The sequence below is a fragment of the Rosa rugosa genome, chromosome 5 (assembly GCF_958449725.1).
Source record: "Rosa rugosa chromosome 5, drRosRugo1.1, whole genome shotgun sequence".
Classification (NCBI taxonomy): Eukaryota; Viridiplantae; Streptophyta; class Magnoliopsida; order Rosales; family Rosaceae; genus Rosa; species Rosa rugosa.
Window position 1 is genome coordinate 11,755,270 of NC_084824.1, and position 71,586 is coordinate 11,826,855.

General features: G+C 37.9%; 5 protein-coding genes, 1 long non-coding RNA gene and 1 other non-coding gene across 14 annotated transcripts in view; 4 read left to right on the plus strand and 3 right to left on the minus strand.

Moving 5' to 3' along the window:
- Nucleotides 1-3,060: 3,060 nt before the first annotated feature.
- Nucleotides 3,061-4,826, plus strand: LOC133709504 (protein TIFY 9). The gene is made up of 4 exons (XM_062135277.1): nt 3,061-3,575; nt 3,682-3,802; nt 4,121-4,202; nt 4,383-4,826. The coding sequence occupies exons 1-4, from the start codon at nt 3,222-3,224 to the stop codon at nt 4,426-4,428; spliced, it is 603 nt and encodes a 200-aa protein (XP_061991261.1). The 5' UTR covers nt 3,061-3,221; the 3' UTR covers nt 4,429-4,826.
- A 14,949-nt stretch (nt 4,827-19,775) lies between these two features.
- LOC133713245 (small nucleolar RNA SNORD36) lies at nt 19,776-19,866 on the minus strand. The gene has a single exon (XR_009847913.1). It is a non-coding gene; the product is annotated as a small nucleolar RNA SNORD36 (small nucleolar RNA).
- A 203-nt stretch (nt 19,867-20,069) lies between these two features.
- LOC133709761 (small ribosomal subunit protein eS27y) lies at nt 20,070-21,045 on the plus strand. The gene is made up of 4 exons (XM_062135620.1): nt 20,070-20,218; nt 20,312-20,413; nt 20,561-20,589; nt 20,692-21,045. The coding sequence occupies exons 1-4, from the start codon at nt 20,216-20,218 to the stop codon at nt 20,816-20,818; spliced, it is 261 nt and encodes an 86-aa protein (XP_061991604.1). The 5' UTR covers nt 20,070-20,215; the 3' UTR covers nt 20,819-21,045.
- Nucleotides 21,046-22,123: 1,078 nt separating this feature from the next.
- Nucleotides 22,124-28,414, plus strand: LOC133712010 (putative pentatricopeptide repeat-containing protein At5g13230, mitochondrial). Of its 6 annotated transcripts, XM_062138083.1 has the most exons (5): nt 22,124-24,889; nt 26,330-26,453; nt 26,909-27,005; nt 27,109-27,169; nt 27,638-28,414. In XM_062138083.1, the coding sequence occupies exon 1, from the start codon at nt 22,305-22,307 to the stop codon at nt 24,792-24,794; it is 2,490 nt and encodes an 829-aa protein (XP_061994067.1). In that variant the 5' UTR covers nt 22,124-22,304; the 3' UTR covers nt 24,795-24,889; nt 26,330-26,453; nt 26,909-27,005; nt 27,109-27,169; nt 27,638-28,414. The 6 variants fall into 6 exon arrangements, with proteins under 6 accessions (XP_061994067.1, XP_061994071.1, XP_061994068.1 ...); XM_062138087.1 differs by lacking the exon at nt 26,909-27,005 and having other exon boundaries at nt 27,710-28,414; XM_062138084.1 differs by lacking the exon at nt 26,909-27,005 and having other exon boundaries at nt 27,638-28,413.
- A 5,846-nt stretch (nt 28,415-34,260) lies between these two features.
- On the minus strand, nt 34,261-36,922 carry LOC133710760 (uncharacterized). 3 transcript variants are annotated; one of them, XR_009846849.1, is made up of 5 exons: nt 36,100-36,922; nt 35,444-35,527; nt 34,997-35,176; nt 34,721-34,790; nt 34,261-34,569 (listed from the first exon to the last, which is right to left on the minus strand). It is a non-coding gene; the product is annotated as an uncharacterized LOC133710760 (long non-coding RNA). The 3 variants fall into 3 exon arrangements; XR_009846848.1 differs by having other exon boundaries at nt 34,997-35,253; XR_009846847.1 differs by having other exon boundaries at nt 34,997-35,527.
- A 21,067-nt stretch (nt 36,923-57,989) lies between these two features.
- LOC133710338 (uncharacterized) lies at nt 57,990-66,007 on the plus strand. The gene is made up of 4 exons (XM_062136384.1): nt 57,990-59,353; nt 59,475-59,525; nt 59,642-59,714; nt 65,499-66,007. Exons 1-4 carry the CDS (start codon nt 58,365-58,367, stop codon nt 65,703-65,705), a joined length of 1,320 nt encoding a protein of 439 aa, XP_061992368.1. The 5' UTR covers nt 57,990-58,364; the 3' UTR covers nt 65,706-66,007.
- A 5,435-nt stretch (nt 66,008-71,442) lies between these two features.
- The window catches only part of LOC133711200 (putative disease resistance protein At1g58400), a 3,460-nt gene continuing 3,316 nt past the window's right edge, over nt 71,443-71,586 (minus strand). The window contains exon 3 of the mRNA XM_062137356.1: nt 71,443-71,586. This exon is cut by the window's right edge and continues 111 nt beyond it. Coding sequence (XP_061993340.1) covers nt 71,443-71,586 — 144 coding nt within the window.

The following is a 71,586-nucleotide window of genomic DNA, read 5'->3' on the forward strand; positions in this document are numbered from 1 at the left end:
CAATGAGAGAAAAAAACATGGCATACCGCCACACCCCATATACACGAAAGCATAAAGAAAAGTAGAAGAGGGGAACATTCAAAAGCACTAAAAACTTTTGAAAGATAAGTAGTTCAATAAGCTCATACAATGGGCATATTGGTAGAGAAAAAGAGCATCTAGAAAAGAAAGACCATGAGATAATATTCACACAAGTTTAAAACGTTGGGGCATAAGTCCACCCCGAAGGTCAAGTCAATACAATTATCCAATGAAGGGTGCAGGCTAAGAATGAGAGGGTTCATAGTTATATAATTTTTTTTTTTTTTAAAGGTTAGTTTATATGCTAATTAGCACTTGATATGTGGTCATTGTGGTGTATTTCAAATTCATATAACAAGTTCATTTGATAAGAAACTCATGTTAACAAGACACAAGTTAACAACTATAATACCCCTTTAAAAAACAAATAACCTATAATAAATAAATGCTTTAAAATTTCATTAATTAATAATTGATGTAAGGCCATTTGGCTGTATCCACTTTTTTTTTTTTATGAAAAGAAGTCAGCCCAATATATATATTCAGCAAACAATACAAAAACGAAACATCCCTATAGGGTCGAGAGAAAAATTCGTTCCTTAGGGAACCCTAAAACCTATTATGAAACAAGAATAAGACCCAGGAAACCCCGAGTACACCCGCCTTTTAGGAAATTCACGCACCATTATTCCAAACATATGCCACAAGCTCCTTTCCTTTCAGATTAGAGCTTGCAGTAGCATCTGCACCATTCAGATTGTTCAACAGGCTCTTCTTGGCAGACTTTCGCTTCCCTTCACAGCTTTCTTCTTTTCAGCAGTTCCAGGTGGGAGTTTGTTTTTGCTCCTCACCGGCCTCCCTTTCTTCTTCTTCACCATGCCTTGATCATTCTGTGGCATTGCAACCAAACCCCTATCTGCAGGTTCTAGGGTTTTTTTACCCACTGCCAAGCTCAATTTGAGTTTCTTTGGAGATATGGTGAGCTCAGCCTCAACCCTAGATCGACGCTTGCCTATCATAGTCTCCACCATACTGTCAGAATCTCCAATCTTTCTAATGCTTACCTTACGACGTGGTTTCTGCATCAAGTAAGTAGGGTTGCACAAAAGCTGCTCAGGAATCATCCTTGGGAGTTGAGTTTTGAAGATCAAGCTATGCCCATTGAATGAAACCCTAGGAGTGAAAGCAGCATCATGGATGCAACCTTTCAGAGCCCGACCCAGTACCCAGGCTGCCAACCCCAACCTGCACCGCCGCCAGTGTCCCCAGCACTGTACGCTCTGCATCAACATATTCCTCATTCAGCACTGGTCCCGAGCAGGGCAAGCCAACGTGTGTGACCAAGCCACACACCCCACACCTTCCAAACAACTTATCATACTTAAACTTTCACAAAAACTCGACCGTATCCTCCACCCAATACCATCACTGAAAGGATATTGGCCGGATCAAAGGAATCTCAACCCGAATACGATACTTACCAACCTTCTTTCCCTGCTTATCAATGTCCTGAAAGTCCCCCAAGGTATACCCAATCATTGTCATCACCCTTTCGGATATGAAAGTAGGTGGAATACCTTGTAACGTGATCCAATAAGATGACTTAACCAGCGATACCTTCTCAATTGGAATAACCCCATCATATTCTGCCAAAGCCACAAGAGCACGGTTAAACCCCCATGGCTCACCCATCCAAACCCTAGCCCAGTCTGCAGGATCCGAAAAAGTAAACAAAACCGTACCTCCTTCAGCCTCTTCGACTTGCAACGTCCCATTGACCCTCTATGCAGATCGAAACATACCTAGGAAGGAGCGGACCTTGAACTCCCTGGCAGTGAGGAGTTTCCCAACCATAAAAACTTCAGATTGTCGCAATCCCTTGCCTTGCGACGGACGAAGAGATCTACCTTCTTCTTTCCCTCTGCTAGAGCGAGAGAGGAGGCGAGTCGGGCAACCATAGCATCAACGGAACTCATGATGAGGCAGTTGAAAATTGCATAGAACGCAAAAATCCTAACCCTAGAAAAGATAGAGAGAGAGCGGCGTTTTTTTTTTTTTGACATACGTAATAGATGAGACTTGTTATCTCACTCCCAAAAAATAAATTAAAGAAAAATTTTATATACACATCCTTAACTACTTAATACACATCCCAATTTTTTTCATTTCAAATAAAAATTTATGGGTAGAAAAAAATGACCAAAAGACACATCTATATTAGATTGATAGAAGAAAAAATTTAGATGAATTATGTTGTCTCTTCTATATATCTCTTTGTTTGTTCTTCCTAACCCTAAGCTTGCACACATCAACATTACCATCATAATCATCTAGCTATATTTGTATATGTCTAAAGTAAAAATGAACATGAAATTTCTTCATACACCTGCAATTATGAGTTAGAGAAGCTAAATAATTTATTCAAGATGTAAATCATTATTCACCTGAATTGTTATTCAATTCCTAAAATAAGATGAACATGAAATCATTATTCACCTTTAGCATGAAAATAATCTATGTCCTTTTATTCAATCCTATTTCTACTCAATGAGGAAAAAAAAAAAAAAGGTCTAATCCCATCAAGGTCTTCGATTATGGTGTATGACACTGTCTTGATCTTGGACACGAGGTCGATTGATTATGGTGCTGCCTTGATCTTGGATAATGGATGTTGGTTTATGAGAATTGAGGGTAGTTTGGATATTTTTGAGTTGTGATTTTAGTAAAATGTTTAGGATAAGAAATTAAATAAGTGGTGTATTGAGTAATTAGAAATGTTTATTTAAAATTAGTCAAAATTAAAAGCACGGTCAAGGTACTCCAATAAATGGGAACAGCCTATGACATTTCTTATGACAAATTCTATTGCATAAGAAAAACAAGAGCTCCTTTAAAAAAAAATAAGGAAAAACAAGTTTGCATGTATGGACCAGTTTCCCTGTTTCCATAATTTCTGTTTCCTCCTCGTGGAAGACGTGTGCCCATAAAGCCCTAAAAAGACTGAGACAAACACAGTCCTCTCTCTCTCTCTCTCTCCACCTCCCATGAAACTCGTGCTTCTTTAAATTCTCGTTCCTCACACCACTTTAGAGTCCCACACAACAGTTTCTTCCCGCCTCGCCATTTAAGACGCTCTGAGCTTCTCATCATTCTTTCATTTCACAAACAAACTCAAACCGAAAACAAGTCAACAACCAAACATGTACACACCGGCCGCGGCAACCGTCGAGCTCGATTTCTTGGGAGTCGGGACGACGACGATTATGGATCAGCACCGCCACAACCAGCAGCGTGGTGGTGGTGGTGACACCTTCTCTACTGCCTTGCCCAAATCTCCGTTCCAGAAGTTCCTCGAACGCGGAAGAAGCTTCCGAGGAATCCAGGCCCGAGAAGTGATTCCTAATCTTCTCAGTTCCGAAGTTCTGAAATCCGTGATTGCGGCCAGGAAATCCGTGGCTGCGGCTCCGGAGAATTCCCCTGAAAAACCAAAAGCAAAGCCTATGACGATTTTCTACGGCGGAAGCGTCTCTGTTTTCGACGTCACTCCGGACAAGGTTGGTTCTTTTTCTTAATTAGATTGCTTTGTGTTAATGGGAAATTTTATAGGTTCCAATACATAGTTACTAATTAATTACCATTACAATTGTTTGCTTTGCTTAGTTTGAGAGCATAGTGAAGCTTGCCATGGAAGAGAAATTCAAAGCTGCTGGAGCTGCAGATCATCAACCACTGGAGCCAAAACAACAACAGCTGGTGAATGTTGAGGATCCTCTCAATGAAGGTAGGTTCTGTAATTTCACTTCGCATTTACATGTTAGATTTCTTTTTTGACTCTAACTTTAAGGAATTGTATTTCGTTGAGAATACTACACTTTTAGTATTGAATTCAAATACAGTAAAGTAGATTTGGTTGCAGTTAAGACCGTGCACGTTAAAACAGTGTTGGTCTAACTAAATCTTCTTTATTCTCTGGTCAATAAGATTTTTATTAATTTTTGTGTGATTATATATAGATAAATAATGGGTAATTCGGATATAATATATCGGACACATTTTATTTCGTTTTTGCGTAACTTGTGTTTTCATTATTATGTTTCAGATCTGCCAATTGCTCGTGGAAAATATCTGCCAATTGCTCGTGGAAAATCACTCCAAAGATTTTTGGAGAAGCGTAAAGAGAGGTAAACCCGGCCACACACGAATTCATTGCTTCCTAGACATACTATGCTACTTCAATTGTAACACCAAGTCTGGGTCAACAGTAACACTACTGTAATTAACCTAACTTTGGATAGAGATGATGAGCATGTGACCCTATGATAGCTAACTGACGCGTTATGTTTGATTTGATATGATTGCAGGTTGAACACGGTGTCCCCATATGGTTGTCACACCACCAACTGCTAGGAGTCTAGGCCACGCCAAACGCGTTTCGCAACCGAAAAAAGTTACAAGACTTTAGAAATCTAATTAGAAAAGAAGGAGACGAGAGTAGTAGTACTTAGCATTTTATGTTTTTGCTTGAATTATGAATGGGGCTCAAAAGAAAGAGTGTATTCCCCCCTTGGCTATAGTCTTTTTTTGACGTGAATGCTGTACAAAGGCTTTTTCACGTTTTAGTTACGGGGGGCTTTTGCTTTGCTTTTGGCCTCGTAGTATTATTCTCTATGTCGACTCGTCTCCTTCCTCCCACTTTCCTTAGTGGTCTTTATGTGACCATTCTTTTATTAATGTCATAATGTGTAAAGCATTATATATATGACACTTCAATTCAATTCTTTATAGATTATCAGTATTAGCACCTACTCACATGTGACATTTTCTTTGCGACCTAACTGTACTGTTGTTTAATACTATCATCGAGTTTCGTGGAACTATATCATTCTGGGGATTGGTTTGAAATTTAGAAACGTGTGTTGTTTAGAGCATACATAAAACACGGAAACCACACATGGCTATTTTCTAATTTAACTTAGCTTGGAAGTCATATCCCGTTTGTTGTTTTGGATCTGGTATTTGTTAGTCGTGATGAATGGGGCAGCTCTTTTTAAAGGGACAAAAGTCTTCCTTCTCCCTGAAAATTTACTAAAACCAAGGCATAATTTTCAATTTTGAGACTCCCACACCTCCACCCAGCCTCTATCTTGACCAGATCTTCTAGGGTCTCCTCCAATTTAGTCACATTTTCTTTGTTTGCTCGAGCTATTATTTCCTTTGAATTTTGCGTTTATTTGGATTTCTTTCTCTTATAAGGCCATCTACATATTAGAAAGTCGTCTTAAGCTAGTCTTTTAGATCACCATAATTCTTGGACGGCTATTAAAATAAAGATGACTTTCTACCGAGAACTTTTGAAATGAGGAATTCATGATAACTTTCAAATCAATGGTTTGATGAATGTTTAATTTTAATTTATAATATTCAACCAAGAACTCATCAAACCATTAAATTCATAATAAGCCCTTATTTTAAAAATCTGTACTAGAGTCTAGAGAGAGCTCTTTTAAGACAACAAAAACTTTTGAGGGGATTTTAGGGAACGTGATGTTTGAAATCACATGTTTTGTTCAATTCCAATACCAAGTTCAAGCAATCATACTAAATTCGGGTTTCTTTAATATCATTTCAAAGTAAGACATAAAGAGGCTCATAGCGGTTGACTTGCTTGCTTTGGTTTAGGCCTGTCATCGTATACTACATGATCAACAAATCAAGTAATTTATTTTGCTAATAACATAAAATTCGGACCTACTTATAACATAAAATGTTGATTTGACTATCTCAGTAGACTTCCTGCATCCAATAATAAAATCACAAGATCTACTAGATGGTCTAACATTCTAACCATGATGACCCACTCGATGGTTTTACCTCCCGAGTCCAAACTTGGGTACATAAGAGATTTGAAAGACCTGAACGTTCTTTTAGATTCATCCGTCGACAAAGCAACAAGACTCGTGTGAATCGTGTCCTTTGTTAGGTGCCGGATTAATTCACAAATAGCAAGACTGATTTAATTGTTAGTGGGGACTGGGGAGGGGTACCATTTCATGAAACACGTGATTAAATATCTTCATCCTGAGAAACTTACTAAGAATTTCTACAAATAAAATTATATTCAAATTTTAACTTATTTACCATGACCACCCTAATCTGTCTCGGAATATATCTGTCCTGGAAATCAAACCGAAATGTATTGTGACTAACAAGCCTCTCCTTAGGCCTCATCAAAAAGCCCGCGGATCAAGTGGGCCGATGGAGGCCCGCCAAAAAGCCCGCAAAAACCCGGCCCGGCCCATAAAAGCCAGCTAGGCCCGGGCCCATAAAAGCCCGTAAACTATTTTATATATATGTGTGTGTGTGTGTTTATAAATATATATAAAAATATATATATATATATATATATATATATATATATATAATAGATATGTGTGTGTGTTTATATATATGTATATATATATATATATATGTGTGTGTGTGTGGAAGTTCTCATACTTCTATATAGAATATGTGCATGTATATTCTAAAAAACAAGTGACAACGGTTGACCAATTCGATCGGATTCGAAAATATGGTGAAATTAGCTAATTTTTTTGGGTTAATGCTCATACACCCCAGATTCCTGAGAATACTTCTCATACACCCCAGTGTCTTATTTTTATTCCTCTTTACACAACTCTTTCTCGTTTCCTTTCTCACCATCCCATCTTATCAAAGTCCCTTCCAGTAGTACCCTTTTTTCTAAATTGTCTTTATCAATTTGGTTGTTTGGTTTCTTTGCTATCTGTTTTCCTTATTTATTTATAGTTTTGATGAAACGTGGTGAGCCCATCAGAGTTTATTCGTTTACATATATATACAGACGTTGCAATCATCCTCTATTTCAGAGGTAAACAGTACACTTTACTATTCAAGATTTCTATCATTGACATATCTGCAAAAATACTAGCAAAGAACTGCATAAGGAAAGAGAAAAATTGAGAAAATTGAAAGAATACAGAGAAAGTCTTAATAGAGAGACACCCAATTACTGGGATATTATCTATAGACTTCAAACTAGAATTTATAAATTAGAAGAAGATATTGAAAATCTTTTATACATTCTGGAAGAGGAACAAAAACCTCTTGATTACCTGAGCATTGGTTAGATCCGCAGCGCAAATCACTGGTATCAGAGCTTGCAAAGAGCTCAGCAGGGGAACCCCCCCATGGGGTCAATATCTGATTTGATTATAGAGAAACTAAATTCTCTATTAGAAACTTCTGATGAAAAATATCAGATCCTGCAGAAAGAAATATCTAGATGTCAAAATCATCTAGAAAAAATTCCTGTTATAATCCACCAATTAGAAAAATTGGAAAACAAACTGGATTATATCAAAGATCTTCCAAAAACGGAAGAAGAAAAGCTAACAAGTGTTAGTAGAAAAATCCTTGAACAGCAAAAAACGCTGGATTCTATGAAAACTATACTGAATGACAAGAAAGTGCCTACAGTAAAAAAGAAAGCTAATGGATTCAAACCATTAGAAAGACCAGAGAATCCTGTTCCAAACTTGATTTTTCTGGATCCTTCAACTAGTTCTACTAGTATTCGGTATGAAAAGCCGAAAGAAACTCGAGATGTTAACATGATGAGCATCTTCGGGAAAAAGAAAGGAGTACAACTCCTAAATGCTGAAGAATTTGAATACAATGAAATCGAGCATGAGGTAAAAAACGCCTCAATCCCAAAGCTAGATTTCAAACAAATATACAAAAGGGGAACATTTGACCTGATGGATAGCCATCATTTCAAATTACTGGAATTTACAACCCCCTCTACAACAGGAGAAACAGATCTATTACTGATCACTCCTGCTGAAGTTGCCAGAGCAAAAGCAAAAAATTATCAATTTATGCACATTGGAGCAGTCCAAGTTGGCATAAAACTTCTTGCTCGAGAAGGCATAAACTGTTCAGTTCTATGTGTCTTACAAGACAATAGACTGGAAGATTTTCAAGCTAGTCTTTTGGGAACCCTTGAAGCATCTCTATGCAACCAGGTGGCATATTTCAACTGCTTCCCCAACTTCTCTACCAGCTTGAAAGATGCAGCTCACTGTCTCCGACTGAGAGTCAAGACAGATGGCATATCTATGAAAAATGATATGCAAGAATTGGCAATAGTATACAGGATATACTATAAACTGATGAGTACCATAGTAGAGCCAAAGACAAGGATATCAAACATCTCTGGTCTTACTACTGGATTCCTCACCAGTCAGAAGAACCATTCACAACAGATCCACAAGGTTACTTGGAATAAAGTAACGTTTCCTATTGAATGGAAATTATCCGGTCCGAAGCTACCAGCAGAAAGTGCAAAAGCAAAAATTTACGAAAGCAGAAAGACTGGAGAAATCAGTCTAAATTTTGACAATCACAGAAAAAGTGATGTCTGTCCTGAGAATATCAGGATAAACAAAAATCTTCTCAGAAGAAGCTATAGTACTAGAGAAGCTAGTACTAGTGGCACAAAACCCACTACTGAAGAGCCAATCACTGAAGAAGACCTAGAAGCTGATCTAAATAGACCAGTTAATATGCTTAGAGCACAAAAGCTCTATGATCTTTATGAAGAAGCAGAATTCTGTGAAAATCCAGAAAGATTAGAAAAACTAATCGAAGAAATGAAAATTTTCAATCCAGGAAAGGAAAGAAAACTCCTTCCCTACCAGGATGTTGAAATGGAAGAAGGAGAAAGCTCCAAAACTTCCATCACCAGAGAAAAAGGAAAGGTGAAACTCCCTATACAAAAGGTCGCTACGGGCAGAGATGGAGAAAGAAATTCTCAAAGATTTGTCCCAGAGGACAAGATACCCAGAGTACCAATTACCAATTTTGGTATCTGGTTAGACCTGGATAAAACTCTAGACAAGAGAAAAACTCTTGACCAATGGGTAGACAGCCTGATGATGGCATCTGCTCTCACCTTTGGAAAATTCGAAGCTCCTGATCTTCAGATGTACTTTGAAACTACTCTCACAGGAGTAGCCAAGAAATATTATTTCTCTTTCAAAGAAACAGCCAGAGGAAAAGAATGGCTGGAAGATATCAAAGCTTCAAAATCTCCGTATGATTTTGCAGTACCCCTGTACGATCAGTTCTGTGGAGATTCTACAAATATGAGTGAAAAGGCCAGAGAAACGGCCAAATCAAATATCTATGCTCTCAAGATTTGTGACATGAGATATTTTGAAGAATACTTGAATGAATTTCAAGAATATTACTGTACAATTGGTGAACTAGAAAGCACAGATCTAGTCAACCTGTTGCACAGGAAACTCCCTGAACCATGGAGAACGGCTGTGCGAGAAAGCATAGCAGAAAAACCAATTGAAAGATTTTCAGTTGGAGGAATTGTCGACAGAATCCGGCAATTACTGAAAGAACAATGCAAAGCCAATCTTAGAGCTAAGATGGCCAAGAAACAACTCAAAGGAGTTGAGAATTTCTGTTATGGAATATTGGATGTACCCACTAACTGGAGATGTCATGAATCCAAGTTCCTCAGAAAAAGAAAAGAAAAATATTACCCCAAAAGATTCAGAAAGGGTAATAAGAAAAGAGATTGGAAATTCAAAAGAAGTTCCAATTACAAAAAACAACAGGAGGAAAATCCTAAAAAGAAATTCTTCAAGAAAAGGAAGAATACTCATCAGCATAAACAACAACCAGGCAAAAAGGCTTGCAGATGTTGGTTATGTAAAGCTGAAGGGCACTATGCCAATGAATGCCCGGAAAAGGGTAAAAGATCTACTAAAGCTCTCTTTGAAGAATATGAGCATATAGTAGAATCTGCAAATATGAAAGGCTACGAAATAGCCTATTCTGATGATGAAGAAGACGACATGTCAGTTTACTCTGCCTGGTCTGAAGAAGAAGACTATTCATCTGAGTCTGAAACAGATTCTGAAGTAGAGTACTTCGAATCCAGACAAATGAATGTTTTGAAAATCAAAAACTGGGAAGAAAGCAAGACAGAACCCCTTATGTCTTCTTATCAGGTGAACCCTGGTACATTCGTTTGCGACTACTGTTTATGTCACGAAAAGGATGGTCTCCCTATGTTTTGTGAAGAGTCAAAAAAGACTTATCACAAAGAATGTTTCATAACTGAAGCAAGAAGAAAAACCAAGAATGGCCTTGTCAGCCAATTGGTCGATCAAGAATATGAAGAATATTTCTCTGAGAAAAAAGAGAAAGAAGTAGAAACTTTGTTCCAAGAAATCATGGAACCATCTTCCTCGAAACCAAAGGAAGAACTCATCGGAGAAAAAACCGATGACAACTTTGAACTGTTCGAAATACCAGAAATTGTAGAAATGGTAAAACCACCAAAGACTGCTCATCTTTTAGAAAGAAAAGAAGCAGCTACAGCAGCCACTGAAACATGGGATCTACTTGGCCAACCCTCTGGCAAGTTTGACTATAAAGTCCGATATGATCCACCCTCATGGTTCAGTAATCCAGACTGCAAAGAGGTAATTCCTACCGGCTGGGATGATACATGTAATAACCCGAAAATTAGTGTCAACTATAGAACACTATATTATTAGTTATATTCGAAAAGTCTTACTTTGTTTTGAGTATTTTCTTTTTAGAAATCAATATCATCACATACCGCACTGAGAAGATATGTAATTCTTTTTAATACTAGACTTCTAGTAAACTTATCAAAATACCTTAGTTCGTATTTCTTGTGTACACTCGATATTTATCATTGAGCTCAATACTATTATCTATATTATTTTTGTGATGCATGTCATTTTAGTACTAATTATTGCTATTTTTTTTACCTTAAGAAAGCACTAAAGTTCTTTACTTATTAATTGGGTAAATGTGCATATGGATGTGTGTGTACATACATACATACATACATACATACATATATATATATATATATATCTATATATATATATATATATATATATAATTAGCAAGCTGATTTATGCTTTCTTTCTTTTATTATTATTTTTTATTATTTTATCTTTTCCTTTAATCATTTAACCTAAATAGTGATTAATCACTCACCTTACAATTTCCTTTAATCATTTAACCTAAATAGTGATTAATCACTCACCTTACAATATTAAGTCACTTACTTATTTTATGCTTATTTCTAGCCTATATAAACACATGATCTCTATCATATTTTCCTACAAGCTTAACAATCAAGTGCAAAACTGATTTGAAGCCTCCTTAGTTGAAGAGAAAACTCAAGATTCTCACACAAATCCTTCACTCTTTTTCTCTTAAGAAATTCCCTTTTTGTCAAAGAAGTCCAAGCTTGATTTCAAGACCAAAATCTTCACCTCACCTTCTGAGTTCCTTAAGTAAGTATATGAAAACTCTCTTATAGTCTTTTGCCTTAAATTTTGATCAATTTGAAGAACCAAGAATAAAATGGTGTAAAAACGTCACTGCTGCATAATCCAATTTTTCGTGCATAAAACTTATGTATTTGCTGATGAAAGTTATTCTACCTTAATCTACATGAAAAATGGCTCATTTTGGGATTTTGAATCACTCAAAAAGGTTAAGAAACGAAGAAGTTATGGTTAAAAGAAAATTGTTACTTTCCATTTTTTTCCAGAATCCGGCAACTTTTTCCAGAAACCGGTGAGTTCATGCATTTTCCGGCTGCCGGAAATACTAAAAATTCTGGTCTTACTCTTGTTTTATCTAATCAAGTTCATATAGATGATTTCTAATTGATTTTGTATCTTAATTTTACATTTTAAATGATTTTTAAAGCATTAAACAATGAATCTTTCAAAACTTTTCCGGTTGGTTTTACCGGAAAACTCATATGATGTTCATAACTTCAAACGATCATATCTCACTCATTTCTTATCCGTTTTCAATGTTCTTTATATCAAAACGAAGCTTATAATCTGAACTTTAAATCTGGAGAGTATCAAGAGCAGTGGTCAAAACTACAGGACGTATTAATATATGAAATTAAGGTTAAAGTAAAGAGTGACGATTACTGTACTGTTCTGGAAAATCTTCATTTTTTTGGACTTGGACACATTGCACATGTTTACATGGACTGTATTATTGAATTCCTTGTGAAAAACCCTTTGAAACGGTGTACTCACTAATTCGGACTTGTGATGGACAACATAACACATTTTGAAGTTTGATGACTCTAATCGGAGAAACATGAATACGGTTGATGAACTTCAATGAACTTGGACATAAGGACTGAAATACTAACTATAATATAATTTTGTTAAATTGTTTATAGTTACTTATTTAATGCTTGTGCTTTATTATTACATATTTTACTTTATTTCAATTATGTATAAGCTTCTTTTTAATTATGTTGTTTGCTAGTGAATTTACTTATTTGTGATATACAATTATGTTACACATGTTTTCATATGAGATTATTTCTAAGTATATGTATCTATATGTGTGTGTACATATACATATATTACGATCTATAATTCATAAAGATTGTATTTTGTGAATTTGATTATGTCTGAAAAGTACAATTGTGAAGCCGGGTGATTACAACAACCCCGTGCTTAAGTGAATTACTGGTAAAATTGTTTTGTGATATGAGACGTTAAGCCTGGGCCCTAGTCCCTTCAGATAGTGCACTATTATACTCTTAGGAAGGTTGCTTACTTTGAGTATACATACTTGGGTATAGTACGTTGGACCCTGGTATGCTGCGGCTTACCCGTGCTTTGGTATTATGGACCCTAGCACGTGGATTTATGAATTATTACCAGTCAACCTGGCTTTCCCGTGTTTTGGTATTATGGACCCTAACACGTGGATTTATGATTTGTTACCAGTTAATCCGAAAATTCACTAAGAAGAGGAGTGTACTTATATTATTTTGATCAAATATCTATTTGCGATATATTATCAATATGTTATGGTGCTAAGTGAAAAGAGAATCGAGCATGCATTGCTTTGAGGTTATTTCATATTAATGCTGCAATAATTGTTGGTTCAATAAGGAGATGTGATTATGTGATTTATTACCAGTCTCATAAACCATTCACACGGATGAATATATTTGTATATATGTGTGTGTGTATTGTGTGTATACATATACATATTTAAGAATTCGTATGAACATATAAATGGTTCTTGGTACATTTTGAATTGGTTGTCCATATTTGATTTCTTATTAGACACATTAATATAAGAATGTAAGTTGTGTACTTACTGGGCTTGTGTTGCTCATGATGCTACACCTTCTTGTTTTCAGGTATTGAGTAGATGCTTGGGGAAACGGGATGAACCTACTAGATAAAAGAATGTTTTTCTATTACTATCTCAAGAGAAATATTTTGTTCAACTTCAGTATTGTAAAAATAATAATTTCAATTCCTAATAAAAGTACTATTCAGACATGTATATAATTTCTTTTACTTTCTATTGACTTATTCAAGAAGAAAATTTTATTCGTTTTGACTCACGTCACAAATTCACGAGCCATATTTCAGTACAATATTGGCCTTGGATTTGGGGGCGTGACAATACAAAACCCGATAAATCGCCCATTCAGGAAAATGTTCCAGAAGAATGTAAACCATTCATTCCAAAGGAACAAGCTCAGGAAAATGAGCTTCAACAATCGAAAGTCGTCTCTACGAGTAGATACAGCAACTACATAGAGATTGGACTAAAATTCCCTGATCATAAAAAATATCATCTACATGCCTTTGTAGATAACGGATCAGGATTTACAGTTGCAAAAAAATTTGCAATTCCAGAAGAACTCTGGAAAGAAGAAAAGAAAACAGCTACTGGCGTTACTTTTGATGGAAGCCATCTCACCATGAATAAAGTAGCAAAAAATGTTCATATCACCATTGGTGGAGGAACATTTACCATCCATAACGTCTGGCAATCTGAAGGCCAAGGCGCAGATTTCTTGTTGGGTAATGATTTCATTCTCCAACAAATATTTATTCAGGATGAAGAAGCAATAGGCTTCAGAAAAGGAGAACAGGTGTTCTGGGCTGATAGGCTTATTCAAGCCAAAAGTATTGTAGGTCCAAACTTTACTACCCAATATCAGAGATCGCAACAGAATAGTGGTGATCTTATCCCCTACAAACCCAAATTTGAACCAATACTCCAAATAAAACAACAAGAAGAATTACTTGTTGAAGAATCTTCTGAAGAAGCAGAAACTAGTGAAGAAGAAGAAGCTAGTTTCATCCATGAGCATAACCTCAAGCACTTTCAGAATAAGCTTGAGTCTCAGAAAATTCCCACTCTTGAAAAAATCAAGAAACTACTCGAGCTAAACATCGATGTAGACCCTCAGAAGTTTTGGGAAAAAGACCCAGTGGTTTGTGAATTAAGATTGCATGACATGAATGCCCTCATCATGCTCCAGCATTCTACGTGAGAAATCATGCAGAAACCCTTCGAGGAAAAGCTAGAATGGTTATTGGCTATCGAGATGTCAATAAGAAGACTGTCAAAGACGGCTATCAAATTGCTCAAGTAAGAGTATCGATTAACCAGCTCAGAGGAGCTAAAGTCTTTTCAAAATTTGATGCAAAGTCAGGGTTTTGGCAAGTCAAGATGCATCCTGAGAGTGTACCTCTCACTGCATTTGGAACACCTCAAGGACATTACGAATGGTTAGTAATGCCTTTTGGTCTAAAGCAAGCTCCCTCAATCTTCCAGAGAAAAATGGATAATATCTTCAAACATGTTGCGGAGTTTTGCGTCGTCTACATAGATGACATTCTGGTCTTCTCCAAAAACAGAGAAGAACACATGAAACACCTCTATGAGGTTGTTAAGCTGATAGTTCAACATGGAATCATCCTAGGTGAAAAGAAGATCTTCTTTATCCTCGATGAAGTTGATTTCCTAGGAATAAATATCAAGAATGGAGTGATAAAACTCCAACCTCATATCCTTGAGAAAATTTGGAAGTTCCCAGATAGACTTCCTGATGCTAAGAGTCTAGAGAGATTTCTTGGTGTCATAAATTATGGGAGAGATTTCATCCCCAAAATCTCAGGGTTAACAGCAATGTTATCTCCTAAGACAAGTTCCAAAAGAAAATGGAACTTCACAGCAGATGATGAAAAAACTGTGAAGCAGATAAAAAATCTCTGCAAAAACCTCCCTCCTCTTCAACAACCAGAAGAGAATGATGAAATTATCCTCCAGACAGATGCGAGCGATAATTACTGGTCCGGTATAGTTCTGGCGAAAGCACCTGAAACTAACATTGAAAAAATCTGTAAATTTTGTAGTGGCAAGTTCAGCCCTGCAGAACTGAATTATCCCACAGGGGAAAAAGAAATTTTGGCTGTCAAAAAAACAATTTTAAATTCTCCAGCTTTCCTTAGAAAACCCTTTACTGTCCGCACCGATTGTGCTAGAGTAAAGAATTTCAAAATTTTCAAACTTGATAAAGCTGCTGATAGAGGAAGACTAGCTAACTGGCAATTATTCCTTAACCAATATGATTATGTTGTTGAATTAATTGTAGGAAACAAGAACTATCTTCCAGACGCCTTAACAAGGGAATTAGCCATGTTCAGTAAAAGAAATGATGACGACGACGAAGGTCGCAATCCCAGAAGCAGAATAGCTGGGAAAGAACATGAAACCGATGAGGATCCCAAAGAAAAAAATCCTCAAGAGGTTCCTGCTAAGTTCAAAAGGCTTAGCCACAACTGATCAATCCCAGGGTAAAGGATTGACTAGCCCGTCTCAAACGGTAGACGGTAAAGGCTCATCAAGACCGTTGACGGCTGTTGCTTTGCCAAAAAGCAAACCTACTCCAACTGGAGTAATAAATGTTTTCAATTACGAACTTCGAACGTTCGATACTCCTGTGTTTAGAACTGGCAGGAGATTAGCTTACCACCAGAAGGCAATTCTGGATAATCTTTTATTTGCCTTTCAGGAAAAAAGCAGTGGTCTAATGTTTCCAGCTCTCTTTGCATTAGCTGAAGAACTTTTTGAGAATGCAAGACCACAGTTCGAAGAACTACAGCAGAGTGCTGTCAAGAAAGAAAAAATTAACTTCCTTGAAAGTCCAGAAAGTGCTAGGATTCCTATCATGGCACTCACTGAAACAGACTGGCATGAATTCCACAATCTGATAGGAAGGCACAATTCAGAAGACCTAGTTCCTCCAACCCTCTTCATCATAGCTGGACCATATGTTGGAAGATACTTGGTAAATGTTCAGAGTGAACACCCCCAGTAACACAAGCTTTGGCTTGTTGAAAATGGTTTTGTCCATAATCTGTGGACTAAAACAAATGATGATCTAAAAGGTTTGCCCCCCATCATCGTCAATACAGTCAAGAATGTCAGGAAAACAGACGGCATACTCCAACTAAAGTTCAGATCTACGCCTCCAGAATGGATCAAAAAGGCAAACGGTAAGATTGAATACATTTCTCCATATCATTATGTGAGAATCATTCAAAGAGAATATCTACAACCTGCCTGTGTTGGGTACAATGGCCAACCAAATTCAAGCATCCCATGGATGAAGGCCATGTCCCTGGATAATATGAAGAAGATCATCTCTGAAGATATCAGCAATACCTTCCTGGCAGCAGGAGAGAAAACTATTATCACTGCTTATGATCATCCTGACGTAGTCAGCAGTGACCTATTTCTATCTCTCACCAGAAAAGAGATAGACTCGACAATGGCATGCATGCAGTGGGTGGAAAAGCTTGAAAATGACAACCACTATAAGATGTATGTTGATACAGATGTCGAGGACAACGTTACAACCACTCGCATGGCCCAGACAGATAACAACTCCTTTGTCTTTGGCCACCATTCTGAAACAGATGAGAACATGTGAAGTTACAGGTGATGAATAAAGCACCAAAATTAGTAACTGTAGCACTTTTGACTTTTCTAAAGCTACTTTTGCTTTTACAAAAAGAAGAAAGGAAAGAGACACTTCACCCACTCTTTTCGCTTTCCCCATCCGACCTCCACTATCAGGAGCACTCAGAAAGCTGAAAAGTCACGGAGTTGTTCTGTATATTCTATATTTTGAATTCCAGTTTGAAGTCTGCTCCCTATATAAGGAGCTTTAGTTTCATTTGTAAGGCATTCGAAAAACGGAAACATCAGTCCGATATTCGAAAAGAGCCATAGTAGTATACTTCCATCTAGAAGTGAAGTAGTGTGCTTCAGTACAAGTAAGTACCTATTCTCATTCTTATGGATAGCTAAACAGCTTTTGCTGTTTACCTGAGAATGAGGCTCTGGATGTTTAACATGTATGTATATTTGAATAAATAAATTCGTATGGTTGCTCACCCATTTCTTCAAACATTTATAGTTGTCATTAAAATTCCTTAATTTAGTTGTCTTTATGTTTCATCTTTTAGTCACTATCTAAGTGTCTGCATCTTGTAGAATTCCTAGGTTCTGGTTGTACTGTTCAACTGAAAAAATCAGTTTTAAATCCAAAAACTAAGACAAGCAGCAGTGATTCCGCCTGTTAAGTATCCGTTAGGCAAGAGGCCGTTAGGAGAAATTAGGCATGTTGAAGGCTAGTTTTGTTTTACTTTTGACGTTTAAAATAAAGTTTGTTTGGTCAAACAGTATTAGCAAAACCACATACTAATATAGGATACAACTGGCATTTAGATAAAGACTTATCCCTGTTAGTCTTTTCTTAAAAGAAACAGTGTAATACAAAAGTATTGGGTAGTTGGGAAAAATACTAGTGCTTTTTGGGTATACGGGAAAAACCCCAATTTTTTTACCACATTCGTAATTTATTGTAATAATCACATCAAACGGTCAATTTTTTCATTTTATTTGAATTTATAGAGGTTGCTCTTTGGAGTGTATGATATATAAATATAGGTTTATAAGAGTAACTAAGTTTGACCTAGTTGATCGAATTCGAAACGAGAACTAAATTGGCTGGATTTCTTACAACCACCATAAAACATTACAATATCTCCATCAAGCGGTTGGTTTCTCCAAATTCATCTTCCACTTCATGGTTGTTTTAGAATGGACCTCAACAATTTAAATGCAATGTATAAGTCATACAACTTTAGGAAGCAAATTGGTATAGGCCAACGTATTTGTAATTAAAATTGAAAATTTTATGTTATGTCCACACACATCCATTGACTGAATATTTACATACGTGATGTGAAAAAATACACACGTTTCGCGGTCGTTATGTCATCGGTCAACCAAGAAGATATACAAGTGACAACGGTTGACCAATTCGATCGGATTCGAAAATATGGTGAAATTGGCTAAATTTTTTACCACACTCATAATTTATTGTAATAATCACATCCACCGGTTGGTCTTTTAATTTTATTTGAATTTATAGAGGTTGCTCTTTGGAGTGTATGATATATAAATATAGGTTTATAAGAGTAACTAAATTTGACCTAGTTGATCAAATTCGAAATGAGAATCAAATTAGCTGAATTTTTTACAATCACCATAAAACATTACAATCTCTCAATTGAGCGGTTGATTTCTCTAAATTCATTTTCCACTTCATGGTTGCTTTAGAATGAATCTCAACAATTTAAATGCAATATACAAGTCATACAACTTTTGGAGGCAAATTGATATAGGCAAACTTCTTTGTAATTAAAATTGAAATTTTTATCTTATGTCTACGCACATCCATCGATGGAATATTACAGACGTGATGTGAAAAAATAAGCACGTTTCGCGGTCGTCATGCCATCGGTCAACCAAGAAAACATACAAGTGACGACGGTTGACTAACTCGATCAGATTCGAAACTATGATGAAATTGGCTAAATTTTTTACCACGCTCATAATTTATTATAATAATCTCATCTAATAGTCGGTTTTCCCATTTTATTTAAGTTGATAGAGGTTGCTCTTTGGACTTTTGGAGTGTATGATATATAAATATAAGTTTATAAAAAAATATTATGTTTAAAGATTTATATGTAAATAAAACCCGCAAGGCTTAGCCCGGCCCGGCCCGAAAAAGCCCTCGAGGCCCGCATTAAATAGATGGGCTTGGATACTTCAATTTACAATAAAGCCCGGCCCGACCCGCTACTATTTAAAAATGGAGTAAGGCCCGGTCTGGCCCGACCCAAGCCCACTACGAATGGGCCGGGCTCGGCCCGTTGATGAGGCCTACCTCTCCTGAAACCCTGTTGCTGTCTAAACATTTTACAAATTTTATTTGAAAGTTCAAGCACGAGATCGTGGGCCTTTAAATCATCACTCTGGATTAACTGAACTGGGCTTCATGTTAGTAACATTTCGTTTAGCAACGTTTGTGCAAACCCAGAACTCTAATTAGTTTCATTCTCTGGGTTCATTCATCCCCACATAGTAACCTTGAGACAGACCCGACCCATTTGGTGAGTCTGCCCCCATAATCAGATATCAAACGAGCAAGAACCCATTTGGATCGGCCAATTTTAGTCCCACAAAACACACTTTAGATAGCCAGATATTAGATATGTATAAGATCTTTCTTTCATTGTAGAAGAGAATACAACAACCTTCTTACAATCCAGAAAGAAATTAGGTTTCTTTATGCCCGCAACGGAACACGAGCGTCACTTACGCTACTTCGCTCGGTTCTCTCAAGGCAATAACCAAAACACCCAGAACTAATTTCATGTCAAAACCCAGAAAAAACAACCTGGAATTTATACAAACTGAACAAAACCCATGATTACTTAAGTGAGCGAAAACAGAGCAGAGCATCAGTTTTAAAAAGCTCGAATTTTGGAAGCTTCATGGTTACTCACCATTCAGTTTTCATTTCCAAATGTTTCTCATCATTTGCTCTCTCACACTTCTTCACCAAATCTATAAAAAAAAAAAAATAAAAAAAAAAAAAATGGGAACAAACTAGAAGACTCAAACAGAGGCGGAGACTAGAGGCTAGAAGCACCCGTAACACGGCTTATATAGAAGGATAAACCCGAAACCCTAGCACTTCCAGACGGCGTCGTTCGGTATATTTAGACTGAAATGACGAGAATGTCCTTGAGTGATCGAACGGTCCACATCTCTCGGCTCTATTCATATAAGAACCCTCTTCCTCAATCTTGAGTCTTCCTCTTGCTCTGTTGTTTTAGGGTTTCTGAAGCTCCTGCCGCCCCTTCGCTGATAAGCAAACAGCGATTTGTTCAAGATGGTGAGCACAGCGAATATTTGAAGACCCTTTTTTCCGATCTGAAGCGGTTTCAGTTTAAATTGGGTGCTGATTTTTCGTGGTTTTGAAATACAGGTGCTTCAGAACGATATCGATTTGCTTCACCCACCGGCTGAGCTCGAGAAGAGGAAGCACAAGCTCAAGCGACTCGTGCAGACCCCCAACTCTTTCTTCATGGTAACTAAAATCGACCTATTACCCTTTTTCGTTTTCTTCAAGATTTGATTTTTATTTTTTCCAAGGACAAATTTTGATTTGTTTCTTTTAAGATTTGATTTTTATTTTTCGGTGGGGCTAATTTTGTTTTGTTTTGATCACGCCCAGGACGTGAAGTGCCAGGGTTGCTTCAACATGTAAGTGATGCTAATTTTGAATGTTCAATTTTTATTGATGCTGTTAGTTTCTGTTTTCGTGTGATTTTAATGAAGCGAGTTTGTGTGTGTGTGTGTGTGCAGTACGACTGTGTTCAGTCACTCCCAGACCGTTGTGGTGTGTGGGAATTGCCAGACTGTGCTGTGCCAGCCCACTGGTGGCCGTGCCAGACTCACCGAGGGATGCTCTTTCCGAAAGAAGGGGGATTGATTCATGCTGATATTGCTTTTGCAAGAGGCTTGATTTTGAGGATGGTTCTCATTTTTGTAATGGGTTTCTAGTTTTTTCAAAGTGTAATTCTGTTGGAGAAAGTTTATGCACATTTGCCATGAGAGTGCTATGCTATGAGATGAAGTTCAGTGGTTAATGTTATTGATTACTCTTGGGTTAGTATCGTTGGAAATATGATTTGAAATGAAGTTAAGCGGTTAACGTTATCTATTACTGTTATTGTTGGTGGTATTGGTGGAGATGTTATTGACTATGATATGTCTGCCCTCTGTTATCAATGATTAAATCCTATTATCAATGATTAAATCCCCTCTGGATGATCTTATTGAAGTTATTCTGTTGTTTGTTGTGCCTTTTTTTAATCTAGAATTCGATTAGAAGTATGATTTAGTAAATTGTCCAGCTCTACTTGGTTTGGTATAGTTTTCTTTGTCTTCTGTCAAGTATCAGATGATCTTATCTATTTTAGGATGCAGTGCGTCTCTTGTTCAAGAAATCTCTTTTACTGAATGTGGGATGTATTTAGGAGTTGCTGATTACTTGGTTTCAGTGCAATGTATCATGTCTAGATAACATGGTGATTCAGTATTTCAGTTATTGACACAAACCTATGAACATGGAACCAATTATGGATCTCCTAATACCTGCATGGGTCTTGTATTTTAGTTTTGTGTATGTTACTTCTTATTGTTTTGTGCAATTGATTTGGCTGGTGTTGAATTGTTGGGTATTAGTAGAGCTGTAGTTACTCATTGTGAAACTATCATTTGGTAGAAATAAGATTGTGGCTTCACATTCAGAATGCAGTGGTTAGTGGGGAACTGGTCATTTTGGGACCTTGTTAGCCTCAACATTTTATTTTCGCTTATGAGTTTCCAACTTCTGATTCCCAGCCATGTATGCAACAAAATGACCATATAAATAATTGGATTGCCCAAGCAAATTTCAATTTATTTGAGACGATAAAATCCTCCGGACATTCCAACCAACCAAAGAAGTGGAATGCTAGCAACTTTGTTCTTTCAACATTTGTTGTCGCATGAGGTAGTAGTATTATAATTTCATTACTTCGTTTTCTAACTCATCTCGGCAAAAGTTGGTTCATCCAGTCTCTTTCGATGATTGAATCCTAGTACCGTGCTGCGAAAAAAGAATTGGGATAGAAAATATGTTGCCACATGACATGATGAAACAACAGGGAGATGTATGTAATCGACGTATAGATGTAGTTGCATTTTACATGTAGATTAATTAAAGAGAAATACGAGGATCTACGTATTTTACATGTAGATTAATTAAAGAGAAATTATTATGCAGGGCACTCGCACCACCTCATGTGTAGATTAACTGAGAACAGAACCAAAATAATCGAAATAAAAAGAAAGAAAGAAAAAAGACATGAAGAGGTGACCCGTTGAATTTGACACATTCCTGCCGAAACATATAGCTTTTGATTTTGGTGGCCATGCTCAGACTGATTTCTCAAAAAACGTTTCAGTGTGCGAATTTCGCTACCCATTGCAAACCCAACTCTTGCTCAAGCTTTCAACGGTGTGGGTACACTGCCCAATTGACCCAACACTTGACGTTCCACCCAGAGCTTCCCAACCCAGAATTCGACTCTTACGCCTACGCAACTACGCTCCAGCATCACATCCAAAACGGCGACTTTACTTCAGGAACGGCTCTTCACTGCGATATTGTGAAGAAAGGCGGATGCTTGGACCTGTTCGCTTACAACATTCTCGCCAACGTGTACGTGAAAGCGGGTCTAGTCAATGATGCAGTCAAGGTGTTCGACGAAATGCCCCGCAGAAATGTCATTTCGTTCGTCACGTTAATCCAGGGGTTTTCGGAGTCTCAACGCTTCGTCGAGGCTGTAGAGTTGTTCGGTAGGTTGCATAGAGAAGGCCAGGAGCTGAACCCGTTTGTTTTCACTACCGTTTTGAAGTTGCTTGTGAGGATGGGATTGGCTGAGCTGGTTTGGACTGTCCACGCTTGTATTTATAAGCTCGGACATGGAACCAATGCCTTTGTTGGCACTGCTCTCATTGATGCATACTCTGTTTGCGGCGACGTTGATATTACTAGGGATGTTTTCGATGGGATTGTTTGTAAGGATATGGTAGCTTGGTCTGGGATGGTAGGGTGCTATGCTGAGAATGGCGGTTTTGAAGAAGCGGTTGAGCTCTTCTGTCAAATGAGGGTGATTGGATTCAGGCCTAATAATTATACTTTCAGCGGTGTGCTTAAGGCCTGTCTCAGGTTAAAGGCACTGGATCACGGGAAGTGTGTTCATGGATGTGTGATAAAATCATGTTTTGAAAAGGATCTATATGTGGGAATTTCATTGCTCGATTTGTACACCACATGTGGAGATGTTGATGATGCTCGGAGGGTATTTCAAGAGATGCCCAAAAATGAAGTGATTCCTTGGACTCTCATGGTTTCACGGTATGCTCAGAGTGACTGCTGTGAAGAGGCGCTGGACATGTTCTGTCGGATGAGGCAAGCTTTTGTCGCTCCCAATCAGTTTACATATGCTAGTGTGCTGCAAGCTTGTGCAACCATGGAGAGTTTAGTTTTGGGGAAGCAAATACATTGTCAAGTAGTCAAGGTTGGTCTTGACTCAGATATCTATGTTTTAAATGCCCTCATGGATTTCTATGCTAAATGTGGACAAATAGAGAACTCAATGGACCTGTTTGTGGAATCATCGAACAGAAATGATGTATCTTGGAACACAATGATTGTTGGTTATGTCCGGTTAGGTGATGGGGAGAAGGCGTTGACTTTGTTTTCAGATATGCTTAGATGCCAAGTGCAGGTCACAGATGTGACGTACTCTAGTGCTCTCCGTGCTTCCGCTAGCATAGCAGCGTTGGAGCCAGGACTTCAGATTCATTCAGTGACGATTAAAACCATATATGACGAGGACACTGTAGTTGGTAATTCTTTGATAGACATGTATGCCAAGTGTGGGAGCATCAAAGATGCCCGCTTGGTGTTCGATAAGTTGAAGCAACGAGATGAAGTTTCATGGAATGCAATGATCTCAGGATATTCTTTGCATGGTCTTGGTAAGGAGGCTCTTAAACTTTTTGAAATGATGCAGGAAACAAATTGCAAACCAAACAAGTTAACCTTTGTTGGTGTCCTATCGGCATGTAGCCATGCAGGACTGTTAGACCAAGGAAATGCTTATTTTAATTCTATGGTAGAAGACTACTACATTGAACCATGCATGGAGCACTATACTTGTATGGTCTGGCTACTAGGGAAATCAGGCCAGCTTGGTAAGGCTGTGAAGTTGATTGGCAAAATCCCATTTGAACCTAGTGCTATGGTATGGCGTGCTTTGCTCGGAGCCTGTGTTATCCATAATGACGTTGAGCTAGGAAGGATTTGTGCCCAGCATGTGCTTGAAATGGATCCCCAAGATGAGGCTACGCATGTGCTGTTGTCAAACTTATATGCCACTGCAAAGAGGTGGGATAATGTGGCTTTTGTTAGAAAAAACATGAAAAGGAAAGGAGTAAAGAAGGAGCCGGGCCTAAGTTGGATTGAGAACCAGGGCACAGTTCATTATTTCACTGTGGGTGATACTTCACATCCTGACCTGAGACTGATCAATGGGATGCTGGAATGGTTGAAAATGAGAACCTTGAAGGCAGGTCATGTTCCCAATTGTAATGTTGTTATGCTTGATGTTGAGGATGATGAAAAGGAGCGCCTCTTGTGGGTACACAGTGAAAGATTAGCTCTAGCACTTGCGCTGGTTAGAACTCCATCTGGGAGCCCCATTCGTATCATTAAAAATCTTCGGATATGTGTAGACTGCCATGCCACGATGAAGTTAATATCAAAGGTCGTGCAGCGTGAAATAATTGTTAGAGATATGAATCGGTTCCATCACTTTAAGGGTGGGATTTGCTCCTGTGACGATTACTGGTGATTGATTTTTATTAAGATCTGGTACTTGGAAGGTGATTTCATGAAGTCTTCCTGTCCTAAACATGGAGAAGTAGAATGGGATGCATTCTCTCGCAGGTAATTCCATATTTATGACCAGCAACATGAGCAAATAATACTGTGACTAGTGTTTGATTAGCGATTAAGGTGTAGTTGTTTGAAATGTTGGCTAAGCCACAGAAGTCAAAGAAGAAATAAAAAAATGGATGCCATATTTAACACAAATCACAGAAGGATTAATAGTTACCTGATATGAAATCTCTTGCCTCAATATCCAGTTTGTAGAATTTGACACACGCACCATGCTTAAGACATTTGTTACAACAGTGCATTACACTTTTGCTGATATATTATCTTTTTATATATTTTTTGGCCTGATAGCAGGGATAAACTATCTAGTTTAACCTTTTTGAATAACCATGATGAAGTTTGCACCTCTATTGCTAATTGGCATGTCCCAACATTCCCTAATTGAAGACCCTTCTGGGCCCCAAACTCCATACTCCAAAATGTGCAAACGTGAACTACAATTTCTACTGATCTTTTTAAATGCTGTCTTGTTGATAATTCGGAATTGTTCTCTTTTACTTTTTTTTTTATTTTTTTATTTTTTTTTTTTAACTTTGGCAACTTCTTTGTTCCATTAAAATTTCTTTTTTCACTTTGTAAGTTCAGAAAAATGAAATGAAAAAGAAGACAATCCACTTTCCCTAGAGATCAGCTTACCAATTATGGCCAAGTGAAATAATAGCATAGCCATTTGATTAAATGATATCATGCATTACCAATCTGTGGTATGAACTTAAGTTCATACACATCATGGGAGTTTTGCAGCACCCAGTTGCATGAATTTGTCGGCATACATTGTCACTGTCGTTGTCACTATGCAGCTCGAGTAAATTGCACGCACATGTTTTTTATTCCGATCCTGCAAGGATCAGTCAATCTTGGATGATCATGCATGAAACTTGATCCTGGAATTTTCTAGTTTTTTTACTTTATTTTGGTCGTTACGGCATCATCTTGCTAAGAAAAAATTGTTGGTATATTGCATACATGCATCTGTCATTTGTGTGCAAGGATGCATGCATTTGTATTTAGAATCTACCTATCTATATGCTGTATATGAATAGTATGGTTTCTTTGGAAGTACATTGGTATAACCTAGAATTCTTTTCTCCACTTGTTACGGTCTTCCCTCTCAAGTATATTGGAGAACACGCTTAATAGACTTGTTAATCCACTGACTTAACGCAAAAGCACTCATTATTATTATTATTTTTTAACCTGATAGTGGATAATCATAGCCAAGTAAGTCATTTGCTATATGATAACTGCCTTCAAATATCTGCTATATACTGTGTATTACATCATAGTTTTAGTCATTTTTGACATTAGACACATCAAACCGCACTTTAAGTTTTCCGTATTGGCGCTTCAACTTATTATTCATTCAAAATTACGATTGTAATATTAAATTTTTGACTTTAAAGTCTCAACTTTTCGATAATGTTGTAGGTGGTAGTGGATTAGAACAATGGTGGATTAGGCAGGTCTATTGAAACTTGCTCCATGGTAGCAACACCAGGAGTCAAAGTTGGCCTTTCTTCAAAAATTTCTGCAAATAGGTTCAAGGCTAGGAGTAAGTCATTTGCTATATGATAACTGACTTCAAATATCTGCTATATACTGTGTATCACATCATAGTTTTAGTCATTTGTGACATTAGACACATCATATCGCACTTAAGTTTTCCGTATTGGCACTTCAACTTATTTTTCATTCAAAATTACGATTTTACTCTTAAGTTTTTGACTTTCAAGTCTCAACTTTTGGTGTTGTAGGTGGTAGTGGATTAGAACAATAGTGGATTAGGCAAGTCTATTGAAACTTGCTCCATGGTAGCAACACCAGGAGTCACAATTTGCCTTTCTTCAAAAATAGCAACACCAGGAGTCACAATTTACCTTTCTTCAAAAATTTCTGCAAATAGGTTCAAGGCTAGGAGTGGAAATTCCAGCCTTTGGTTTGTGTATTTCTGTTTCGACGATTGACATGCACTTCAAGCCTCACATAATATGAATGTCCTTCCACTAGTTTGCTGCCTAGATCTTAATTGCTGCTCAAGTGATGTCTCACCAGGGAAATGACTATATTGGCAAAGCTTGTGACTACTGTACAAGTATTTGCACTAGTGAGTATTGAGTATATGGATAATTGGTGCATAGATAGGTTACTTGTTTTTGCAAGCCTGAACCACGATTTCACTTCCTTTTTCCTTTTTTTTTTTTTTACAGGAAGAATATTGGTCAACCTTAGCTGCCATTTTTATTATCTTGAAAGAAAAGTATGAATCAGGTATACCCTTGATTTTCCACAGAAGAAAACATATCTCAAATTTATCTATAACAAATTGCATTTTTTTTTATTGTCAAAAATAAATAAATGCATTCCCTTTGAGAGAATTTACCTGTTGAGAAAGTAACAGTTCATCTTACTGAAAAGAGCTTGTTTATAGCTCTGCTTCAAAAGAGAATTGACAAACCAACTATAAAGTCCCCACTATCACTAGCAGTATTCAAATTATTCCAATTAATGTTGAATTTCTATTTGACTTTGTTTTCTTTGTGATCCACTGAGACTCAGTACTAGTTATATATCCAACTCCAGATGAAGCACTAAATTTGGTTGCATAGTAGAAATCATTTTTATCTTCCACTTAAAAAAGATATTAAATGTGATCATTTCCTAGAATAAATCATCTATTTATAATTATATACATGTCAAGGTGTCATCTAAACAATGTTGCCTTTGTGTATTCACAAGGAAATTGTTTGATACAAGTAGCATTGCATCCTTGTTCGACACTAAATGTCATGGACTCAACTTGCTTCTCAGATCAGCAAAGCCAAACAAATATCTAAAATTACTTGGAGAAAGACTCTGTTTTCTCCTTTTCCATTGCCCTTCGATCAGAATCTCAATGTTGCCCGATGAATAACTAACTGGTACATTCTTGTCTTCTTTTCCAGAATTACTACTTTTGCCACAGTGTGTGAATTTATTTTCTCTGGTTCATGTTACTGATAATAACCATTGCCGTTTGTAAGGATTAAGCAGTGTGTTCTGTTGCCAAACCCAGAGTAAATTAAGGTGCCTCTGTTTGACATCACTGATCATCATATCCGAAACCAGTCCTGATACTGCAACTTCATTTTATAAACCCTCTAATTCTCAAATGTTTGTAGGTAAGGAGGGTCTGACTTATAGAAGGCTACACTTTCAGAAGATTTTGTGCATCAATTCTTTGGTAACAGGTGTGGCTTTGGGTAAGCTTTCTTTATATATTCAAGTCACACAAATTTGCCAGAATTCTTCCACGTGTTCAGAGGAAGAGATTGATGAATTATTTGACAAATAGTTACTCACTTGTATAACTATTATGAGAACATTGAATTGCTCGATTCTGTAGAGCACTGAAACTGTAATGTAGTTTGTACAGCTCACAATTGAAACTTCATGTAGCTTCACCGAAGTTTTGGGTACAGTCGGCATCATGCTATCAATATGTATTCTCATACTGAAATTTTTGATTATCTGACTACATATTGATAGCAATCACTGTATAAATTTATTATGAAGAAAATGTTTTCTGATGGTTCACAGTGAGTTATCTACCAGATCGAGAGAAGGATGATAGAGAGATATCCTCCTAAATTTCCATGTATGTTGATTTTTGAGGTTTGTTCCCCGTTTCCCCTGTATAGAAAATTGCCTAAACCTATACATGGGCCATGTCTTAAGTTTTACGCGAGCCCAGATTTATACAGTGATTGCTTTGGAAGCTGGCATCTCACAACTAGACTTGAGGGGCTCATCATCAATCTTTCCAATGCGTAAAGGCTTAGCATTAGCAAAACACTTAACAAAATTGCCAAAAAGAGTTTTGAAAATGGAAATAGTACTTTTCCCATTCTTCAAATTCATCGTTGGCAATTAGGGTATTGCAGCACTAGGAAAGTTAAGGGTCACCAATGTTGGTGATAACCAAAAATTGTTTCTCAAATTTGAGCATTTTGCTCAATGCCGATGAAACTTATGTGCAAAGACAATATGAGGATTGTTTTTGGCTTAAAATACGTAGTATTGGACAGAGGGGAGAGAAAATTTTAGTGCATGCGGGATATGGCCTTAGAAGGCATTGAGAAACATGGAGGTCTTATTCAGAACGTGTCCCTCTGGTATAAAATAACAGGTTCGGAGACACATGGGAGAGGGAGGCAAAAGTATAAAGGTGGATCAGAAACATGCATGCACCCATAACACAGCAAACTAAAAAACAGAACTTTCCCAATGAAATTGGAACTCTCTGTTCCGGTAGGAATATATTTAGGGTTCCTATACGTTTTTCAAATTAAAACCAAAGAAAGTATCTGAAAGGAAAATAACCAATACTCCATCACACTTAGATATTTGGTTTGTCTTTAGAGTGATTTGCTAGCCATCCTTATCAGGTCTGATGGTTTACCAGCGTGCTAATTGTGACGTCAATATATTATTATTATTGGACTAAACATCATTCACCATCAACCAATTTAATATCTTAAGCAGTTACAAGTTCTCGCTACAAAACTTAGTAAATTTTTGAATTGATTTTTTTTTTGTTTTTTTTTTGGCAAGGAGTAGGCAAATGCCTGAACCCTCAATTTATTGAGATATAGAAAAGACTCAAAAGAGACAACAAAGTACAACAACAACTGTTGTTGCGGCCTGGTGCCTTCTTTGTTTCATCCCTTCGACCAAAAAAAAAAGAAGAAGAAAAAAGTACACCAACAACTGGGGAACAAATTAATGTTCAAACCAGTGATATAACTGAACATCTAACTGACTCGAAAACAAGGCAAGTCTTGTTAGTCCCTTACGATAAATCTACGGTGAAAGTAGCAGCTTCCCACCATGTCATACTAGAAGAAGACAAACCATGATTTGTAAGTGTATCAATCGCACAATTACCTTCCCGATATATACTAGAAGAACATAGTTGAATTTGACATATAAGATGCACGGTTTGTCCCCACTTTACGAGAAGTTGTCAAGGCACCAACATGGAAGAGCGAAGGAAATCAAGGACTAGTGAAGAGTCAACTTCCAACCAAGTTCCCAATCTCTAACCAAATTTTTGGCTTATCTTTAAATACGTGCTCTTAGGACAGGTTTGTTTTGCCAAAAAGTTTAAATGGAGAAAATGCAAAAACTTGAACGATAATGTTATCAAAATATGAATATTGATGAAAATTTTAAGTAACATTGTCCAACATGCTTGTGCTATATCAAAATATATATCGGAGAAGATTGTTATGTAATATGGGCAATTATCAAAACTATATATGCTTTGGGAACATGCAGTAACCTTTACTACGGAACCTAAATAAACAAGGATTAATCTTCATTAACATCATATAGATATGATTCACTAGCTTTATCAACAAAAATATATATGAACACGAACATGATGATCGAGGTTGTCTTATATGACAATTTGACATGTGCACTCATCATTCATGACTACTCCTCCACTCGTTTTTGTTTGTAGTAATTTGTACACCCTAGCTAGCTATAAAGCCTAAAGCTAGCTTGCTATGCTACTAAAAAACTAACAAGATTTCTTGTTTATTATTCATGTACCCAAGCACGACATAACGTGTTTTGAACCTAGCTAGCAACATAGCTCAGAGCTGCAATGCAAACAATAGAAGAAACCATGGTTAAAGTCCATTATAGGAAAAGCCAGAAATTTTTTTCATGAATTTTGTGCTGAGCTAGCTCGCTCTATCGATCCTTTTCATGATTCCCCTGCTTACCACGAAAGGACAAGCAATCAAAAAGTTTAACGATCGAAATGATATTTGTGTTTGGGCAATTGAGCTGGTAATGTATGAACTATCTTGTCAAGATCTTAGAGTGGAATTACCAGGACAATTCGAGAGAGAGAGAGAGAGAGATGTAGAAAGCTAATATGATCATGATGATCATTTGTAATTTTTCTGTGGCTGGGCATTGATCCATCTCATCATCGTGTAAATCATAGAATCGATCTAGTAGCTATTCACGTTCCCATTACCAGTTGACTGTTTAAATCGAATCTCCACTTTTCATCACTAATCAAACGTCCACGTGACTCAACCATGACAATGCAAAGCAAAACCCTCTTATCTTTTACAAACAATATAAATTTCTTTTAATGAAACCCAATAGCAGTAGCAGCAGGTAGCTTGTGATATAAAAAGATCAACCCCAGTAGCTGCAGAGAGAATAATGAATATATAAGGATATAATTTTCTGGTACGTAATGATGATAAGCTGGGTTATAAAATAATTAAGCAATCAGAGGACAATGAAACACAGAGGATTAACATCTAATATATATCACCAGTCAAAATCCCCAGATTAGATATAATTAAGAAAACTCTCAGCAATATATAATAATTATTATTATTCGGTAAAAAAAAAAAAAAGAAGAAGAAGATGATGATCATGGCTGGCGGGAATAGAAAAATGATCGCGCGGGAGCGTAGCGAGAGAGAGAGAGAGAGAGAATGTTGAGGGGTCGGTGGGGGCCCACAGGAGAGCCCCCCACGAAGTCCGGCTTTGCACGCGCAGTCAGGGAGGTGGGGACCACGGATTGCAGTCCCACGCCTCTGTCCATGCAAAAATTTTATTTTCCAACAAAAAAAAAAAAAAAAAAGAAGGAAAAAGAAAGAAGGCGTGGAATTTTATGGCCCCAGAGAACGTCGAGGGCGTACGCTGTTATCGCGAACCAGCATGCACCCTATAACAGTAGACTACCATCATGCGCATGCTGCATTTGCATGGCTATGGCTGCCTTTTCGTTATTAATTATTATTAGAAAAACACGACGTTCTGTGGAAAAGAAAAGAAAAGAGTGAGAAAGGAAGGAAAAAAGAAGAAGAACGAAAACGAAGTCTTGTTTTTTTCTAGCTTAAATAGCTGACCATAAGTGTGGAAATGCATGTACTGAGATGTACATGCATGGTGGTCTGTTTATTTGAGAGGAAGAAATTTACAATAATAGAAAGACGTTTCTCCCAATCTAACCTACCTTACGAGATAGCTTAGAATCTACTAGCTCTGACTATCAAGTTAGTGCTGTGATTGTTGTGAAGGGATTCAATATACGGTAAAGCTTTAAGCATGCGAATATACTTTAATAACTTTCCAATGTATACGTTTGTATTAGTGCTGTCAATTCCGACACGATCCAATAACACGACTCGAAACCCACACGAAATAAAACGGGTTGAACCCACACGATTAAAAAGTGGGTCAGTCATGGGTCAACCCGCCATGACCCATTTAATAAATGGGTCGGCCACGGGTCAACCCGCCAACACGAAGTGAACCCGTATAACTCGATTATGCTATACTTCATCCTGAAATTTTAGACATTGGGAGTATTTGATCATAGGATTAGACAATTTGAAATATTTTGCTTTATAATTATTGGATTTAATTATTTATGAATTATATATAATTATTTATGTTCTTCGTATTGTCGAGTTTTTAGTGAATTTAATCAATTTATGCATTTTTTTAGTTAAATGGGTCGCATTGTTAACCCTTAAATTGGTCATTTTGTCAAACACGACACAACCTATTTATTAAATGGGTTAAGCGGGTAGGAAACGGGTAACCCGTTTAATAAATAGGTTGGGTTTGGGTTTAAATTTTTGACACGATTATTAAATGGGTTGGGTTCGGGTTTGTATCTTGCGACACGACAAATACCTTGACCCGACACGAACCCAACTCGACACGACCCATTGACAGCCCTAGTTTGTATGTACGTAGGTCTTCTCCATTTCCAATGAATTATTCTTGCACGTGTTTTAATGTAATGATAATCACCCTTAATTTAATCTATTTATAAAAGCTTATTGACTAAATGCGCTGGGGAATTGAAGTTTCTGGCCACCCGTGACAGAAAATTCCGCAATATGTTAAAAATGAGTATATGACATATATAAAATTATTATTTTTTAGACTTAATTACTCAAATGAGAATTTATTTTACTTTAAAGTATTTCATTTAAAAAAAAAAAAGAGGATCTTAATTAGCTTAACAAACAAATTTTCCTAGTTACAATATGAATTGTTAGAGTAGTAAAATAATTCCGTATAAAGTGATAAATATTACATTAAATAAGTCAAATATAATAAAATATTAACATAACATAGCTTCACCCTACTTATTACATTCTCTTTGTCTTTGCCGGAACGAAGTGGGGGAGGAGCTCAAAACATGCCAATTCAATTGATCGATGTCAAAAATAAATCAAACTAATGATCTATATATGCTATTCTCATCACAATGTGAAAATGTGAATAGACGAGCTAAATTTTACCGTAAAAAGAAAAAAAATCAATAGAAAACGTCCTAAAGTTCACAACACATCACAATGATGTGATTGAATTCACGAAAATATAAATGAGGCATGGAATTGCGGAAGAGGATTGTATGCACCGACAGTGCAAGTGCACTGTAAGTTATTTTAATCTCTAAAAAAATAACAGCCACTCATCTAATCCACTCCTTTATATATTTTAATATAAAAAAAATACATCTATTCATATTGCAAGTACCCATGCACTGACGGTGCATGGAATACACTCCCGTACACGCATGAGCTGGCTAGCAGCCAAGAAAACTACCATCATCAAATATGAGTAAAGGAAAGGAAAGCGGAAAGGTTTGATTGCCTTCCAAGGCCATCAATTGACATGCAAAAGTCTAGATAATTAAAATATTCGTCATACAATATGCATTTGTGATTTGTTAGTATTAGGCTATTAGCCATTAGGTAATACACACATACTATATAATTGTTGCTGGCCTATATGCAAAATTCACTTGTGAAGAAAAGTATACTTCTGTAACATTTTATAAAACTCTTCCAATCGAACTTCACTAAACTAAAATATCCGATTAGATTCCTAGCACTACAAGAAAAAACATGTTTAACAACTTGCAATTCACGTTGTCAATCACTTTTGACAACGTTTGGCGCATGTTGTAGATGCCAGAGTCATTAAAAGTCCACAAGTCCTTAACATCGCGCTTTGCACGTTGTCAAAAAGAGGCAAAGCACGTTGTTGTAATTATTCAACAATGAGCTCTACACGTTGTCATAAACTTTCGACAACGTTTTAAGCACATGTTGTAAGTTTTAACAACACTCTCAGCATGTTGTCTTTAGTTTTCGACAGCATACATGGTATGTTGTCATATTACTGAATACGTTGTTATAATGTTTCAATATATACTATTGCACCCAATTTGCTGGGTTCTTTCCTTTACCTTTCTCGATAATTCTGTAAACATTCACCATTACTGAGCACATTCCCATGCCAATATTAGTAGACTAACCATGTAAAAGAAAAATATACATTTCATTAAGAGTACCATATTGTCTAATACATATATTCCTTACAAAAAATGCAAGACATACATATATTCCTTACAAAAAATGCAAGACAAAGTACTGCATCCTTTGTGGATCATTGGTAATTGACAAAACAAGCATTGTTATGACTACAAATATCAGAAATTACGAGGAAGTTCAATAGATCCTATCGGGTTCTAATGCTCTGTGCAGTTTTTCCAGCAACTTCAAGAATCCTAGCAGCTGGTTTGGCCAACGAAACCTGTAATATCTAAAGCTACGCCTGCGCGATAGATACTGAAAACATGAAAGCATTGTCCAACAGTCAGGAAACTAACACCAATCATCTGTGGGTTTTAGGTTATTAAATCGATTAACCTGTGGAGTGACATTTAAAAGGAAACAAAGATAATTAGTTTATTATTACTGCAGCCCAGCAATAAATTACCTTAGAGCACAACAGGAAGACCATGATTCTCAACTCCATTGATCGGTGGTTGAAGAAGACCTCTGAGTCCCTTGAAATCGATATATTGAAAACAATTAAATAAACATTTGCATCTAATAGACTAATCCACAAACTGATATACCATTTACATACCTCAATGACTTATTTGATTACACATTTGGAGTGAGATGCTGTACATCTCATGAAGTAGTTGCCTAGCAGATAAGTTTTACTCACTCACTCAAGAAAGCCTAACAGATAAGTTCTAATATGTACCTTAAACATCTCATGACGAAGTTGCGAGTATAATGCCTCATAAGGATCTCTTGTAGAGACTCCAAGCTAGCAATTTTATGTGCAATTGTCAATGGCATTCTGGCACTGCCACTGTGTACAGAGACTTGAAACGTTGTGCCTTATGATATCACAAAGTAGCTTAAATCTGTAGTCACGACTCTGGAATGACCCACAACAACCCAATTGACATTAGTGGATACAGTTTCCGAGCTCCATCTAGGGAGGTGACGCAGAGACTTCAAGAACAAGATAATAGATACAGTTCAAGAAAGTTATAATGTGAAGCCAAGTATAAAAGAACACAATATAAAAACTATAAAAACGGACACAAAAAGAACCAAAGCAACAAAAAACTGTAATTTCCATAACCCAGAGATTGGTTCAAGAAAGTACAGTAGTACAGTAATGGGTGTCACTGGGCAATACCATTTCAAAGTTAAGGGCATTCAGTTGCCGAGGCCTGTTCAATGTCAACGTCCTCGCAAAGAAATCCTCTCGTACCAAAACCACCTATCAGAAAACAAAGAACAAACTACAAGCTTCAGAAACCAAACACAATAGTTCAATACAGCACAGATGGCAAATTGCTAAATTACTTGGTAACCATTGGAAGTAAAAAGTACTAAATAACCCGAAACCTCACAAAACCTAACCTACTCTAGCCGAATTAAGTTACCAACACGTGGAAATTCAATGATTAATTGACAACAGCAGCAAATACAAACACACACATATGTAGTCGAAATTCTACGCTAAGCTATACATGCATTACAAGAATCAATTGTCCACATGAACATCCATTTTAAGTCTGCAATGTCTCATACTCACATCCTTTAATCGAATTTTTACATAAAATTCACTATCTAGCATGAATCATCTTTATTTTCAATGCACGCCAAGTGTTCGACAAAATGCCAAATCAGGAAGAACAAGCAAACATGAACAAGCAAATGAATAGCAGTATTTTGCATCTGCGAGACTAAAACCTGAGTTCTTCAAACAATTTTCAATCTAAACAATATGATGATGAAATTGAAGGTGCGAAACAGTAGAACAGCTAATATGAAGAAAGAAAGAAGTACCTTCGTAGCCGTAACACCGGAAATTTGGCCGTCGAAATGCGTCAAAGATTGACAACCGAGGTCGGCAACTAGAGTGGAGTCGGTGGCGCGGTCGACGGAGCCGAGGCAGAGGATGAACTGGTAAGGACGTAGCCGACGCTGGGCGGCGCGTGGGAGGTACTGAGGGATTGGAGGAGCACAACCAAAGGCAAACTCGACCCTACCGTCGGCTGAGCGGGACGTGCTCGACGGCGGCGACGCCGGATAAGCAGTCTTGCTCCATAGAGAAGTCGTCGATGCAATTGAGAGTGACGACAGAGGGAAGCGATCGTTTCGGGTGGTTTAGGGTTTGAGAGTTGAGAGCTCCAGAGCTCAATTCTTCAAGCCCAGGATTTTATATGTTTTGGGTCTCTGATGGATCATCACCTTTTTTTTTTTTTTTTCGAGAAAGATTGAGATGTGTTTTTACTGACTTCAGTCAACGGGTCCTTTTGTTTTTCGTCAATTTTTTTTTTTTAAGGGCCTTGACAGTTGAGCACAAATGCACAATTGTCTGCTATTTTTTTTCTTTTATCTCAAAGTTTCGACAACGTTCACTGCACGTTGTTGTTTTAAAAATATTTAACAACGTGCACTCCTGCTTGTTGATACATTAATTGACAACTTGCAGACAACAACGTACAAAGTGAGTTGTCGATAACTAAATTAACAACATGCAAATGACGCATGTAGTGGTAAATAATTTAATACAATGCTCTTTCTGCGCATGTTGTAGAAGATTAGAAGTGACAACGAGCATTTATAGCATGTTGTAGATATGATGTTGTCGTAGACTATTTTTCTTGTAGTGTAGTCATCAAAATTATATTAACACCTTAATTTTGATGACTAGGAATCTAATCGGATAATTTCTTTCTTGTGCTTGAGTTATGGCGGGAAATATTGCCTAAACACATTAAAGACCACAGCAGACTAATTTCAAAGGTTGAATGCAGGTAGGTAACATGACTCGTAAAAGTTGTTCTTGTTCTTGTTCAGAGAGAAAGAGAGAGAGAGAGAACGGAAAAGGTGATCATGTCCAAGTCAATTTGAGTGTAATTGCAAGTAAACCCTTTTGGTAGTAAAACTATTAATCAGTACAGAGCGGAGATAAACAATGATAAAAAGTATGTAAGTGGTGTAGGTTTTGTAATAAAGAAAGCCACATCTCTGAAAACCCAGCCGGCCAAGGAAAAAGTGCAAGTATTAATCGTATATAAAGAGTCGGGGAATGATGAGGTTTGTGGTGATGATGGTAAGTGGGAAGCAGTGAACAAGAAAAAGGGAATAGAAAGAAGAAGAAAAAACAGAAAAGGAATATTTAGGGTTTGGTGACATGCAGAGAGCAGCTTCCTGTTTCAGTTTGTGTTAGTTATTAGTTAATTTGGTTTATTATCAATTACTCACTGCTCATTATTCTCTTTTTATTCGTAGTTAAGTCCCATGCATGTGTGCTTTGATCAAATCACCAAGCGTGCTCTGTATGTTCTGACTTCTGAGCTCTCACACACATGAAAGAACAACACCAGCAGGTCTCTGTTTTATTGGGTTACTCAGCACCATTATTTAGCTATTTTGTTAGCTATCTCAGTACAAATCCAATTGCATAGCCAATAATATAGAGGCGAGCAAGTTTGGGCAATCGATCTTTTCAATTTCATGCTAAATTTTATAATTCTAGCTCATCATATATAATCCCATTTATTTGATTAGTGATGAGCGCGCAGTTGATTATATATAGATTAAACTAGGGTGTGTATATATCCAAAGTGAGAAAAGGGGTACCCCAATTACCAAAAGAAAAAGGATATTTGAATGCGAATTGGAGAATGAGGATCAATATCCTGTAGACGTGAGAGGGTTTGCTTCCAGTTAAAGGGGACATGCAATGCAAAGTGGTAAATCCAAAAGGACCAAAACGGAGGAATTTATAGAAAGTTGGCCCCCTTTTTACTTTGGAATGGGAATGGAATTATGGAATGGATGATCGATGGATGAATTGAATAATTGTGAATAAAATGATCGATAGCCCTCGCGCCACAGGCCACATCCCATTACAAAAGGCATCTCCTCGATCGCACAATACAATAATACATGATTGTTTGTATCCACTAGGCACCAAAAAATTTAAAGTAGAGTACTTCTACACAACCCTAGCTTGCTACCTTTTCTCTTTAAGATTAGTCCCTGTCACCAGATTGCAAAAGAAAGGATGTTGTATACTTTTGTGCTTTGTTTGTGTGATGAGTAGAGAGAGAGAGAGAGAGACCTAATTTCATAAGTTTCAACAGTAGAGAAGCAACATATATCATAAAGAAACATAGCAACTTCACAATTAGTGGCACGATAAAAAAAATGTCAATATAATGTGTTAAACTAACTAATAATATGTTTAAGGCAGATGATTTACCACTAACAAAACTGAGACGTCCTTAAATAAGACCTATCGAGCTTGAGCCGACATAGGTAGCGAGGGAAGGACAACTTAGGGAACCCTAGGGCTATCAGTGCTTCTCTCTAAAATCAAGTTGGTTTGATAAATTACTTTTGAATTAAGAGAAAATAACTCAAATTACATTATCTTATTAATTCTCAATACATCGTCGATGATAACGTACTTCTAATTTAGGTAATTAAGTTCAATGAAGTGTTTTCTGGTTATTGTAGGGTTACAGAGCACTGACCTGTGTCCTCTTAACTCGGCCCAAAAGCTTGCCGTACTTCCTTCGCAATCCCAAACATTTTTTACTCATTGATAAGCTATTCATACAAAGCTAACCTAGGCTTACAGCAAGAATTTTGTGTCAAAGTCTCAATGGTCACTAATTCCTCTTGCTCAATTCTAACTTGCAGCAGAGGGCGCGAAAAAGACTATTCTGTTGATAATCATAATAAATTAGAAGGTAACGGGTTTGTTTGTCTCATTACTGCACATAATTTCAATACTAACTAAATATCTGAATAAAGGAAAATTATTGAATCTTTAAAAGATCGATCGATCCGTGAATAGAATATGACAGCAACGGTCTGTACTCTGTATACTAATTGGATAAAATGCACTTCGATCGATACAGTTTTAGTTTCTCAGTGGCTGGATTTCTTTCAGCAAAAATTATATTCATTCTAGCAGAATATCACGTCATTTATAATATTGCAAGCTCAACTATCAAATTCAGGATCGGAGGATATAATAATTGTGCTTTGTTCCTCCTGATGAAGAACCAAGCACTTCTGTTCTGTTCCTAAATTCGTTTATGAGAAAGAGCATTTTTTTTATTTTCAACTTCATGATTTTTTTTATGTAAACAAGGACCTCCAATTATACATAATGCATGTGGTCCATGGAGGTGGTTTTCAGGAAAAAGAATTTCTCTGTGTACCAAGAATTCACTCTCTCCTTTCCTTTCTGTATGAAAATGACCTATTCTTCTGGAGATAGTGGGTGCTCTTCCCAAGTCCCAATGCTCCATTACAACTAAACCCTAAACAAGAGAGAGTATTAATAACAATGATACTTTAAGGTGTAGTGTAGTACGTATGTCTTCATTCGTTCAAACTTTTAAATTCGATGAAAAAGTAAATTTAACAATGAAAAATGAAATAACATTTCAAAGTTATCATCATTGTTCTTTTAGTTAGACTTGATCGATATATTAATTAGTCCAAAGAGATCAATTAGTTGAGGACCTAGCTTTACAGAGAACTTGAACACTAATTGAAAAGTACAGCCTCATCTCGCATTGCAGGGGGCAAGAATCTTCTGAGACACTCTTGACTTAACTTCACCAACAGAACTCTGAATCTAATCAAACTAATTAGTAAATATATAGGAGTTCATCGAGTCATAACTCATATATAGGAAGAACTGACTAGTCACTCGCATCACATGCCTTCAATCCCAAAAGCAGAACTCTGATTCAGTAGTAGCTAGCTAAGCTGGTGTACTTGTGCCGTGCTCTTCATCAGTTTCAGATCAGATGTCTATATATATAAATATACCTGACAAACTTGACGGTATACGCCATGCACTCACTCACTCACACTTGGTCTCAGGCTCTCAGCAAAGCTCGCATTCACATGCATGCACAGAGCGCCACTGACATTCGCACTCATTGCTCCACATGCACCATGCAGACTTACACAACCAAACAAATCATTAAAACCCTAGCTAACCCAGAAAACCCCCGATATTTGAAGCACAAGAAAAAAGAAAAACTCCATCATGGAAATTGAAAGAATTAATGATGATGCCATTGATGATGCTATGATGACGAGATTAAAATCCCTCGGCCTACCAATTTCTTTCCTTTTCTAATTTTGTTTTGTTGTGGGTCTTCCCTATATAAATCTCATCTCCAATTACAACTTCCACTAATCGCAATCCCACTTCTTCCAATTGGAACATGCACATTGCAAAGGGCTATGATCGTGATGATTGTTTGGTCCCACTTACTTATGTGGTACGGCATTAGTAGAATCAAATCCAATTCTTCATGAAATCATTTCTTTCTCTCTGAAGTCAGACTACTCAGAAATGAAGAGCATCCCATGCATTTTGCATGATTATTACGTATACACCAGAACATATATATGTGTGTGCTTTCATTTCATACTGGTCTCTTTTCTCTCAGAAGAGAAGTGACTGATCAATGTTTCTCAGATATAGGAGGATATACATGCATATGGTCCCTATATGTTGCACCTTTAATTAGTACTACTCCCATTAAACTCAGTTTTCCGATTTTCATTTGCTAGTGGTCCTAATTCTTCAGTACATTCATATACATTGTCCATCCCAGCTAGTGGATATTTCTCTCTTTATATATAGATCTATGAATTTGGTTAAGATTATTATTGGAGCTCATAATGACTAAATTAACGAGTCCAGCCCAATTTTAAAACCTGAATTTCCATAAAATGCCAGGCCAATTGCTTAAATAAGTACAGGTCTAACCGTCTAAGTATGCAATTGACTAACTACGATTTTTTTTTTATGTTAATTTTTTTTTGCAAGAATAATTTATTAAATGATAAAGAGAATTACTAAATAGAGGACATGACTGTCAATTCCGACACGACCCGATAACACAACTCGAAGTGACCCACGATTAAAAAGCGGGTTGGCTGTGGGTCAACCCGCCATGACCCATTTAATAAATGAGTCGGCCACGGGTCAACCCACCAACACGAAGTGAATCCGTATAACCCGATTATGCTATATTTCTTCTTAAAATATTGGACGTTAGGAGTATTTGATCATTATTGTAGAGAAACTGAAATTGAGAGGAATTTGCTGTGTATTCTCATTGATAATAGGGGCCTCTTTATATAGAGGATTACAATGCATAGAATCTCAATCGTACAAGGAAAGTAATCGTACATTGAATAAGAATCTAGATCCTTCTAATTTAACTCTATTACCACTAGGTCAAGTAACCTCGAGGTTGGGCCAAACACAAATAGAGATATCCTTAAACACTCCCCCTTGTGTTGTCCAAACGCGGTGCTTCTCTCGTTGCCTCGTTAAAAACCTTGCCGAGTAACAAAAACCCAGTGGGACAAAAATAACCTCGGTCGAAGGGGAAAAAGAGCACAACACACCATTCACGTTTCGAGACCATACATGTAGACATCTCCCCCTGATGTCTGCATCTCCCCCTGATGACTACGGTTATGGGAGTTCGGGTAACTTCCGCAAACGATGCTACCAACATGTCTCTCGAAAGTGGAATTTAGGCAATGACTTAGTGAGCAAGTCTACCACACTGTCCTCAGATTGAACCTAGTTCACTTTGATCTTGAGGAGAGTCTGTTGTTGCTGATTAAGCTTGGTGTTGTCGCTTTGATGTAGCCTTGCTTCATTTGTTCAAAACAAGCTGCATTATCCTAAATGCTCGTAGGCTCATCTATGGTAGACTTCAAACCACAATTGTTCGAACATGCGTAATTATGGATCCAATCCATATACATTCACGAATCTCTTCGTGAAGAGCAATAGTCTCTGCATGGTCCGAACATATAGCGACTAAGGTCTATTCTGTAGACCTCCAAGATATCGCAGTCTTTACCCATGGTGAACACTTAACCAGTTTGGGAATGACCTTTGTGTGGGTCAGAGAGATACCCAGCATCAGCAAAACCTTCCAAAACGCTAACTTCGTTTTGGGATGGGGAGAGGGGACGCAGGCCAGTGTTGGCAGCGTTCCTGGTGTGTGATGGGTCCGAATCCATCATCTATCTGTAGGGATAGAACAAGCCCATATCAATCGTACATCTCAAGTACTGAAAGATATCTTTTACACCAATCCTAATGGCGTCGCGTTGGCGCAGAGTTATATCTTAGTTAACAAGCTTACTGCAAATGAGATGTCCGGTCTTGTGCATTTAACTAAGTACAATAATGCGCCTATTGTACTCAAGTAAGACACTTCTGCCTCTAGCACATCTTCGTCATCATCCTTTCGACGAAGCTAGAGGATCCTTTTCAGGATCAAGACTACGAACGATCATGGGGGTGCTTGAAGGCTTGACCTTGTCAAAATGCCTAAGCATCCATCGACACGATGCTCGAGTTCCAAACCGAGACATAATCGTGTTCTCCCAAAATCCTTCATCTCAAACTCGGATTTCAAATGTTCAGCGGTTTCCCTTAACTCTTTAAGGGCTTCTAATGAAGATCATGTCCAACATGAACCGCGATAGAATCCTAAACTTGTTATGGAAACGCGTGGGCATATCCCTTCCCAATCAAGTAGTCACTTTAGTGAGCGTTTCAACCTCTTTGTAAACGCACTCCGTGGTCTAGAGCCACTTGACTTGGGTAAATGAAGTTCACCATGAACCTTCATGTATATTCCGTATCTAGATCCCCATAGAGATACGTAGTGACCACATTTGTAAGCTGCATGTTCAGTTATTCGGAAACTACCAAACTGACAAGGTAGTGGAGTGCAATGACATCCATTACGAGAGAATATGTCTCATCGTAGTCGATTCCAGGGCGTTTTGTGAGAAGCCTTGAACCATAAGGCGAGATTGCCATATCTTTTTCTCATCACGCTTTCTAACGAAGACCCATTAGTCAATAGGTTTTATGTCAGGAGGTGTTGGCATTACTGGCTCAGAAAACCTTCCTCTTCGTTAGAGAATCCATCTTAACCTGGATCGCATCTTTCCATTTAGGCCAAATCTCTCTACGTTGGCATTCATTCATCAACGGAGCGTGGTTCGATATCATCTAACTCAACAAACTCATGCGCAACGAAATGCGCAACTACATCATCAATTATGATGGAGTTTCTATCCCACGTCTCATGTACACTAGTGTAATTTTCATAGAGCTCTATATTCTCAGGAATAGGGTTCTAACGTTGAGGCGTCCCGGAACCCGGAAGATTCTCATGAGACGGATTTTGAGTGTCGATGATCAAAGGGTTGGAATGTGCCAAAGTATCATTCGAACTCACGGGCCTCCCACGCATCCTAGCTGGGGCCATGGCCTATAACGCCAGAGTATCACTCTCTTTGGCATTGGCGCCATGCCTACCTCTGTGTAGGGTGGCGATACGTCCTATCGTAGGGACTTCCATCCTTGCGGGCATGTTTGCAGCATATTTGTGTGATCTCGTCACTTTAGTAGGGATCGAGATGAGACATAGTGGGGACAGGCCACGACAATTCCTGTCGTTCCTGCTGAACATATGTGTTCTTATCTCCCCCTAACGACGGGAAGACTGTCTCATCAAAGTGACATCCGCAAATCTAGCAGTAAGGAGATCGCCATGCAAGGGCATTAAGTGGCGGACGATTGTTGGAGTCTCAAATCCAACTGACTTGTTCATTCGTCTGTAAGGACCCATTATAGAGTGCTGCGGCGGCGCAATTGGCACATAAATGGCACACTCAAATATGGGTAAGTACGATATTTGTACCCAGTTACTAGCTGTAACGCAGAGGTAGATTGAGTGGCAGTGGGTCGTAGACGAATTAGCATAGCTGCATGCGATATTGCATCACCCCAAGCGGATATAAGGAGGTTGGTGCGCATTACCAATGTTCGGACTACCATCGTAGTCATTTCCGCGAGACCATTTGGGTGTGCTCATGGGAATATGATGTCCAACATCAGTCCCAAATGCAATAACTATCGAAAGTCTTCGATGTAAACTCACTAGCATAGTCAAATCCAATTGACTGAATAGGATGATTCGGGGAGTGAGCCCGTTGTCATATGATGTGTGCTAGGAGTGTTTCATAAGCAGCATTACAAGTGGACAATGGCACAACACGTGACCAGCATGTTTGCATATCAACCAACATCATGAGATATTTAAATGTCCGCAAGTTGGTGGAATCAGTCCACAGAATCCTTACGGATTCTATGTAAGAACATAATGAGTATTTTCATATCCTTTGCATAGGACGGTCTCAGTCCTAATTTTCCTAAGAAAGTGGCTTTGTACAATGAGCGAGAGGCCGTAGAAGCAACCAAGGAGAGTTTTGGTTGGGCCTGAGCGTTTGAAACGCATATTGAAGCAAAGTTTGTGACTACATCACCCATCATGGTGTCATGACCATGGGAAGTGGCATCCATGGCGTTATAACCATGGGGATTGACATCCATGGCGTCATGGCCATGGGTAGCGCCATATATGGCGTTGTCACAAGGGACTTGGGCCGCCATATGGCGCTCCAAGACAGCTGCAGCGCCAGATGCTGCAATTGTTGCTGTCTTGCTAAGTCCAGGAACCAATTTTTGATTCTTGCTTCATTTCGCTCGAGGGTGTCCATGTGAAGTCTTTAGTGGACAGATCATCATATCATGACCAGGGTGACTTATCTTGTCGAGACAAAGCCAATATGTGTCTAAATCCAAGAGATCTTCTCTCATAACTTTATTGGATTTAATAGCTCGAATAGTGACATAGAGTCCACTAGAGAGACACATAAACTTCTCTAAGATGCGCCATCGTTCGCAATCATTAGAGGCATTGCAAAGGAACTCATTTCTGTTCTCTACATGCGTTTTCGCATGGAATCCGTTGGCTATCCATAGGTGCGAGTTGCCCTAGGAGCGTAGAGAGTTTCTGTGACATTAATCAAGGTGCCATTTGGCAAAGAGAACTTGGGCTATTCCATGTCCTTGAATTAATACTGATGGCCCAGCCATCGTAGTCACAAGGTAACATGCTCATGAATCAAAATGGAGTCATAATGAAAAGAACTCAAAATTTTATTCATAAGCCAACGGAGTACATCATTGTCTCTTAACCATTAGGAGAATCTAATCCAAATGCTTAGCTAATGCAAAACAATGGTAGTCGTCTAACTTCTTTCGGTAATTCCAACGCAAATGTGACCAGGTGAGTAGGGAGATGTCGGTGGAGCAAAGCTCGCTTAATTACCACTTATCTCAAAACCTTCCTAGACATCACATTTACATTGAGTACGCCTACTTTGAAGAAAGACTAAACCATAGGCATCTACTACAAAAATAATATGGCAATTGCCTACATCTCTTGGAAAATAAAGACTTAAACAGAATTGGCGATCTATTGATCCCAGCCAGATTCGTAGTCTTCAACCCTTCACTCTAGATCATCTTCTTGATCTTCTTGTTCTACATAGTGAGCTTCTCTTGCTTCACAAATATGTTTTGTAGGCGGTGACAAGTTCTTCACGAGCTCTACAAATGTGTGCCCAATGATCAGACACTCCACATTGAGAACATACATCTCTTTGCTCAAACTCCATTGATTAAGGCGCTTTGAAAGCGTCATTAAGATGGCTCTTAGTGTTGGTGGAGCCACCAACATGGCCAGAGGCGTTGCCTCCCTCTCTCTTTCCACGTTGACCTCTTCGGTTCCGTGTTCGCCTATTTTGGCGATTACCTTCCCAAGTAAAGCGATTATATGGACCAAAAAGTCCAGAAGTATCCCTAATGTTAGGGTTTTGCTCTTGGCGCCTTCTCTTAGGGGCACGACTATAATTGGATTCCGGAATATGCTCTATTTCCATGGATCTCGAATTATAGTTCTTCACAAGGATGTTGTCATACTTTTCAGTGACATTCATAGCTCCAATGAGCTCATGAAACCTTGTGATCCGTTCTGCAGTAACATCAATTCGATAGTTCTTAGCAACCATCAATGCAGAAACGGGGAAGGTAGAGAGAGTCTTCTCAATCAACATCGCATTTGTGATCTCTTTACCACAGAATTCCATTAAGGATTTAATGCGAAGTGCTTCCGAGTTATAGTCAAGAACTGACTTGAAATCATAGGAGCGGAGGCTATGCCATCTCACTTCTAGGTCAGGAAGCAAGGAAGGAAGGAGTCACGGACGTTGCCAAATCTATCTTCGAGTGAGACCCACAGCCTTCTAGGGTCTTCTTCATTCATACACTCGTACTGGAGCGAATCATCCATATGACGAGTCATTAGGATGATGGCTTTTGCCTTATTTGCCTCTAAGGATGCTCTATTTGCTTCCAAAGCTTGAGCTTGCTCAACAGTTAGCATGTCCTGGCTAGGCTCGAGAATCGTATCCAGGATTCCATTGGCCTTGAGATGCTGGCGGACATCACGAACCCACCTGTGATATTCAGAGCCAGTTGTTCCCAATGGAGCAAAGTCCAATTTGTTCAGGTTACTCATCCTGAAAGAGAACAAGAAATTAGGGTTAGTTTCGGAGCGTGAAAGGCTACCACGAAAACATATAAAATTTCTGAGCGTAGTCGCTTCCAATAAATTAGGAATTTCCGAGCGTAGTCGCTTCCAAGAAATTCGATTCCAAGAGGGGTTGGATTAGATCGAAACGATGATGTGTGTGGTCGATTGTTTTCTTCTCAACAAACTCTTAAGTTTGGAGGACTCTACAAGCTCCAAGCTTGGAGTGAGCACGAACCCCCACAGTTCGGCTTTTGGTCTCCCCTATGAAGAAGAAAGGGGGGTTGAAAGTCCCCGAGAAAAGAAGAGAAATTGAATTTAAAAACTCTAAAAAACGGGAACGTTTAGTAAAAAATACCTCGAAATAAGTCTCCGGGAAATTTGGCCGGAAAAAGTCGCCGGAAAAAGTGGTCCGAAAAGTCGCCAGAAAGTGGCCGTAAAAGTTGCCGGAAATCGGCCGGAAAAAGGTTGACCGTCGTTGACCGGAGGGTTGACTGACGTTGACCGAGGTGCTGACGTGGAGGCCGGTTGCTGACGTGGCACTCTGACGCTGACGGGGGCTGCTGACTGGACGCTTGCGTGAGCGCTGACGTGGCAGGCTGACGTCAGTGGGCTGAGAGGTTGGGCTTCAGGTCTTCTGGGCCGAGCTGTCTTCTCCTGCTGTTGGGCCGAGCTGAGTTCTGGGCCTAGGGTTGACCAGATATGGGCTCGGTTGACTGAAGCAGAGGCAGATGATGCAGGCGGCGGTTCGGTGGTTCAGTTGCTTCAGGCGGCCGGTTCGGGCGGTTTCAGGCCGGTTCCGGTGGTGAATTTTCGGCTCCGGTGATCTGGGGTCAGGCTACAGCTTCTGGTGGAGTATGGAGGCAGTAGGCTGTGAGGAAGACTTCGAACCGGGCAGAAAGGTTTTCGGTATTTCCGGGGGCCGGTCCGGGTATTTTCTGACCGATTCTAGGGGCAGCGCCGCCGGTTCTGGGCTTCTGGAGGTAAGATCTTCAAGGTGGGCGGCGGAGGTTTCTGGGATTTGAAGGCTACGAATATTAGGTTTCAGGGTTAGGACTTCGTGCTGATAACGTGTTGTAGAGAAACTGAAATTGAGAGGAATTTGCTGTGTATTCTCATTGATAATAGGGGCCTCTTTATATAGAGGATTACAATGCATAAAATCTCAATCGTACAAGGAAAGTAATCGTACATTGAATAGGAATCTAGATCCTTCTAATTTAACCCTATTACCACTAGGTCAAATAACCTCGAGTTTGGGCCAAACACAAAGAGAGATATCCTTAAACAATCATAGGAATATTAGACAATTTGAAGTATTTTGCTTTATAATTATTGGATTTAATTAGTTATGAAGTACATATATTATTTATATTCTTCGTCTTGTGGAGTTTTTAGTGAATTTAATTAATTTTTGTATTTTTTAGTTAAATGGGTCGCATTGTTAACCCTTAAATGGGTCATTTTGTCTAACACGACACGACCTATTTATTAAATGGGTTAAGCGGGTTGGAAATGGGTAACCCGTTTAATAAATAGGTTGGATTTGAGTTTAAATTTTTGACACGATTATTAAATGGGTTGGGTTTGAGTTTGTATTTTGCAACACGATAAATACCTTGACCCGACACGAACCCAACCCGACACGACCCATTGACAGCCCTACATGAAGCCAAAACTCCTAAAAAAAAAAATGGTTTTTGTCTATTTACCCCATTTCTAGAGATTTTTTTCCCACTTACCCCATTAAGTTTTTTTAATTCCCCCTTACCAAAACACTATAAGGGAGTCTTCCCTAATACCCCATAAAGTTTTTTTTTTTGTTTTTTGTTTTTTTTTAATAGCATTTTACCCTCACCCATGTGTTACTTAGAGAGAGAGAAAATGGAAGAGAGAGAAACCATAGGAGACTTCGCCGGAGCCCGGTCACTGGTCGCCGGATTACAGTCAACTTTCACCTGAATCCAGTCACCGGCCGCCGCCCACCGGACTTTTCTGAAAACCTCGCCGGAGGTCCCAAAAGAGGTTGTCGGAAATTTCATAGGTCGCCGGAAATGTTTATTGCTCCCAATAAACGTCTATTGCCCCTCAATAGACGTCTATTACCCCCTAATAGAGGGGCGCCCCCCAATAGTCGTCTATTGCTCCCCAATAGAACTTTCAGTCACGAGAATGAGAACTAATCTTCTTAAAATTAGACAAATAAAACTTTGATTAAAGAAAAAAAAATCGAAGATATTACATCAATTCAAAACGCCTATTGCCCCCCAATATACGTCTATTGTCCGCCAATAGACCTTCAAAACTTTTTTTTCTTTCCTTCTGCCCTATTACTTAAAAAAAAAAAAATGATTTGGGCACCCAAAAATGCTCTGGGCACCCAAGAGATGGACGTTTCTTCTCGACGGTACTTCAGAGCTCCGACTCTGGCGTTTCTCTTTGTGGCCTTCAACTCAAGCGTTGTTCTTCGTCGTCTTCAGGTAGCTTGGACCGGAGCTCCACCACGTCCACCCGGCTTGTAAAAAAGCCTTCCAGATCCAGTTGGTTAGGGCCACAGGCAGCAACGATCCTTCTCGAGCAGGATATCGAACTCTGGTGAGGGACCGCGCCCACGATCAGCGAACACCCTCAGATTGGTGATTGTAGTTGGCGGGTATGGGAATGGTCGAAGGAGACGGAGGCGCTGATCGAGCCGGTGATGATGACGAGGAAGGTGGCGATGTAGATTCAGGGGAAGGGAGGAGATGCAGGAGGCCGCTAGCGTTGACTTTTGGTCTGAAGTTGATATGAAAAGAGAGAGAGAGAGAGAGCAGGTCTGGAGCCGATGTGGGGAGAGAGAGAGAGGAGTGAGAGAGTGGCATGGCATGTAATTCATTAATTAGATTGAGGGCAGAATAGTCATTTCACTTTAATTTGGGTTAGTAGGAATAAAAATATGTTGCTGGGGTAAGTGAGATAATTTTTGCTTATTTTGATGCTTTGGGTCAAGAACCTAAAAAAAAAAAAAAATCTAATACCAAAACAAATACAAGATTAGTACTAGCTTATTAAATCAAAGATTGAGACGCATAGTAGGTGTTCAAGTTCGAGTAGGATACCGTGAACTCGTTCTGTGTGTTTTTTTTTTTGGTGATAAACTTTTAGGAGAGTTCTAAGAATGTTCTCATCGTCCAAAGTTGCTCTGTCTTCATCAAGCCAAGAACTATCAAAATTGAATTCTGATTCAGTAAAGCAGCGATGCCTTCTTCATTTTCCAAGTTACCCCAACAAAATTTGATTTGAGCTTGATGTTCTACCATAGTAGATTCTATATAATCATTAGCAACCAAAGTATTAGTGAACTCAAGATCATACTCTTCTACAACAACATTGTTGTTTAAATTTGAAATATTCTCCATAACCTCACTCGCATTCTCCATATGAGCCGTTATTGGCTCAGTGAGTACATGATTATGGTCTTCTAAGACAGGCTCACAAGGCTCATAAGCTAATATAGCAAACCTGTTTTCAGTCTCTAGAAAATGGGAAACCAAAGGGTTATGACAAAGATTGTTCCTAATTCCATGTTGTTTGGTGACTAGGACATTCTCCTCAACTTGCTGCTCAGTAGTAACAAAAAGTGCATTATCCTCTCTACTATGAACTTGATCCATGCCATAGCCATCTTATCAGTGGTGACTAGTGATTTTTGAACAAAAGAATGGCCCTCACCACAATCCATTCTAGGAGGAGGGGTAGAAGCAACAACCACAACCTTGTCTTTGGGTTGCTTAGGAACATAAATCTAAGAAACAACCCTCCTCCTTTCATCTCTGTTACTTTTCTCTCTACCACTCCTTGATTGCTCAACTGGTGAAATTGAAGGTTGAACCCGCTTGCAGGTTGTTGAGTCACAAATTACTTATGCAATTGTGCCCCATAATTATGAAAATTGATTTGTCCTCCATGTTATTTTGCCCTTTTTAATCTATTTCCTTTTATTTGTAGGAAACCTTGCATTGAGAATAAAATGACTATTTGAGGCTTGAAATGCGGAGATTTGAAGCTAGGGGAAGAAGACACGAAGATTGGAAGAAAATTGCAAATCGACTTTTCCGGCGAGCCGCCACTCATGGAGAGTCTTTTCTCCAGCAAAGGAGGACCATGGTGGTGAGAATCTCCCATCACTTGAAATTCAAATATCTCCCTTCACCTTGTCCTTTTGTCACCTTGCCAATTTAGGACCATTTGGGGGACAATGGTGTAAGAGCATCTCTTGCACACTTTGGAACCATAGAGGACACACATAGCTGATCAAAGAGAGGCAAAAAGACCAATTCTTCAGTATTCTTGACTCCATTCAATCATCTTCATCCTATCCAAGATCCATTTTCTCTCTAGAGAAGACACCACCATTTTCACCATTAAAACCACCATCTCCACCTCTAAAACCAGCATTTCCACCACTACAACCTCCATTTCCTCCACCACTCAACACCACAACTCACATTAGAGATTCCAAATTTCACTATTCTTACCAATATCAAGAGCTTGGAGCAAGGAGAAGGAGGTGACTACCACCACATCATGTTCTTGGAGACCCATCTCCACCACCTCTTCCGGCATCATCAATAGTCACCATTTACTCCCTATCTCTTTATGTATTTGATGTTTAATAGAATGTTGAAGCTTGTGTATCTAGCTATGTGTGAGTAGTGAACTAGTTGGGGCTAGGGTTGAAAGCCCTAGCCAACCTTGCTTGGATTGATGCTTTTGTTTATAAATTGATGCAAATTCATGTTGTCATTCTCACATGCTAAGTCAATAGTTGAATGCATTACTTAGACCCAATCAATTTGAGTTATGTGTTTGCCATGACATGAAGTTTTTCCTAGAGATTGATTACCTTTAGGCAAAAAGGGAGCATGAAAGCACACCATGTGTGCATGTGAGGGTAGTGAGCTAAAATCACCTAGAGATAGGATTGGTTTGCTTGCTTGGTTACCTAAACTCTAAGCTTTATGCATTTAGGGGCAAAGGATTGAGACCTATCCGGTAATTGAATTTGTCTCTAGGTAGTTAGCTCTAGACTTATCCGGTTAGAGTTAATAAAATGAAAGGGGCCGTGTTTAAGCCTTAGTAGTCCTATCCGGATGCTAAGAAAGTAGTTGGACAATTAGCTTTGCATCATTCATATTCAATTGCATTAATGCTTGCAAGGGAGGCAAAACGTGAAACCCGATGCCCTAACTCCCATCCATTTGATAACAACTTGTTTAGTTTAGCTTAGTTTATATTACTTGCTTTCATTGTTTCAATTTGAATATAAACCAATCTCAAAATCAAAATTAAATCTCTACACACCATCTTGCACATACTCACCATGAACTTTGTTTCACTTGTGAGCCTTTGTTTGTGATTGTACATTTGCATATTCTTCTAGTTTTTCCTTAGGTTTTCCCTAGCTAGGAAAGGATTTACCAATCCTCGTGGGTTCGACATCCTTACTTAATCCCCTATTCTATAACTTGTACCTCTTGCACTTGAGGGTGGCTTCAATGCTAACACAGGTCATAACTCGATTCCCCACATTGCCACAACGCTAGCAGAGATCGGGAAGCTTCCCATAGTCTACACTTTGCACAAAAGTGCCCCCATTTTTTCTTTTGACCACCAAAAAGACCAAAATTACGATCCAATGTATTGGGATCAATTTTCACTGGAACACCAAAACTACTAGCTATTTCATACCGGGTCTTTAGCCTCCCAAAATTCCAGACCTAAATCCCAAAACTTCACCCACACATGAGCGTTAGTATTGCGTTGATTTGAAGGGGAGAAATTGGGAAATTATTTCATGAACCTCATCATTCCAGGTTTCAAAAAAATTGCACCTTATGCCCAAATCCCAGAGTCTGACTCCTCTGGAGCAAAACTGAAAGTATAGAAACCTTTTCCCATGGGAATAATTCTCCAACAGCCAAGATTGCCCCAAAGAAGGCGAGGCTTCCTTTGCAGATCAATAGGATTAGGGAAAAATCCTCATATGGTACCTGGACTATTGTCTATTGCATTTTTTGGTACCTTAACTTTTAAAACTACCATGATGGTACCTGAACTAAAGCACTGTTTCCCCATATGGTACTTCCATCCATTTTGCAGTTAAGTTTGCTTACATGATGCCAACGTGGACATAAAAGTGCCAAATAAGCTCTAGGCAAATAGTATTAAAAAAAAAAATCCTCATATGGTACCTAGACTATCGTATGTTGCATTTTTTGGTACTTAAACTTTTAAAACTACCATGATGGTACCTGAACTAAAGCACCGTTTCCCCATATGATACTTCCATCCATTATGTTGTTAAGTTTGCCTATGTGGCCCATACTTATAGGGGCAAATTAGTCATAACAACCAGTCCAACAAGCCAAGTCACCAAGCACACATACGGTTTTTACTATTTGACTAGAGCTTGTTTGGCACTTTTATGTCCACGTTTAGGGGTCATCATTTGGCCCTTTGGACCTAAACCCGCCCGGCTCGTAGGGCCGAAGCCCTACCCGGCTTTTGCATTAAGGCAGGCCAGCCCGACCCTTTCTCAAATAGGGTAGGGTATGGGCCATGCAAATGAAGCCCGACCCGGCCCTTTGGCCCGATCCGTTTGAGCCCGTTAGGGCCAAGCCCGACCCGGTCTTTTAAGCCCACCCAATTAAGCCCTAATAATTTCCTATTTTTTCTATATATTTCTGTTTTTTCTATAACATACAACTTATATCTTCTTCGTAATTGATTTCCTAAGCTTTATTTTCTTTAATTTTTGTTTCCATTGTTAAATAACAATTAATTTTGGAAGATTTAGAGACATAGTTAATTGAATATAACCACCTTAACTAATATTTATAAATGTTATAAGTTAATTTCAATATATATGTATGTGTGTGTATTAAATATGATCAACAAAAATAATGAGTCTTGTGTTACCTATATAATTATTGAGCCACATCTTGAGGAAAAAAAAAAAATATATTTCTTTTTGTTAAACAAAATAAGGCCATTTTCAGCCCATTTCGGCTCTATTTGGAAGGCCGGCCCGACCTGGCCCTTTCAGCCCTAGCAGCTCGGGCCTTTTGGGCCGGTAAAGGTTAGCATATTTAAGCCCTGACTTTAAATTTTGTGGACTTTGACTAGGCCCGGCCCGGCCCGGCCCCACCCTAAGCCCTAAAATTTAGGGTAGGGCCATGATGACCCCTATCCACGTTGGCACCACATAAGCTAACTTAACGGTGCTTTTATGTCCACGTTGGAAGTACCATATGGGGAAATAGTGCTTTAGTTCAGGTACCACCAGGGTAGTTTTAAAAATTAAGGTACCAAAAAATGCAATAGACGATAGTCCAGGTACCATATGAGGATTTTTTTTTTTACTATTTGCCCAGAGCTTATTTGGCACTTTTATGTCCACGTTGGCACCACGTAAGCAAATTTAACGGCAGAATGGATGGAAGTACCATATAGGGAAACGGTGCTTTAGTTCAGGTACCATCAGGGTAGTTTTAAAAGTTAAGGTATAAAAAAATGCAATAGATAATAATTCAGGTACCATATGAGGATCTTTCCCATAGGATTATAAGGCTTGTTGCTGGAGGCCAATTGGAGACGTGTCTGCATTTATCCAAACTTGCTTGTTAACATTCTTCTGAAATCGTGATTGATGTTTTCCCGTCGTGAACCTCAGTACAGGCAAATCAGAGATGGTAGTGGTTGTCTGAGTAATTACTGAAGTGTAAGACTTAGGCTGCAATGTCGTTCCCTCAGCCAAGAAATGCCAAGGACATATAGGTTGCGGATCAGTCATAATGGAGAAGAAATTGAAACCCTAGTACCATGGGTAAGAAAACCCTATAATACCAGGGCGGCGTAGACTCTCAAAAGGTATGCCTTGATCACATTAGAATTAGGGCACTAAGGACCAAACAAATACAAGATTAGCACTAGCTTGTTAAATCAAAGATTGAGACGCCTATTAATTGATTAATTGAGATTGTGCTGTGGTGGCTAGTAAAATCATGAAGTTCGATCAGCAAGACCAATTTAACAAGGCTATCTCAAGGATTAAAATTGAAATTGTCAATGTCGATGATTTCATTTACATTGTCATTGCATCTTTAATTTTCTCAATATAGTTCGTAAATCGTGACCGGTTAGTTAGCTGACCTAACTAATATTATGGAGGTCATTGGTTTAAATTTCATTCATATCAGAGATGAGTATAATTTAGGGTGGGAGGGATGTAGTAGGATAAAAAAAAGATGAGTAATGTTAGTTGAAGTAATATCAAGTTATGTACCAAATACAGCAGATAGATCAAGTAATTTCTTCACTACTTGTATATTTTCTCTATTAATTGTTTCAAAAAGAGAGTAGAGTAGTCCGCGTGACGTAGGACCGTCGAGCACTAGTAGCAAATCTTGCGGATGAATTTTGGGTAGAAAAATATCACCATCAGTGGCCTTTGCTTTCATTTCATGCTTTTATTCCAAGCTTAAGTCATTCCATGTTATCCATGCCCATGCACTTGTCTATCTATCACAAAAGCGAGGCACGCCCATCACACAAACACACACTGCTCCTAAGTGCCACCCATATCAATATAATACTCGTCCTGATCTACAAAACAAGCGCATGAGACGCTTCCCCATTCTCATCTCTATGTGGATGTGGCAACAACTTTTGTATACAAGAATAAAGTTACAACATCCCATTGCATCCCCCATCAAGAAATAAAAAAGAGAAAGAAATTAAGAAAGAACAACGGAAATTTGCAAGTAACCAAATTTTAAACATAAGGAGCGGAAGAGAGAGAAGATATTTTATCGTCGTTCCTCATCGATCACATACTTAGATTAACCCTAATCACATGACAGAACCTATTTGACCCTTCCAATTCGGATCAGGACTATGAACTTTTCGGTTTAGGCCCATTATGGTGTTTAGTTCCTTCAAAGAGAGGGAGAGGATCCTTTTCATGAAAATTTATTCTTTGTCCCGTTATATTTTTCTGGCCACGATCAACTCCCCTTATATATGTTATCCACTAATTACTTTTGGGAATTAAGTTCGTTTCTGGTCCATGATTATGGCCTGGTAGAATAGTCCCATCACCTATAATCCTCTATATATATAGTAGTACTACACCATGATCATCAGCCGTCCAAAAAAAAAAAAAAAAAACTACACAAGGCGCTCAACTCGATCAATTGAATTTGAATTGCGTGCTCCTCCTTTGCATGCCATGTTTTTCTTTTCAGTGCTAGTTTTCAGAGACTTCGGTGATTGACCCGTCTTCGAAAAGTCCCTTTGCCCTCAACAATTTAAACAAAGGAGAGTACGTGATCGAGAGAGAGAGAGAGAGAGACCATGTTGGATGGGTTGGAAAGAAAAATGGTCAGCTTTTCAGCAACAACAACCTAAAATGTGGCCTTTTTCCTTTGTGAAGATTTAACAAGTATTGAACCAAGGCATCCAGCCAGATAGAAGCTTACAGAACCAATTAAGGTTTTAAAAAGTTCAATCATAGTAATGACATGTTAATAGAAAGATACACATGCAGATGTATTAGACACACCTAATCATAGCTTAAACAAGAGGATGCAAGTTTTTTTCTCATCGTCACCGGTTATTAAAGAGTTCGTGATATATTACTCACCAATATAAGCGTAAAAAGTAAACATGACTAAAATGTTGTTTGATATGATGAAGAAAACACCACTACCATCGCGTTTAAGAGATAGAAAAGGCTTGGAATTCGACAAACGAGACGGCGTACGATATATGCAGGGAGGGTGGGAGGCACATGGCTTTTGGAACCAATATGTGTACACAATATTCCTACTACTACAAATTAAAACCTGGCCACGTCGCAGTGTTTCAATTCTTGGGTTGTGGGGAAACACCATCATGCATGCCCGAGTCCCTATTTCATTTGTTTATAAGTACCTCTTAATTAACTCCATAATTAAATTAAGTCCTAAGTGCTCTCTGCTCATATAATATCTTAAGCTTTATTCAGAGTTTCAGACACTCGGACACAGACAGGTAATGTCATTATGCCCTGCCACTCCCTTTTCTGAATTTCAGGCAAGCAGGCACTTCAGTTACCTTACTTAATTGCTTCTAGGCTTAAACAAAACTAACTACAGCTTAATCGTTTTGACTAAAATAAACCAAGTCTCTGAGCTAATCTAGACAATTGTCACCTTGACAATTCCATGGGCCATGATATATATATTTGATCGATTTGGATGTGAGTTTCCTGTCATGAAGCCACTGTAGAAATTATTCTCAATAAGATGATTGACAAATATATATGCTTACCGGATCCTTGCTCTTCTTCTCCAACATAATATATATGTCTTATATATGGATTGTGATGGAACACCAAATTCAATTATTCAAAAGCATATATGTACACATTAATTTAGTAGTTTACATGGGTCCTAATATAGGACTGGCTTTAGGCTTTAGCATATAAATCCAGCACTGTTAGTCCTAAAAAGGGATCTTTTAGAGATATCTCAAAAGGAGGGAGAGCTGTTATGTCAATTTATCTCTTTGGAACATATGTATGGCAACTCGTTCATGCACTAACATATGTGTGCAAACTGCAAAGATATAATATGTAATGCACAAATAGTTCAGTTTCCTACTTGCTTTTCCATAAAGATACTTTTACTATGTAGTTCTTATCATCAAATAAACAGAATGAAAGTAATTACTAATTTCTGATATACAAGCAGAAATCATTCTATAATCATGATATACATATAAACCACAATTATAAAGGGATGTTTTAGTTTCTTGAAAACTAGTATGTGTGAGAGGAGAATCTATGTAATTCCAACCAAATATGTATTTATTCTCTAAACTATGTTAGCTTAATAACTTGAGTAATAGTTATAATTTCTGCTACATAATAAAAATTAAAAATGCGACAACATTTGAGTGCTGTAATAGGTAAAACAAATCAAATTGTTTGGATGGGCTCTTAATTAAGTCACTATTCATTTATATATGAGAATACAGGTGGAACGTATATTTCTCGTTAATAAAGTCAATAAAAGAAAAATACAGAATGCTGTTGGACCTCTCCTTGAGCAGAAATATATTATAGAAGAACAATATAAATATCCCAATGGATATAATATTTATATAACTGACTGACCACCATCTCTTCTCGCTCTTTCTCTCTCTTCCTCTCTCCCTCTGCAATTTCATCTCTCTCTCCACAAGCTTCCAAACAAATAGAATTAATGGAAAGTGAGATTTGCAAGGTTTATTCTTCTCCTTGCGGACGATGAAACAGAAAATCTTCTCCGTGACGTTAATGGGTGTCTCTCTAGTAGTCTTTCTCCGCCGCTCCCCTAGATCATTAACATTCCTATGGCACCAATATTAGCAGATCCCACTTCACCATATAAACACCAGAATCCAGATCACTTTCAAGATTTAGTTTCTTTATTATTAATCCATGGCTCATCAAGTAGTTGAGACGACCAAGCAGTACTACAGTCAATACGGGTCGACGTTGGTGGGTAGTCCGAAATGACCATGGTTCCTTCTGCACATCATCAAAACTTATCCAGACAACAACAACATCCTCATCTTTACGGTGGTTATGGTGGCTGCGGTGCCAATTATTACAACAATACGGCGCCGGACGACGAGAGCTTTGGTTGTCATCTTATGAATCAAGTAGAGGAAGGTGGTTATGATCAGTATAGTTATTGTAATAACAATAATAATACTATTACTGATCAATCTTACTTATTAGCATCTTCCGATCTAGTAGTGGTTAATGGTCCGATGGCCGAAGATGAATCAAGAACTAACAGTCTTAACAACGAAGCCGAAGCCGAAGCGGGGTCAAGTTCTAAAGCTCCTGTAGATGAAGATCAGAGAGACGAGAGATGGCTCCAATTGAGTATAGGCGGCCACACCGCTACCAGTGCAGACGTCCAAGCTCCGGAAAGAAGAAGCTCGTTAAGGGGTTCATCATCGGCATCCGGATTGATTGAGCTTGATCTGTTATCAGCAAATATATCGTCGCCGTCGTCGTCATCGTCAAGGCAATTTCAGTTGCAACAAGCAGCCAGGTCTTCTATGACTCCCATGTTTCATGTTCCCGATCATCATCATCAAATTCGTGTTCCTAATTTCGGCACTAATTTGATGAACACTACGTCTAATTTATATTTTCAACACCCCGGAATCGGAATGGGAATGGGAATGAGTAGTTCTTTGCCGCCAAGCTTTCCTCAACACCAGCACCAGGAGGTTAACTGGGGATTTAGGCCATTGATCCCTCATCATAATAATCATATAGGGAATAGTGCTTCAACTTCTACCTCTTCCTCTTCTTTTATGCAACTGGGACCAGCATCCTCCTCCTATTTTGCACGCCCATTTCAACTTCAACATCATCATCTTCATCATGGTGGTGGTGCTGGGCCGAGCTTAGATTTCAGAGTTGTTGATCCTCCTCGGCGGCCCCAGTCTGGCATCTGGTTTATGCTACAAGCCTCACAAAATCAGTAAGTATTCATAACAGGCCCCATTGCTTTTTTTCTTTTTCTTTTTTTACTTCTGCCTCTTAGTTTCTTCGTTCTTGGCCAAATTTGATATGAACTCTAGCCGGTCTTTCCATCAATGCAGAGAAAAAGAACCGTTCTTGCCCCAGATACCTAAAAGCTACCTCAGGATCAAGTAACATTTCCATCTTTCGTATCCTCCATCTAATCATTGGATTTAAAATGTAAAAAAAAAAAAAAAAAAATCCTTGTAATTATGAATTCCATTGCTTTCTTTCTTTGAAAATTTAGGGATGGAAGGATGACAGTTCGATTGATAAAGAAGTATCTGGTTAATAAGCTAAGACTCGACAGCGAATCAGAGGTACGTATCCTCATAACTTCCTCTTTCTAGATTAATTGCTCACGGATATAGTGGATTAATTGTTACCTTTGAACGATCAACTTAAGAACACAAACAGAAAAAAAATCATGCTATGGTTTTCGTTGAGTAATGTCTGCACATGGTGGCCTGGTTGGTGTTAGAGACATGATAGAAACAGCAGAACTAAATGGGTTTCTCTCTTGTAGTGTTTGTTTCTTATGATGAAAACCATTTTTTAGGTGGTGAGTACATTTCCTGGCACTGGTGTGGTCTTCTCTTTAGTTTTGTATTATGTTTATGTGGTGACAGTGGTGTCTTTCCAAATGGGTTATCAGCTTATGTTTAGTTAGTTATGGACGGTTTTAAGTGATGGATTACACTTATTAAGTGCAAATTAAATTCAAATATTGGTAGATAACATACTGAGAGGTTTACCTACCACCCTTTCCCCAGACCTCAAAATCGATGGTAGAGAAATGAATGGCCTTTCCCTCTCCGCATAAAAGGGGTTTCCTGTTTCGGTAGTAAACATTGATGAAAGTAACATTTCAATGAACTGGCAATACCTGCATGCATAGAAAGCAGGTTAAAAGCACAACCAAAAATTCTAAAATAAAAAATAAAGATATTACTGAAAATAGAAGCACCAGTACTGTGAGAAAGACATTAAGAAAGAAACACCAAGAATAGGAGTTCTTATACGAAATTTAAACTACAAGCATAATATATTTCTCTACCCCACTTCAAAAAATCTCTTTATTACAAGCATACATACATATATTTATGTACAAAGGATGAAGATGGCCTGCTCTGAAGCTGTGATTGCATATATAGTACACCCTATGAGAAATGGTTTTAGTATATTTTGGTTCTATAGCAGTCTTGATCGAGTTTATACCATATTATCAAATCCTCTACTGTTTCTTTCCTCCCATTTTTACCTTGTATATTAAGGCACAAGCATTCATTTGGATTATAGTTTCGGATAGATAAAAAAGATGGAGAGCTTAGTTTGCGGTTTTAGAAACTGTCCTAGATTGATGTTTAAAGTCTCCTAGATTTTCATATAATTTTGACCTAATTTTTAAGAAATCAAACTGTACACCTGTTTTTTTTGCAATATACATTAGAGGTTATAATTCATGAAAATGACCAAATCTGGGTTCTTTTCTACTATATATGCGAGTAAAGTAAGTATTCATGCTCATATATGCAAAAGGTTATCTGAGGTTTTAACAGGTATAGAGGAATTAATCATGTATACCAAAATAATTTGTATTGGATAGTATTTAGAAGTCTGAATGATCAATTAATGCATTATACAAAAATTGATATTAGGGTAATGAGTTGCATGTTATTGCGGCACCATCATTTTATCAATTCTTCTAACACACACCTCATCATGAAATACCACTATATGTTTTCTAATAATTGTACCCAAGTAACAAAAATCTAAAACATATAATTCATGCTTAAAGTGATATCGATTGAGCTTTGCACTAGCCAAGTCAGGGTTTTCTTAACGTCTTCATCAATCTTATAATGTAGATACTTAAATTACTCACGTAATTAGTGTACGTACTTGAATTTAGTATAGGACAAAAATTATGTAGAAAAGAAAATCAATTGTTCGATTAACAATATATATAGAAGTGTGTACTGCATATAATGTGTAGACAAATTATAAATGTTTGTGTAGGTATATAAGTTACGTGAAGGCTTAAGTTATGATAATTAAACTACAAAGTCAGCCTACTATAATTTTTTTAACTAGATAATTAGATATACAAAATGCATGCATGAGCCATATGTTTAGGTATATATAAATTAATTCCATGCAGGTTTAACTTAGAACAGAATTGCTTATGATTAAATAGCACTTCCTATGTGAATTAAGAAAGATTAATCTAACCGTAGGTTCCAAACAGAAAAACATTAGAGATAACGAGGCTAACGGTTTCAGTGACATATCTTCTTTGCATAAATTCGGATGTTTATTCTTTAGTGGTTAACTCTATTTTCATTCAAAACAGTCGAGTGGAACACTGAATTACCATGAATCTATCTACGCAAATTTTCATTGCATTTGATTCTTCAGCCTCATTAGTAAGATAAATAAAAATTCAAATGCTTTGTTAAGTATAGGTTAGTAGCCAAAGTAAACAGTACATGTTAATATGATCTGTGATAATTAAGTATCATGTTAAATAACCTAGTAATTGAGTTATCTATGCATCTCGATCAAACTAGCTAGTTACATTCGTACTGAAGCATATAAGCTAATATGAAGCAGTACTTCTAACAGAAAAGAAAGCTGTACATTGGCAACATTACCAACAGAAGGAGAAGAAAACAAAGTTACCTACCAAATTAATACTATCAACTATAAAATTATTTTCTGTCATACAATGTTTAATACTTGAACACATATAATAGATCACAATAAGACTGGCTATGTGTATATATAGGAGAACAAGTAGTGGTAGTTGAATCTGTATAATTTATAGGTCGAATGTTTTACAATGAATTGGTCATATTCCACTTCTTTTTGTTTTCTTGTACTTACATGCCATGAAGTCAGGAGCTGATTAGATGAGAGAGATATATAAATAGGTATTTAATCATTCCCTAACAATAAAACAGCTACGCAGACAAGCAAGAATCAAACTTAGCAGTTAGTGTTCACCATGCACCAAAAATTATATGTAGACCTAATCAGAATCAAAACTTTCATCCATATTCGATAATGCATACCATGTTAATTATAATATACAGCAATTATTTAGGATGTATGACAGACGAAACATTCTCCTTGATTTTATATGCAACACTCGATGTTTTTTAATTTTCACGTACACACTTTGTTAATCATACAAGTCAACCTTACTTGGCAATTGCTTCGATCTTTTTGGGATCCAGCCAAGTGATGTGAATCACTTGGTACATAATTTTTCTGTGGAGAAGAAAATAATTCCATGCCGTCCGGAAAGCCAACTCGTATCCTTCACACCTGGCAATGGCATGCAACTAAAATGCCCAATCATTAGGTTTCTAAATTAATGGGTGTGAAAGATGAGCTCCAACTTATAGTAATTAGTCTCTTCTGAATTCTGATCTTAATTAGCGTAAATGCAGGACTCTAATTAAGTTCTCTCTCTTGAATCTTGCTGCATATATATGGTTTGATTTGTTTCACACTAGGGCACCTCCCCACATATATAACCTAATATATTTTGTGATGATTAGCCATGCACAATCCATGAGAAAGCTTAAAAATGGTGGGATTAGTTGTTAATTTCCATGCTTCTTTTTTGTTTCTAATTACTGCATTGACTTTAAGTGTTTGTAAATTAAACATCTTCTTCAGCTTGGCCAGTTTCGAAAGTAACACATATCGGTCGGTCCAAATGATACTAGTGTAGGGATTAAAAAATCACACGTGGATCATGTCATTCTCATCCTCAGTACCCTATTGCTTGCCTTCAATTAGTTCATTCCCTTTGCTTTCGTTTCATTTCGTCATGCTTTCGTTCCTCCCAATTCATCATACTCATCTTTCATCTTTTTTTCCCCAAATCGACAGCTATTGTAGGCCCTTGTAATTTGCCCTCCTTTTCCTATTTTATGCATTCGTCTGTGCTTAAAAAAGACCCATCGATCAAGACCTTAAGTGCTGCACTTTGATATGCATGGATGGAATTTAAAACATCATCATCATCTTCTTCATCATCACCTCTTCCATACAAAGTTGATGGAAACCCCACACACACACACACACATATATATATGCTTTAGGTGTTGAAAATATACGACAGAAAACATTCCAAGTTGTTAATAAAAGAACAAGAACAAAAACAAAAGTGTGAAAGACACATATTTAAGGATAATCCCAGTTAGCTAATATAAAAAACGACGCGCTAAACCACTAGGGTTTGCCAGTAGCGCCTTGGAGTTTATTATTATATTAGGCAAAGGAATATAATACGGGTGGAAGCCTGGAAGGTAGTTCATGAAGGAACATTGACCTTTTGGATATTAGGATTTTCAGAAGCAACGTGAAAGAGACGTGCATGAAGATAAAGTTGGATTGGAATAGTTTGGAGGAGGAGGCTTTGGTCCCTTTTTGAAAATTAAAAAGGCGTGTATATAGTGCATAGTCGTCGCCGTGCTTTTTGGATCCATTAGGTGTTTTTTTCTTTCTTTTTTTTATAATTATGTTGAGGATTATAGCATATATAGTATAATCTGGAAATATAATAATGAAAGTCCAAAGCGTCATGATTTTGGCTTATGCTTATCAGCAAAGTCTGGCTGGGGTCGGTCCCTTAATCATTAAGACCGGGAAGTTTAACATCGTGGGAACGGGCAGCCACCTTACTGTTTTCGTATAATAAACTAGACCAAAACACACTCTGTGTGTGAGTTTAATTTTCAAAAATAAAAAATAATCATTGGAGAAAACGTGGGAAGTTTTGGAAAAAAAAAATTTCTTCCTTTTTTTGTTGTGGAAGTGGGAAGTTATAGAGAGATATTTTAGGGGAAAATAAATTAAAATTTTATTTTATTTATTAAGATTATGTCCTCTATTTATTAAAAGATATTTTTAGATAATCTATGGTCTAAGGATTTAGTCGTCTTTTCACGTCTACTTCACGTCTACTTTGGCTAACAAAGTCTCTTCTCTTAATAATAGTATAGATTACGACTATTACGTAATAATACTATAGCATAATTTTACATATTATGTATTACATAATGTTTTTATTTTTCTTTAATTTTTGGGGAAAAATGATATATATATATTTTTTTTAGCAATGGAAAAATGAAATTATTAACGTGGAGTAGTGAGTGTGGGATGTGGGGCTTGAAGAATCTGTTGGAGTAAAGATCAAAAGTTGAGGGAGATTTATGGGTAAAGTAGACGTTACAAGGATTTATATGGAGCATAGCATGGAAAAGACGTAAGCTAGTGACAAAGCATGACTTCAACACCACAAATTTAATCGTAACTTATGCTTTTAATTCGAGAACCCAAACAAAAAAAAAACTTGATGAATAGTGAGAAATGTGAGCAATTGTAATTAGATTTATGATAGGTGAGATGTTCGACTATACTCGATATGACCAAAGTACATAATAACTTCTCCATTTTTTTTGAATTTTTTTTTTCCTATGTTTTTAAAATCCTGATAAGGGCTTTCGAGTTGAAATTAAATGGGTTTTACTATTATTTAGGATAAAATGTCATGAAAAGAGGTTAAAATTATGTGTTTCTACATATGGTTAAATTGTGAGTATTTAACAATAAAATATTAATTTTAGAGTGCGTACAAAAATCTTAGAAAACTGCAAATTACAAGTATATATTGTTGTTTTAGGGTTTACACCCAATTGCATTCTAATTAATTTCCTTGTTTAGAATCTGCATGGTTATCAGCTATCAAGTACACTTAATTACATGAAGGAAAAGAAAAAAAAAGGCAGATGATGATTCAGTTGCATGATAATGTTTGTTCTAACATGCACAATTATTAAAACAGCACGTACGAAATCATTGCCTGCACTCATTTATCAACTTTCTTTCCATGCTTCATCGAAAAAAAACTTTCTTTCCATGCATGTGAGATCTACGCAGCTAATTGGCTAGCTAACCCATCACTAATTAATTTGTTTCTTTGTACTCTGTCATTATATATTTGCTAATCTTACAGTAATTCATTGATTTGCTTAGTTAATTATGACGCACGATCGAAAACTTACCAGAAAAATTATATGAATATGCAGGTAGAGATAACATGTAGAGGACAGCAGCTCCTACCTTTCTTGACGTTGCAGCATGTAAGAGATAATATATGGAGTCTAAGGGACGCAGCAGCAGCATCACTCACTATGCTTCCACTTCCAGACTCCTCCTCCTCCACATCAACCACAGATGACCATGTCATGGTGCTGCACTATGCTAGGACGTCCTCGTCTTCTACAACTGCTTGATTAATTAATTCAAACTTAAATTTTCCTATAATTTATTGATTAATCGGGTCTGATGATGTATCATTAATTGTTTATTTAATTATGCAAACCCCTCATCTTTTTTTGGCATTCATTTTTCTTTTTCTTAATTTATGATTAGTGGTGTTCTTCTCCTTTTCATGTTTTTGGTTCATTTCTCTCTAATTGATGGAGAAATAGTTGGGAATACCCCAAATCTATGTTTAATATGGTTTTGGGTGGTCATATAACCCAACTCAATGTATCTCTAAGTACAACTACAGGTGATATTTATTTCTTATCCATTGATGCTAACTGGTACAAGCTCCAATTGATTTGGTTATTGATTGACTAGATTAGTTTTCATCTAATCACCAAGTGAACAAGAATTTCATGATCACATATCGTTAGATTTAAATTCAGCAGTTGAGATTAATGAAAGTATGTTAAATATTTTAGTCTCAATCATTGATTTAAATCTAATAGAAGATGACCGCGAAATTCAGGGTCACCAATGATAACATTTCTATGTATGAATTAATTTGCAAAATTAATTATTAGGCTTATATTTCAGAAGATGTTTACTTGAGGCTCCAGGAAAACCTTGAAGTGCTAATTAAATTCTTGGTCAACAAATAGGTCAGTATACGATCTTGAATTTTTGATAAGTTAGTGTGAAATTTTGTGCCAGTAATTAGCTAAGTGGCTGATGAGTAATGCAGATTTGCTCACCTAAGAGACAGTTTTAAGGGACTATGAAGGACAAATGCATCTCAACCACATGTATTAAATATAAAAATAGAAATTATAACAACTTAAAATTGTGCATTTATTTTCAGCCGTCAGATTCACTTGTCCCTCACAGTCTCTTAAAAACTGTCCCTTAGGTGAGCAGGCCTTATGAGTAATGAGTAATATTCAGTATAATGCAAGGTCCAAAAACAAGAAAAAGGAAAAAAAAAAAAAAGGGGGTTTTTTTATCCATTTACCCTATTTCTAGAGATTTTTTTTCCACTTACCCCATTAAGTTTTTTTAAGGATTAAATTCAGTTTACCCCCCTGAGGTTTGGGGGTAACTTCATGTTAGTCCCTCTAGTTTCAATTTAATCAAAAACATCCCTGAGCTTTCGAATTTCAGTCAGACGTGCCCAATTTCTCTAATTCCGTCCGAATCTGACGTTAAGTCTGAAAATGAGGCCCACTTTAAGGGCTAAAAGGGTCATTTCAAGACAAAAAACCTCATGACCAAAAAAAAAACAAACTTCTTCTTCTTCCTCCGGTCGTCCTCTCCCCAATCTGATACCGAGGCCCATTTTTGATTTTCCCAGCACCCACATAATTAAATCAAAGAAACCCCATTCCAAGATACAACACTGAGCTAAACCAACACAAAGCCCATTGCAAAACAAAAAAAAAAGATCGGGGACACACACACTCTCTCTCTCTCTGCTCCTTTTCTTCTTCTTCAATCCCTCGCTCTCTGAAACGCTGTACTCCACAATTTTAGAAATCCAAAAAGCTCACAATGAATTAGCCCAGAAACCAACAACACCCAGAAACTGAATTCCTCTGTGAAATGAAAGCTTTGTGTGAAAAAAAAAAAAACAAAAAACAAAATTAAACAACACAAGTTACAGAGCTTGAAGCTATGTGGTTCTTCTTCAAAAAAATGGTAGTCTTGTTGTTGAGTTCCGTTGAATTACAAGCTCAAGAAACAACTGGAAGAATGAGAGAGAAGCCATTTTCTTCGTCTTACCTCAGAGAACACGAACACCAAATTGTTGTTGTGGTCAAGTCTCCTTCAAAATCAAGTCAATGGGGACTGGGGAGCAAGTTGAAGTGCTCAGCCTGTCATAGAAAGGATAGAGGCTTCAGCACTATAATTAAAAATCATGATTGTTAAACATGTCAAAGCATGCTCCAGCTTTGCTTTATATGGTAACTAAATGATAAAAACAAAAGCCTATGTCCAGGTGCTTCGAAGGATCACCAAAATATATATATAACTGAGTGTGATTGTCAAATTGCTGCAAGTTTGTATTGAATTCAAGTCAAACAACAAAGGACAGAAGCTAGGTGCTTCTTTCTCAATAAAAAGAAGAAAAAAAATATTATGCAAAATCATATCAAGCTTTTGAGGCAAAAAAGAAGAAGACAAACATCGATGGAATAGAAGGGAACCAAGCGAACTCCGTCAAATCCTTCGTCGTCCATCTCTGTCTCCAAGCCCAATAATTAAATCACTTGCTTTCGAATAATTCATGCGCTACATTCCAATTCGTAAATTCAAGCTTCGAGGTCGTCGGTAATGGAGGATCTCTCTGAGCTAAAGATTGGGAATTCCGTCGAGTCCTTCCATAAGTTCGTCGACTCGCAGAGGGAGTTCTTCCACAACCAGATCAATGAGCTCCTGAAAATCGTCGTCACCCAATGCAAACTCACCGATGCCAAACCTCTCTCGCGCACAAGAGATGGTGTGTTTTCAAATTTCGATTCTGTTATGCATTTTGTTGCTAAGAAATTAGAAGAAAACTGAAAATGGGTTTTGAGGCAGGGTTCCAGAGAGCGACAAAGTTGGCTCTATCTTCAAAGTTAACGTCCCATTTAGACGGAGTGAGTGAAATTGGACACAAGTGATGAAATTAGAAAGTTTAAGGATGTTACTGATTAAATTGAAACTATAGGGATTAACATGATGTTGGACCCAAACCTCAAGGGGGTAAACTGAAATTAGTCCTTTTTTTAATTCCCTCTTACCCAAAACACTCTAAAAGGAAGTCTTCCCTAATACCCAATAAAGTTTTTTGTTTTTTTTTTTAATACCATTTTTCCCTCACTCATGTGTTTCTTAGAGAGAGAGAGAGAGAGAGAAAATGGAAGAGAGAGAAACCATAGGAGACTTCGCCGGGGCCCCGTCACCGGTCGCCGGATTCCTGTCACCGACTGCCGCCTACCGAACTTTTCTGAAAACCTCGCCGGTGGTTCCCAAAAAGGTCGCCGGAGATTTCATAGGCCGCCAGAAAGGTTTATTACCCCCAATAGACGTCTATTGCCCCATAATAGAGGGGCAATAAACCTCTATTGCCCCCCAATAGACATCTATTGGGGGGCACTGGAGGTTTATGAAACCTCGCCTGAAGTCACCAAAGAGGTTGTCAGATATCTCATATAGGGCCGAAGAGGTTTATTGCCCCCTGAATAAACCTTATTGGCCCCCAATTGATGTCTATTACCCTCCAATAGAACTTTCGATCGCCGGAATGGGAAGTAATCTCCGTAAAATTAAACAAATAAAACTTTGATTAAGGAAAAAACAGAGGAGATTACATTAATTCAAAACATTTATTACCCCCAATAGACGTCTATTGCTCCTCAATAGCCATTTATTGCCACCTGATAATTTTTTTTTCCTTTCGGCCTTCTGCCCCCATTTTACCCAAAAAAAAAAAAAAATTTGTTTGGGCACCCAGAAAATGATATGGGATTATGGGTACCCACCCTTTCACCTTTCTTTGTCGGTTGTAGACCAGGGGCTGGAAGAATAGTCGGAGCCGTCATCATAACAGAACTGCTCGTTGGCCTCTGCTCTATGATCGATTCTGAGTTTGAAATCGAAATCGGCGTCGTATCCAAAGCTCTGTGGCCCCTCAACTTCGTTGTCTCCTGCGGTCGATTTCTTCACTGCCTTTCCTCCATAACTCGATCGAGTAACTTTCCGAGACGGCGCTTCGGTTTCGCCGAAGCTTCTCTTCTTCAAACTCGACCTCACATCACTCTTCGATCCAACCGAAGCTCTGCTTGACTCGCACGAAATCTCGCCGGCTTAGTATGAGTTCACAGAGAAACCAGAGGCCTCACTGCCTCAGTTGCTGTTTTGGGGCAAAAAAGGCGTCGTTGGCAGAGGAAGAGATGTACGGTGGTGGAGGAGATGAGGATGAGAGAGAGCACCGTGCAGTCGTCAACGTGGAAGGAGGGGGAGAGAGAGAGAGAGAGAAGGGCGCCAGTGGCGTGGAGAGAGAGGAGAAAGAGGAAAGAGTGGCAGATGTGGCATGGATGCAGTTTCTTAATTATATGAAGGGCAAAATTGTCATTTTATTTTAAAATGGGTAATTGGGAATAAAAATCTGTTATCTGTTGTTAGGGTAAGTGGAATAATTTTGGCTAATTTTGGTGCTTTGGGTAAAAGCTACCATGAGCTAAATCCACGGAGGTGTCAATGTTTGCAAGAGTTCATTGGTGGCTTTCAGCATGAGAATCATTAAGATGAGACCTAGTTTGAAGCTGAACCTAGTAAAGAAAGCATGAGTAAGGCGGAGCTACTTATCAAATGCTAAAAAAGAAAAAAAGAAAAAAAAAAGAACATGGTGGCAGATGATCATCCCATTCAGACCTGCAGATAATGCTGCACTAGGAACTTGGCTCTAAAATTTAGTAGCAATGACTCCAAGACATTGTAACAGAAAACAGTTAGGCCAAAAGTGAAAAACATCCCATGAATATATTACAGATGACAAAAGGCTTTAGGACAATGCACCACTCATTGATTGTTTTCTTTCTAGCAGGAAAGTAGATGAAAATGTGAGCAGAGTGATGATCAAAGATAACAAATTTGCACAATGCTAAAGGGTTGAGGATTTTCAAGACTTCAATCCTTAAACTGAGTAGATATTAAATTGCATAATCCAGACTAACAATAGTTCATTGTAAATTGCGTTACATCCACAAATACATGATGAACTGAAACCACCAAACATATAAAGACACAGATTAAAACGAAAAACTAGAAGGTACACAATTCCTCCCTACTACAACAATTCTTATTCTCCCTTTACTTCTCTATGAGAATCACCTCGAGGCTCAAGATAAACTCTAGAAAAGCTTTAAACCTCTTGATCACTAAAGAATTTTGTTCCTGCTGAATGCGGTTCCCACTCTGAAAAAACTGCAGAAACTCCCAAGTTCATGCCAGACCTCAAAAAAGCATCTTGTTTCTAATGTTATGATCTAGTTGCAGAATAAGATGAAGCCAGCATTATTGCCATTAGTGAAACCCAGTAACACAAGAGGAACATGCATTGAAGGAATGCAAGTCACCAGTCACAGTATAGCAGCAGGACAATGAAGTATACAACATAGGTTAAGCAAAACAGGAGAACCATCAATTCTATAATGTGTGTGTGTGTGTGTTAAGAATTATAACATAATGAAACCAAATCAAGAATTCCTCAAATGAATTAAGAAGGTACCTAGTCCTAACTGGTAAGTACAACAGAAGGCACGTCCTGGATTTTATAGTAATCCACTCCTCCAACTTGAAGCCTGCTAACAAATGAGCTAGCCATTGCTACGGTTAGTTTCTTGAGGGTAGTAACATATCTCAGCCCATCTGGAATTGTCTTCAATTTTTGGCAACGTTTTATGTACAAACGGCAGAGCCCAGGCATGGCCCCTTCTTCCACCTTCAAGTCCTCTGCTTCTCATATGCAAATAAGTGAAAGACATTCAAGATGAGGAAAGCCACCTTTGGAGAAAACAAGTGTCTTTGTATTCTAGTACTCGAAAGTCATTTCCATCACGCAAAGAGCCTTTAGGTGTGACAGCTTCTCTAGCACAGCCATTTGATTGTCCTTGAGATCACAGCGAGCCAATGTTATCTTTGTGAGGTTTGGATAGTCTTGAAGATCTTTTGGCAATTCTACAGTTCGTCCAATCAACTTCAACTTGTATATATGACGACAACTCAAGTAACCTCTGTACCACTACTAGTTCCATCAAGTGTGCTGCTTGTAGATTTCAAAATTTCCTCCAACTTTTCCAAGCTGCTTGTCCCTCCTATCCCCAGTTTCCTCAGGTTTCTTAACTCAGAGAGATCATTCAGGTCAGA

What these genes read in the sequence shown, in the direction of transcription:
- LOC133709504 (XM_062135277.1), top strand. Translation starts at nt 3,222, where the DNA reads ATGTACACACCGGCCGCGGCAACCGTCGAGCTCGATTTCTTGGGAGTC. An exon ending in TGAGGATCCTCTCAATGAAG is followed by an intron (nt 3,803 to 4,120) that starts GTAGGTTCTGTA and finishes ATTATGTTTCAG; the next exon opens with ATCTGCCAATTGCTCGTGGA. An exon ending in TTGGAGAAGCGTAAAGAGAG is followed by an intron (nt 4,203 to 4,382) that starts GTAAACCCGGCC and finishes ATATGATTGCAG; the next exon opens with GTTGAACACGGTGTCCCCAT.
- LOC133709761 (XM_062135620.1), top strand. An exon ending in CCCCCAACTCTTTCTTCATG is followed by an intron (nt 20,414 to 20,560) that starts GTAACTAAAATC and finishes GATCACGCCCAG; the next exon opens with GACGTGAAGTGCCAGGGTTG. An exon ending in TGCCAGGGTTGCTTCAACAT is followed by an intron (nt 20,590 to 20,691) that starts GTAAGTGATGCT and finishes GTGTGTGTGCAG; the next exon opens with TACGACTGTGTTCAGTCACT.
- LOC133712010 (XM_062138083.1), top strand. Translation starts at nt 22,305, where the DNA reads ATGCTCAGACTGATTTCTCAAAAAACGTTTCAGTGTGCGAATTTCGCT.
- LOC133710338 (XM_062136384.1), top strand. Translation starts at nt 58,365, where the DNA reads ATGACCATGGTTCCTTCTGCACATCATCAAAACTTATCCAGACAACAA. An exon ending in CTACAAGCCTCACAAAATCA is followed by an intron (nt 59,354 to 59,474) that starts GTAAGTATTCAT and finishes CCATCAATGCAG; the next exon opens with AGAAAAAGAACCGTTCTTGC. An exon ending in AAAAGCTACCTCAGGATCAA is followed by an intron (nt 59,526 to 59,641) that starts GTAACATTTCCA and finishes TTGAAAATTTAG; the next exon opens with GGATGGAAGGATGACAGTTC.